Here is a 71,183-nt window from a genome sequence, read left to right as displayed (position 1 = left end):
GTCCTGTCTAGGTAAGAGATGGGCATCGGAGCTTCCAGAGTGGGACATTTCCACCTCCTGCAGATAGCCACCCTCTGATGAAACAATCTGTAATGCTGGAATCGGTCTTCCTTCAGTGCTTAGAGAGGGACCATCAATGATTATTTTAGTTTATTGGAGTGAACATTTCCCAGGAGGAGGGAACACAAGGGACAGAGAAATTCATGAGCTCACCTGGGCCTCTGCTCCTGAGTGGGGCCAAGCTCTGGGGATGGAGGGAGCTCATGGTAACTGGGCAGCACTGCCCAGAGACAGCTGTGTGCAGGAGCAGCTCCTCTGCAAAGAGCAGTAGGGCTCTGGGCACTGCCTGCTGCTGCTGCCATGAGAGGAGAGAAGGCAGAGAGAAGTGCAAGGCAGTGTGGAGTGGGAGGAGAGAGGAGAGCTCCTTGTGGGAGAAATCTTCACAGCCCCTGACATGGTAAGTCTCTGGCTGCAGGGCAATGCTACTGAAGGGGCTTCCTGGAGGGGTCTTCTGAACCCCTCCCATCCCATAACTGATAGGCTTTTTAAGGATCGCTCTGCTGGCACATCCAGTGCATAGGCAGAGTAGGAGATGCTTCAGAGCAGGGATTCCCTACCAAACTGTCAGAGGGACAGGGTGTGCAGCTCCATTCTGCCAGGGGTGGCTTTCAGGGTGTGAAGCCAGGGAGCACACCTAGGTCTGTGCAGGGCTGTGATTCAGAACAGTGTCCCTGCACCTCAGCTTGCTGTGAGCCCGGGGCAGTGACTGTGCTGTCTGTGAGGATGAGCCCTTAGCCTGCCCAGGGAGCTCCCCACAGCACTGTAGGGAGAAACTCTGGGTGAGAGGAGCGACCCTCGGCAGGGCAGGTTCATTCTCCTGTTGAGAGGGTGCTGCGTGGGTCAGGCCTGCTCACAGCTGTAGCTCATGCGCAAGATATGTTCAAGGGGTCTTTTCAAAAGGAGATCAAGAGAAAGGCCACTTGAAAGGGAAGGAGCTTTCCTTCAGGTATCTGCACTTTCAGTTTCCTAATTTTGGCAGGGAGAATGAAGGAACAAGTTTTCTGTTTTGTCAAGGAAGTGGGACTCCTAAACCTTCACTCTGAGAGATTAATAGGTCAGTGGGAAAGCTCAGGAAGCCATTTCATCCCCAATTTCACCAGCAGACAGCATCAACATCACCATTGTGGCCTCATAGGAGTTTACGTGACCTGTTCCATAGGATGTGTATGCACAGAGATGCCCCTGGACAGTGCCCTGATCCAGGAGGTTTCTGCAGGGCAGAGCTGAGCACCAAGCAGGTGGGATGGGGTCTGTGAGCACTGAGTGGGAGAAGATGTTGGAACAGAGAAAGAGCTGGCAGCAGGGACAGCTCCAGGCAGCAGGGATGGGCAGGGAATGAGAGGGAACCGCAGGGCATGAGCCGCCTCCTCTGCAGCCAGACCTCTGGCAGAGGAGAGGGGCATCTGCTCTGCTATGGGCCCATTTCATGCTGTCTGACAAAGGGACTGAGAGTGTCTGTCCTGCGATGTCACTGCCTGTGAGGTGGCATGCCTAGCTGGTAAGGTGAAGGCTTTCCTGAGTTCCCTTCTGTTTCTCTCTTCTTGCCTCCCTTGGCAGCAGGATCATGGTGCTGCTTCTTGTTTACCCTCCTGTCCATGCTGCTCCTGTTCTTGTTCTTGGGCTCTCCGGTGTGGGAAGTGTCAGCTTCAGTTCAGACATGGATGCTACAAGTTGTGCGGCAGAGGGATCTGCATGGGAATGACATTGCCCCAGCCCCCTTCTAACCTGTGGAGCTCCAGGAAATGCAGTCTGTGGGGCTGGGAAATGAGCGGATTCTCCTGAAAGGAGAGCCCATCTCCAGTCTTAAGAGTCCTTTGACCGTTTCCCTGTGGTGTCCTTCCAGGCTGCATGCTGCCCTCTAGAAAGGCACAGCTGTCTCATAGCATTACTGTGATATCTGAGAGCCCCATGAGGAAGGTGCAGAGATGCTGAGAGTATGGAGATGGTGGTGGGAGGATGTAAGTGGGCATCTGAAAAGAGCGCTGTGTGTCCTTGTCTAGAAGGGGAGTGTGGAGAGCTCCCTCAGGTGCCCAGAGAAAGGGTGAGAAGTTTGGAGATGTGCACTTTGAAACTGGACTCGTGTGCTCTCAGTGGGGGCTGTTTTTTTCTAGGGCAACATATATGAGTGTGATCATCCTCCAGCTGAAAGAGTTGCAAGCACCGGCCAGCTGGGAGTGAGACTAATAGAGCAGCTGGCCTCGCTCTGCAAGAATGACAGTGGATGCTTTTCTCTCATGACACAGTAGAAATGCCAAGGATTTCTACCTTGGAGGAACACTCCCCAGGGGTGACAACAACATCTGAAAGAAAATAAAAAAATCCCTGAAACTGTTCCTCAAACCTCATTCTTTAGAATTCACAGTGAAGATGCTGAAAAGCCATTTTATGATGAGTGGATTTCACCTGACAGAAATTGTGTGAATGTCAGAGCTGGTCACCCCCATTCCCCTTTGCAGAGTACTTTACAGCAGGACTGACTGCTCCGGAGCCCATGGGCAGAGGCCCCTGTTCCTCACAGCACACTCAGCCAGGGGAAAGTGGAGCTCAAGCAAGGGAACTTTCCTCCAAAAGGTCCTCTCAGTAAAGGGAGAGGCAATGTGAGGGCTTGTATGAGAACTACTAACTTCTCAATGTCTTTTCTTCTTTGCACAGTCCCCCATGCCCGGAGATAGCAAAATGTCCAACAGCAGCTCCCTCAATGAGTTCCTCCTCCTGGCATTTGCAGACACACGGGAGCTGCAGCTCTTGCACTTCTCGCTCTTCCTGGGCATCTACCTGGCTGCCCTCCTGGGCAACGGCCTCATCATCACAGCTGTAGCTTGTGACCACCACCTCCACACCCCCATGTACTTCTTCCTCCTCAACCTCTCCTTCCTCGACCTTGGCAACATCTCCACCACTGTCCCCAAATCCATGGCCAATTCCCTGAAGGACACCAGGGCCATTTCCTACTCAGGATGTGCTGCTCAAGTCTTTCTGTTTGTCTTCCTGATTTCAGCAGAGTTTTATCTCCTCACTGTCATGGCCTATGACCGCTTTGTTGCCATCTGCAAACCCCTGCACTATGGGACCCTCATGAGCAGCAGAGCTTGTGTCAGAATGGCAGCAGCTGCCTGGGCCAGCGGTTTTCTCCATTCTGTGCTGCATACTGCTAACACATTTTCCATTCCACTCTGCCAAGGCAACACAGTGGACCAGTTCTTCTGTGAAATCCCACAGATCCTCAAGCTCTCCTGCTCAGACTCCTACTTCAGCGAAGTTGGGCTCATTGTGGTTGGTGCCTGTGTAGCCTTTGGGTGCTTTGTTTTCATTGTGCTGTCCTATGTGCAGATCTTCACAGTTGTGCTGAGAATCCCTTCTGAGCAGGGTCGTCACAAAGCCTTTTCCATGTGCATTCCTCACCTGGCCGTGTTCTCCCTGTTTGTCAGCACTGACATGTTTGCCTACCTGAAGCCCCCCTCCCTCTCCTCCCCAACTCTGGATCTGGTGCTGGCTGTTATGTACGCGGTGGTGCCTCCAGCAATGAACCCCCTCATCTACAGCATGAGGAACAAGGAGCTGAAAGATGCCCTGAGGAAAGTGATTTCATGGACATTTTTCAGCAGAGGTAACATTGCCATTGTTCTCCACAAATGACTCCCCCTGTGTCCCATACAAGGACTGAGCTTTGTTTGGTCACATTATTTTTATTATTACTAGTATTACTGTTATTATTATTTGTCACCATGTTGCTACACAAATGCTTGGATTCATTCCATCTTCCCTGAGACTGCTCCGTCCCACCTGGTGTCCATATAAAGTTATGTCTAGCACTGGGTCAGAGCTGACTCCCTCACAGTATCTCTGTAATAAAGTAGGTTCTACCCAGTGAAGTGCTTGAAGGCTGGCTCTTCCTCCAAAGCTGCTGTCCCTCATGCCTTGACCCAAGCACATTTCCTTGAGACTATCCCATCCACCGTGCGTGGTGGTCCTTACCCCAAAAGTCACCCCCACACAAGGGTCCATGCTCAGCTGGAGGACTGGATGTCCAGCTGTGAGCCCTGGGAGGACGAGGCCTCTGCTGGGTCCTCTGCAGGGCTGTCAGGGAGCATGCAGAAGAGGTCCTGGGGCCCCCTACTGGGTCTGTAGACCTTCCTTCTCCCATTGGGGTCCCTGAAGCAGAGTGCCTCAGTGCAAAGATCTGGTCCAGCTTGTTGCGGCATAAATGGAGAAGAGAAACTGCCCCAGGAATCTCCTCACACACCCAGACCCTCATACCAGTCATTTCCAGCACTGGCCATTCCCTCTGGTCCTGGAGAGGGGTGATCTCTGAATGTGACCCGCTCCGTCTACCTGCTGGCCTCAGCATGTGTGTGGGGGCAATGGCCACCCTGCATGGCCTCTCTGTGGGCTCAGACCTCATCAAACCCCAGAGCATGGCCTTCTGCTGATCCCGGTAGAAAGGATTAGGACTGGGCAGGGTCTGGGGACTGGTGCGAGGCCGTCAGGCAGGAGAGCTGAGGGAGACAGGGCACCAAGGACTATCATAGGGACTATGTTAGGGGAATGTTTCCCCATCCCAGAACACACCCTGTCCTGTGTGATGCCTATACAGTGGGGCCGTGGGGCCACGTGCAGGGCAGCAGGGCTGGGCCGGTGGAGGGATGAGGCACGGATGGGAGCCATGACACTCCAGAAGCTCCTGGCAGTCATGGAGGGGACTCACTGCTGCTAGCAGGATCGGGGGGTTTCTCAAGGTCTACAGCCACCAGCACCACCTGTCAGGACTCCCAGACCCAGCACAGATGGTTGGTGCCCAGCACTGCAGCTCACAATGCCCCCCATCCTGTGTCACTGTCCTCTCTCTGGGGCACTGCTGGGTGCATCACTCCCTGCCCAGGTGTGGAGAGGAGCTGCTGGAGGTCTTCTCTTCTCATGCCAGCTTCCCTTGGCTCTGCCCTGGCATTGGCCCACAGGCTCTGCCCTCGGTCATGTTATGTTTCTATACATTCTCATCTGAGACTACATAGGGACCTGCAGTGCCTAGCTCTGCTTGCAGCTGGCCACCACAGACTGCCTGCGTGGTCCCAGGAGATCCCAGTAAGGCTGTGCTTGGAGGTGAGGCTGTGATTGTCCTCAGTCAAAGTAGATGGGATGGTCTGTCTGGGGACCAAGGGGAGGAAACGACAAGAGAAAGCAAGGAGAAGATGCAGTAAAGGAAATTCCACATGAGATTAAGGAAAAAAATAAAGAATACCCATGGTATTGAGTAGCACTGCGGCAGGGGATGGGAGATCTTAATAAACTCTCCTGGAGAAAGCACCTACCAACCTGATCTAACTGTCAAATTAGCCCAGCTCAGAGCAGATCATGGTCCTGGAGATCTCTGGTGGTCCCTCCCAAACCAAATCCTCTAGGAGGAAAGGGCTGGAAGGCAGAGTCCTGGGCAGGGGACACTGTTGTGGGGTTGAGGCCTTGCTGGCATTTGGACTGCCTGGTCAAGCCTGTCCTCAGAGTGAAACAGTGAGCGAGTTCATCCTCAAAAATGAACCAGTGCTGGGAGAGAGCAGAAGTGTTCTCAGGAACACACCAGGCATTCAAGAGCTTCGACTACTGGGGTGTCCTCAGACCAGTGCTTTACATCCAGGGTCTGAAGGGCTGAGAAATCTTCAGAGCCAGAGCAGACTGGAGTCCCGTCACCCAGACTCACAGCTTACAGGGCATCAGCAGAGCTGTACTGGCTGCAGGGAGGGAATCACTGCCCAGGGCATGAGCAGATTCCCCTCTGCCCTCCCCTCTCTCTTCACACCCCAGAACAGAGATTGTGTTTCCCATGTTGGCCCTCCCTGCCGGGCTGTATTCCCGGCTGGAGGGGACGCAGGCTTCACACTGGGGAAATGCAGGAGAGCCCGGTCTCATCTAGAGGAGCAGGATCCCACCACACCTGCTGGGTGGCCAGGAATGCAGGCTGCAGACACCACTCTGTTCCCCACACACCTCCTGCCTGGGGCTGCAGGGTGCCCAGCAACAAGGCAGGCATGCCTGGGGGTGTGGTGCCATTGGGGTGGTGGTCTTTGGAGCAGGCTCTGTCTGTAAGGGACTCAGGATCTTCTCCACCTCCATGTTAGTGGCAAAGTTTGTGTCCCAGCTTCTTCCCTCTGGAGAGCTGAGGATTTAATTCTTGGGAGAAGGGGAAAAAAGAAACCTTTTTGTCCATGGGATCACCCCCGTCAACCCTCTACTGCCTTCTTCTCTATCAGGGTGGGGTGGGGAATTTAGATTGTAAGGGTATAATTGCCCAGGGATTTCTTTGTTCGGGGTGCCTCTTCGGGGGCACCCAGCTCGAGCTGTAATTACCGCACGTGTATCATTAAATTTTATTTCTCTCCAATCTGACTTCGAAATTCTGCCTCAGTGGGAACCTAGGGTTGGACGCTGTTATGGTGGCCGGTGAACCTAATTTTCCATAACAACCCGATCCTCCTCTACAAAGGGAAAGTCTTCCTTTCTCTAGACTTTCTCTCTTGTCTCCAGGGCAAGTCTAGAAGAGTAGACAACCAGATGGGTAAAAAGCTTCTTGGATGACCAGAGGCTCAGAGGGCAGTGGTCAATGGGTAGTACTCTTCCTGGAGGCCAGGGAGAAGTGGAGCACCACAGGGTCTCTCCAGGAACTTGTCCTATTTATCATCTGTATCAGTAACACGGAGGAGGCAACACTCATCATGCCTGTAGATAAGGGCTGCCATTCAGAGGGACCTAGAGAGGCAGGAGGAATGGGCTGTCAGCAACCTCATGGAATTCAACAAGGACAAATGCCACGTCTTGCACCTGCCATAAACCAACACCCCACAGTGTTACAGGCTGGGGCCTTATTGCCTGGGGAGCAGCTCTGTGGAAAAGGACGTGAGGGTGCTGGGGGACAGGAGTCAGAACATGAACCAGCAGCATTCCTTGGCAGCAAAGAAGGCCAGAAGCATCGTGGGCTGTATGAGCAGGAGCACAGGCAGGAGGTTGAGGGAAATGGTGATTGCCTTCTAGTCAGTATACATTAGACACCATCTAGAACCCTGCATCCAGGTTTGGGTTCCCAGAACAAGACAGAGGTTGATAACTGGGAGTGAGTCTGGCCCAGGACCCTCACAACAGTCAGGGAGCTGGAGCACTTGCTTTGTGAGGAATCATTGGAACTTGTTGTCCAGACAGTGCTGTACAGTCTCCTCATTTGGAGGCTGCCAAGACCAGACTCGATGAAGCCCAGAGCAATCTGTTCTGACCCCAGAGCTGACACTGCTGTGAGCAAGGAGATTGGGCTAGAGACCTCCTGAGGTCCCTTCCTCCCTGAAGGAGTCCATCATTCTTCCCACTCACCATCTTCTCTTGTGGATGTCAGGGAAAGCATGCAGGTGCCCTGTGACAGTGGAAGCAGGCCAGCTTTCTTGTCCTCCTGCAGTCAGAATTCTTCAGATGCAGGGCTTCTTGGCAGGAATCCTCAAGGCAGCCCTTATCAGTCCTTGGCTTCCCTTTTAATTTCCTTGTTTTTTTTCTTCCACCCCTCCTAAGTCTGTCTCTTTTACCATTCTGATCCCGTCCCATACAGCTCACCCTTAATTCATTGGTGCTGGTTTGTCTGTTTTCTTTTGTTTTGTTTTACTTTGACACAGAGGAGCTTCAGTCCCGAAGGAACTTGAGAAATTCGGGTGAGTTGGACAACAAATATCTCTTGAAGATTTACAAGAGAAGTGTTAATTCCTGTGCCTCAGTGGGAATAACTCCATCCGTAAGGAGAGGTTGAGGGACCTGGGCTTCTTTAGCCTGCTGAAGTGGAGGCAGTAGGATAGGAGCCTGTAACTGCTCGAAGGGTGGTTGCAGAGATGATGGAGTTTTTCTTATATAGAGAAACAGCATGCAAAGGAGATGCACAAACTGCATCTTGAGAGGGTCAGAGTGGACTTCAGGTCAAAAGAATGTCACTCCTAGCGTAGTGCTGAGGTGCAACAGGTCACCCAGAGGGAGTCTGTGATCAGCCCCTGCCTTTGTGTTTCAAGGAAAAGCAAGGGAGGACAGGAAGACATCAGGAGAGGTGGGGAGATCCTGGGGTGAGAGCAAGGTGGGGAAGCAGCTTGGGTGTGTACAGTCTTCAGGGAAAGAGGCACAGGCATGGGAAAGCATAGGACAGCCTGTGGTGGAGATGGCCGAGGGCACTGCCAAGGCTGAAAGCTCCCAGCACAGCTAGGTCTTTGTCCTTTTGGCTATGGCTGGTGCCTCTGACACAGAGGCCCACAAGAAGATGTCATTCCTTAAAGCACTGTGGCCTTGCTTCCTCCTTGTCCCTTGGTTGCCCAGGAAGTGCCCTATCACGGTCCTGCACTCGGCATTGTGCACCCCACGCGTACACTGCCCACAGGAAGAGCCCTGAGCAATGCAGGATGGAAAGCATCACCCTACCCAGGGGCTGGCTGTCAGAGCCTGGTCACTCTGCTTGATAACACACATCGAGGTTGAATTGGCATCACAGCCACCCTCACATTGCCTTTGCCTACCTGCAATCAGCGCCTCCAACTTTCGGCTCTAATCAGCCCCGGGGGAGACTTTGTTGATATAGACCCTCAGTGAGACCCATTAATGCTCCAAGAAACTTAGGATTTGCTTCTTACTTTAACTCCCTCAGAAGTTGCTTCTGCCTCCTCTCAGCATCTGAAGTTGATGGGCTCAGCACCAAATACACTGGAGGGGTTATTAGAATGCAAATACCGCTAAGGAGCCATGCTTCTTTCCATAATTTTCTTCAGTTTGTCAGTTCTTGTGTGGTTAATTGGAAAGTTTGCAGCAGTGTATTGAAATTAGGCAGATTTCAATGAGCACCTGAAATGAAAGATGTCTGCTTCTTAAGCTTTCTTGATTCTTCTGTTTTCAGAATAAGTCATACCCACATTCCCCAATTCATACTGACCCACAGTGTCTCCTAATGAAGTCAGAGCATGTAGGCAAAGCAGTGTTTCTGATAGGAGACGTGTATGGAGAATCTTCCTGCCCAGCTCCCCAGCCCTGCCATTGCCCTCATCAGCCACTGGGGACTTCACATCACTCTTGTGAAAATCCAACCTTTTGCCACTCAAGGCTGTAGCTGAATGTTACAGCTCATGTGCACCAATTCCCACCTGCTTTCCTTCGAGAACTAGCTGCAGACAGACACAGAAGGTTTTGTCTTAAGAGCAAACAAAGAAGAATAAAATTTGGAACATTTTAATAAAAGATACAAGACACCCCTCGACTGTATGCCAAGTCCAAGCTGCCTGCAGTGAGGTCCACTGCCCACAAGACATAACCTTCCTTGAAATGTTTTCAAGAGATAGATTGGAAGGGATAGACCAAAACACAACAAAGGAGGTGGCTAAAGAGACGATGAGACTGCTGAAAGACGAGGCAAGCTTCAGACTCCCAGCAGCTCAGAGCAGCAACTGGAGAGTTGAGAGGTACCTGAATGCATAAAATGCAAGGGGAAAAGGAAACCTGAGAAACTATGGGGAGTGCCTAGGCCCAGAGAGTCTGATGCAAAGATGCCTTTGGAAATGACCAATTTAATTAGGACATGTGGAAATATGTGAGAGATCATTGAGACTACATCTACAGCCTAATAGAGCAGTGGAAACACAAGGTCAAGGGAAGATCGATATTTCTTCTCCTGCCATTAACACCCTTCCTGAAGATTTCCACTCTTTCACCATGTTCATTGAAGTAGACTAAAATAATCACCAATGCGCCATCTCTAAACACTGAAGGAAGACTGATTCCAGCATTACAAATTGTCTCATCAGAGGATGGCTATCTGCAAGAGGCGGAAATATCCCAGTCTGGAAGCCCCAATTCCCATCTCTTAACTAGGCAGGACACATAGAACAGGGCAAGAAGGGAGCTCATTGACAACAAGGAGGAGGCTGATCTCACTCCAGGCCTGACCCCATCAGTGCAGATGTCTCTGTCAAATCCAGGTCTCCCTTTCTCATCTGTGGAGGGAACTAAGTTGTCTCAGCTGAGTTGCTTTGAGATACCTTTCCTAATGACAAGCTAAGGGCCTGCAGGAGCCGCCTCCAAAATTTCCAGCACCATATGGCAACACAGCTACCCCAGGGCATCTCAGGCAGCAAAAGCCTCTCTCTGTGGTCAAATGAATCAAGCCCCAAAAGTAGAACCTAGTCATAAGTTGAGATCTTCTCAAAAGATAACTCACTGCAACAATTGACAAGAAATCCTCTTTTCCAAAACTTCACACAGTTTTTACCATTGCCATATATTTTTTCTTTCTTATGAATTGGCAGCACCATGTTCATGCACTACAGGAAGAAGCCTGTCTATGCGAGTGAATATATCGATATCAATATATATATATAAACACACACGCATTATTCATCAAAATACATTTGCTACCAACACTCGGAATGGAGAAACTTTGTTATCAGGAACTGGTGTATTTAAACTGTCATGTTTCAGCTCTCTTCTTCTGCCTCTCTGGCCTTTCTTCTTCCTCCGCCTCTTCTCTCTTTACAGAACTCTCCAGGGAAAGATACACTGAATCACAGCACTTAGGATGGACCAGACCTCTGGACGTCACCTAGTCCCAGCCGCCCTGGTCAATGCGGAGGGAACTAGATGAGGTTGCTCAGGGGCTCCCCCCACTTATGCATTGGCCACAAGGGTGCTGAGAGTGTGCTCCATCCACTGTGCAGGCCATTCATAAAGATGTTAAGCAGTCCTGCCCCACATGTTGATCACTGAGGGATGCCACTAGGAACTGGCTGCCACTTGGAACTTGTACCACTGATGACAGTGTTTCAGCTTGATGGCCCAGCCAATCTTCCACCTGCCTTCTGGTCCATTGATCCAGGGCAGAGCTCAACAATTTGCCTATAAGGAGATTCTGGGGGACTGTGCCAAAGGCTTTGCTAAAGTGAAGGTTCACAGAATCCCCTGCTTTCCCCTTGTGCATGCAGGTATTCCTCTGATAGTAGAAGGCAATCAGGTTGGTCAGGCATGGTTTCCATTTCCCCTTGGTCAACACATGCTGCCTCTTCCAGACCTTCTCCTTCATATGCTTGGAGATGGTTTCCAGGAGGATTTGCTGCATCACCTTCCCAGGAACTGAGATGAAGATGACCAGCCTGTCGTTCCCCAGATTCTCCCTCTTGCCCTTCTGGAAAACGGCTGCAATGTCTGCCTTTTCCCAGTCATCAGGATCCTCCCTGATTACCCTGACATTTCACAGACAATTGGGAGCAGCGTTGCAGTGACTGCAGCCACCTCTCCCTGCACCCTGGGGTGCTTCCCGTCTGGTCCCATGGACTTGTGTTTGCCCAGTGGGAAAGCGTTCTCCCCAGCTGCATCATCCTCTGCCATGGGTGAGGCTTTGCTAACACAGGTGCTGCCAAAGGACTTGGGAGACAGGGAGGCCTGGCAGTAGACAAGACCAGGAAAAGACAAGGTAGAAGAGGCAATGAGCTCCTCAGCCTTTCCTCTCTCTTTGTCACTACGTCCCCTGCCCCACTGAGCAGGGAGAACACATTTTCCTTGGCTGCCTGCCTTGTGCTGCCAACATCCTTGTAGAAGTCCTTCAGATTTTCCTCCCCATCCATTCCTAGCTCCAGCTCCATCTGAGCTTTGCCTTGCCTAGCTCCATCTCAAACAAGATGAAATCCTCTCTCCTGCAGTCCAGGGCAGTGACTGTGTTATTCCTTTTACTACTTCACCATCTCACGGTCACTGCAGTGACAGACAACCTCCAGATTCACATCCCCATCCAGCCTGAGCTTCAGGCAAGAAACCAAGGGGAGGATGGCACCATCTACTTGGAGGCACAAACTACAGAGGTAGAGAAATCACATTGCAGAAAAGCCTGCATTTCTCCCCTCACCACTGAGGGGATCCAGGCAGTGGCCTTTCAGGTGGTTAAAGGTGGATGCAAGGAATTTCCGTTGTAATGTAGATGTGCCTGAGGCAGTGCCTCCCAGGCTGCCCTTACATTCAACGGGGAGGAGGAAGTGTTCACCTGCCTTCTTTTAGATGGTCACAGAAAGCACAAAGGACTCCTGTCCCAGAGACATTTGCTCTGTGCTTGAAATGGGGCCTGAGGTCATAGGCTTTTTAGAGTAATTCAGGTTGAAGGGACCACAGAAGGCCTGTAGTGCAACCTGCTGCTCAAAGCAGGGTCAGATAGAGGGTCAGAAAGCAAAAAATGCCCCTGCCAAAGGACTTCTGGGGGTGATAGAGAAGGAGAAGACAGTAGAGGGTTGACAGGGTGATCCCATGGACAAAAGGCTTTCCTTTTTCCCCTTCTCTCGAGAATGAAATGCTCAGCTCTCCACAAAGAAGAAGCTGGGACATGAACTTTGCTACTAACATGGAGGTGGAGAAGCTCCTGAGTCCCTTACAGACAGAGGCTGGTGCAAAGGCCACCACCTCAATGGCACCAGACCCCCAGGCATGCCTGCCTTGTTGCTGGGCACCCTGCAGCCCCAGGCAGGAGGTGTGCGGGAACAGAGTGGTGTCTGCCCCCTGCAGCCCTGGCCACCCAGCAGGTGTGGTGGGACCCTGCTCCTCTAGATGAGACTGGGCTCTGCTGCATTTCCCCAGTGTGGAGCCTGCGTCACCTCCAGCTGGGAATACAGCCCAGCAGAGAGGGCCAACATGGGAAACACGATCTCTGTTCCAGGGTGTGATGAGAGAGGGGAGGGCAGAGGGGGATCTGCTCATGCCCTGGGCAGTGATTCTCTCCCTGAAGCCGCTACAGCCCTGCTGATGCCCTGTAGCCTGTGAGTCCACGAGATGCGACTGCAATCTGCTCTGGCTCTAAAGATTTCTCAGCCCTTCAGACCCAGGATGCAAAGCACCGGTCTGGGGACACCTCAGCAGTCAAAGGGCCTGAATGCCTGGCATGTTCCTGAGAACGTTTCTGTAGCATGCCGGCACTGGTTTGATTCCTGTTGTCCATGGAGCAGAGACTCCTTTTGAGGATGAACTTGCTCACTGTGTGACTCTGAGGACAGGCTTGACCAGGCAGTACAAATGTCAGCAAGGCCTCAACCCCACAACAGTGTCCCCTGCCCAGAACTCTGCCTTCCAGCCCTTTCCTCCTAGAGGATTTGGTTTGGGAGGGACCACCAGAGATCTCCAGGACCATGATCTGCTCTGAGCTGGGCTAATTTGACAGTTAGATCAGGTTGGTAGGTGCTTTCTCCAGGAGAGTTTTTATAGATCTCCCATCCCCTGCTCCAGTGCTGCTCAGCTACCATGGTTATTTCTTTATTTTTTCCTTCAACTCATTTGAAATTTGCTTTATTGCCTCTTCTCCTTGTTGTCTCTTGTCCTTTCCTCCCCTTGGTCCCCAGACAGACCATCCCATCTACTTTGACTGAGGACAGTCACAGCCTCATCTCCAAGCACAGCCTTACTGGGATCTCCTGGGACCACGCAGGCAGTCTGTGGTGGCCAGCTGCAAGCAGAGCTATGCACTGCAGATCCCTACATGGTCTCAGAGTAGAGTGTATGGAGATATAACATGACCCAGGGCAGAGCCTGTGAGCCAATGCCAGGGTAGCACTGGGGGAGCAGGCGTGAGAAGAGAAGCCCTCCAGCAGCTACTCTCCGCACCTGAGCAGGGAGTGATGCACCCGGTGGTGCTCTTGAGAGAGGATGGTGAAACAGGACGGGGGGGCTCTGTGAACTGCAGTGTTGGGCACTGACCATCTGTGATGGGTCTGGGAGTCCTGGCAGGCGGTGCCAGTGCCTGCAGACCCTGAGAAACCCCCGACCCTGCTAGCAGCAGTGAGTCCCCTCCATGATTGTTGGGAGCTTCTGGGGTGTCATGGCTCCCATCTCCCTCCTGTCCCTGTGCTGACTCAGCCCTGCTGCCCTCCATGTGGCCCCATGGCCCCACTGCACTGACACTGCACAGGACAAGGTACATTCAGGGGTGGGGAAATGTCCTCCAGGCATGGTCTCCATGACAGTCCTCAGTGCTCTGTTCCCCAAAGCCCTCCTGAAGCCTCCCACCAGTCCACAGGTCCTGCACAGTCCTGATTCTGGCTCCTGGGGTTAGCAGAAGGCCATGCTCCACGGTCTGCTGGGATCTGAGCCCAAAGGGAGAGGCCAGGCAGGACTGGCCATTACCCCCATACAGGTGCTGCGGCCAGCAGGCAGACAGAGCAGGTCACATTCAAAGATCACATCTCACCAGGACTGTGGGGAATGGCCAGTGCTGGAAATGGCTGGTATGAGGGTCTGGGTCTGGGTCTGGGAGGAGTTTCCTGGGGCAGTTTCTCCCCTCTGTTCATGCAGCAACAAGCTGGGCTGCATCTTTGCACTGAGGCACCCTGCTTGAGGGCCCCCATGGGAGGAGGATGGTCTACAGGCCCAGGAGATCGCCCCAGGACCTCCTCTGCATGCTCCATGACAGCCCTGCAGAGGACCCAGCAGAGGGCTCATCCTCCCAGGGCTCACAGCTGGACATCCGGTCCTCCAGCTGGACATGGAGTCTTGTCTGGGGGTGACTTTTGGGGTAAGGACCAGCACACAGGGTGGGGGAGATAGATTGTGTGAAGGAGATGTGCTGGGGACAGGGCGTGAGGGACAGCAGCAAACTGATATGGCTCCCAGGTCCTGCTTCCTTCAACGCAAGCTCCCACAAGGGGTCCCAGCCTTCTTTTTGGTGCATCCCTTCAGGAGGGATGATGGCACTAGGAGCTGGGAGGGTGGGGAGCATTCATCCTTCTTCAGCCGCTTCTGAGGCCATGTGGAGAGCTAGGACAACAAGGACTTCTGGCTCTGCACCATGAGCTTGCTTTAATGTACCCACATTCTGAACATTGTCTTGGATTAAAAGTTGGCATTTCTCTCTCCAAGACAATTTCAAGGCCAGTTCCACTTCCTTCTCATCTCTCCCAGTCCCTCCTCTGATCTCGCTGGCCATTTCTGCACGTCCTTCCCTGCTCTCCCCACTGGGCACCAAGCTGACAGTGCTGTTCTGCAGAGTGAGCAGGCTGGGGGGCCACAGGACCACAGGGTGACTCTGCACTGGCTGTGCTGGTCAGGGTGGGAGGCAGATCCAACCAAATGTGCATCACGGCCTCTAATCCCTCCAGGGGTCTGCAGATGTGGTAAGTGCTTGGAGGGGCTGTGGAGTATTTCCAAAGCTATTAGTTGTGTCCAGGTGCACCTCTAGATCTTGCCCCTGGTATTTCACAGAGGGTGACATGTCACTCTCCAGTCTCCCTTCCCCATACCAGCTAGGTCCCAACTGCCTCTCCTGGGATTGCAGAGTTCCCTTTTGCCTTTAGATCGCTGCGTTTAGTGCTTTACCTTTAAGTGACTCCACCTTGGAGGATCTCTCCCTTTGTAAGGTTCCACTCACCGCCCATGCCAGGCACATGCTGTCCCAGGAGATGCCCTGTGCTCTCCTGGCACTTCCAGATTGCCCTCCAGAAGGATGGACATCTGACACTGGGCCTTAATATGTGGGACAGCTGTGGGTATGTAAATCAGTGACCATTCATCCCCTCCACTGTCGCAGGACACCGACTGGTGAGTCCTAAAGCCAGTCCTTGGTCTCTAAAAGATCATTACATGATTATGAGCTTTTTGTTCCTGAACCCATGGACAGTCCTGTGCAGTAGGCCCTTCTGGAGTACAATTCCTTGGGGCTATTCTTGCCACCAGCTTTGAAGGAAGCGCAGCCTTCAGGCACTGCACCAGGAAGAACATATTTTAATACAGATATACTGTGGGGGAGTCAGCTCTGACCTAGGTTTGGACACAACTTTATGTGGGCACCACGTGAGACAGAGCAGTCTCAGTAAGGTAGAATGAACCCAAGCATTTGTGCAGCAACATTGATAACAAGTACTACTAGTAATAGTAATAATACTCATGACAAAAATAAAGTGAACAAAGCTCAGTCCTGGTACGGGACGCAGGGGGAGTCATTTGTGGAGAGCAATGGCAATTTTACCACTGCCGAAAAATGTCCATAAAATCACTTTCCTCAGGGCATCTTTCAGCTCCTTGTTCCTCATGCTGTAGATGAGCGGGTTCAGAGTTGGAGGCAACACTGAGTAAAGGACAGCCACCAGCAGATCCAGAGCTGGGGAGGAGATGGAGGGGGGCTTCAGGTAGGCAAACAGGTCAGTGTTGATGAAGAGGGAGAGCACAGCCAGGTGAGGGAGGCATGTGGAAAAGGCTTTGTGTCGACCCTGCTCAGAGGGGATCCTCAGCACAGCAGTGAAGATCTGCACGTAGGACAGCACAATGAAAATGAAACACCCAAAGGCTACACAGGCACTAAACATAAGAACCCCAGCTTCCCTGAGGTAGGAGTCTGAGCAGGAGAGCTTGAGGATCTGGGGGATTTCACAGAAGAACTGGTCCACTGTGTTGCCTTGGCAGAGTGGTATGGAAAATGTGTTCCCAGCGTGCAGCACAGAATGGAGAAAACCACTGGCCCAGGCAGCTGCTGCCATTTTGACACAAGCTCTGCTGCCCATGAGGGTCCCATAGTGCAGGGGTCTGCAGATGGCAACAAAGCGGTCATAGGCCATGACAGTGAGGAGATAAAACTCTGCTGAAATCAGGAAGACAAACAGAAAGACTTGAGCAGCACATCCTGAGTAGGAAATGGCCCTGGTGTCCCACAGGGAATTGGCCATGGATTTGGGGACAGTGGTGCAGATCAAGCCAAGGTCAACGAGGGAGAGGTTGAGAAGAAAGAAGTACATGGGGGTGCGGACGCGGTGGTCACAGGCTATTGCTGTGATGATGAGGCCGTTGCCCAGGAGGGCAGCCAGGTAGATGCCCAGGAAGAGCGAGAAGTGCAAGAGCTGCAGCTCCCGCTTGTCCGCAAATGCCAGGAGGAGGAACTCGTTGAAGGAGCTGCTGTTGGACATTTTGCTGTCTCTGGGCGTGGGGGACTGTGCAAAGAAGAAAAGACATTGAGAAGTTAGGAGAGACTTTTCAAACAAAGAAACTCCCAAATGTTGCAGTTCTCTCTTTAAGCTGGAGGATGATTACACTCATATATGTTGCCCTAAAAAGAAATCAGCCCCTGCTGAGAGCACACGAGTCCAGTTTCAAAGTGCACAGCTCCAAACTTCTCACCCTTTCTCTGGGCACCTGAGGGAGCTCTCCACACTCCCCTTCTAGCCAAGGACACACAGGGCTCTTTGCAGATGCCCACATACAGCCTCCCACCACCATCTCCATACTCTCAGCATCTCTGCACCTTCCTCATGGGTCTCTCAGATATCACAGAGGTGCTATGAGACAGCACTGCCTTTCTAGAGAACAGCGCGCAGCCTGGCAGGACACCACAGGGAAACGGTCAAAGGACTCTTAAGACTGGAGATGGGCTCTCCTTAAGGGAGAGTCAGCTCATTTCCCAGCCCCACATTCTGCATTTCCTGGAGCTCCACAAGTCAGAAGGGGGCTGGGGCAACTTCATTCCCATGAAGATCCCTCTGCTGCACAACTTGTAGCATCCATGTCTGAAATGCAGCTGAAACTTCCCACCCCAGAGAGCCCAAGAGCAAGAACAGGAGCTTCATGGACAGGAGGGGAAACAAGGAGCAGCACCATGATCCCGCTGTCAGGAGAGGCAAAAAGAGAGAGACAGATGGGAAATCAGGAAGGCCTTCACCTTACCACCTAGGCATGCTGCCTCACAGGCAGTGACATCGCAGGGCAGTCACTCTCAGTCCCTTTGTCGGGCACCTCTCCTCTGCCGGAGGGCTAGCTGCAGAGAAGGCAGCTCATGCCCTGGACCCCATGGCTCTCAGGGCAGAGGCTCTGCTGCGTGGGAGAGGAGACACAGGGAGCTTGCTCAGAGGAAGGTGTCTGCATGAGAGGGACTGACCACTGACCATGACTTGCCAAATCCATCCTCCCATGATGATTCTGTTGGCACTTCCCTCTCACTCCCTGCCCATCCCTGATGCCTGGGGCTGCTCCTGCTGCCTGCAGCTTTCTCTGTCCCAACATCTCTTCCCTGTCCGTACTCACAGACCCTGTCCCACCCTCTCTGTGCACAGTTCTGCCCTACAGAAACCTCTCGGATCAGGGCACTTTCCAGGGGCATCTCTGTGCTCACAGGTCCTAAGCAGCAGGTCACATAAACCCTGATAAATCCATAATGGTGCTGCTGGTGCTGCTGTAGGTGGAGGTGGGGTTGGAAGGGTTTGCTGAGCTTTCTCACAGACCTACTGATCTCTGAGAGGGAAGGTGAGTGAGTCCCAGTTCCTTGCCAAACCAGAAAACACTTTCCTTTTTCCTCCCTGCCAACATCAGGAAACTGAAAGCCCTGGAGGGAAAGCTCCTTGCCTTTCAAGTAGCCTTTTTTGCACCTTTCTCTGCGGTACAGGGACACTGCTCTAATCAAAGCCCTGGGCAGACCTGGGTGCATATCCCAGCTTCACAGCCCTGCAGCCGTCCTTGGGAGAAAGTAGCAGCATGCCCTGTCCCTGTGACGGTGTGGCAGGGAATCCCTGCTCTGAAGCATCTCCCCCTCCTCTGCAAAGGAGAGCGATCCTTAAAAAACCTATCAGTCATGGGATGAAATAGGTTTAGAAGACCCTTCCAGGAACCTCAGTGGCATTGCCCTGCAGCCAGAGACTTACCGTGTTCAGGGATGTGAAGACTTCTCTCACAATAAGCTGTCTGTCCTACCACTCCACACTGCCTTGCACTTCTTTCTGCCTTGTCTCCTCTCATGTCAGCAGCAGCAGGCAGTGCCCGGAGCCCTGCTGCTCTTTGCAGAGGAGCTGCTCCTGCACACAGCTGTCTCTGGGCAGTGCTGCCCACTTGCCATGACCTCCCTCCTTCCGTGGAGCCTGGCCCCACTCAGGAGCAGAGGCCCAGCTGAGCTCATGAATTTCTCTGTCCCTTGTGCTCCCTCCTCCTGGGAAATGTTCCCTGCAACAAACTAAAATAATCACTATAGAGGACCCTCTCTAAACAACACAGAGAGACCAGTTACAACATTGTCCCTTGTTTCATCAGAGGATGGTTATCTACAAGAGGTGGAAACATCACACCCAGGAAATCCATATTCCCATGTCTTAACTTGGCAGGACACCTAGAAGCTGACAAGAAGGGAGGTCATTCACACATGGTTCGGGTTTTCATTCAGATGAGTCAGTCTGGGCATCGCATGCCCAGTTAGAAGCCCCTGGGACTCAGTGGGATGCAGATCCCTCCTGTGAACTTCACAGACACGCAGGAGGTGGGATTCCCCTTGCAAAATAATGAAGTGTGCACAACAGAGGTGTCTGCATGGGAGCTCCTTGTCTAAGCTCCCATTATAATCACTGGAGATGGAGGGTGGGAGTCAGTTGCTCAACACACAAACACCTGGTGACACTGGAAGAGACAGAGGTGGACCAAGGCATGTGCCAGAGTCTTCTTGCTCTGATGGAGCAACTACGACACCCCCATCCTTCTAGAGCCTGAGGTGGGGGCCAGGTGGGGAATCCCCTTGGCCATCTGAAATGACACTAGATGCCTCCTAGGGCTCCACTCACTATAAAGCTGAGACATAGGAAGATCCCAGTGTTACACACCGCTAAAGCAATTCAGTGCAGACACTTGATTTAATGACAGAGAAATAGGCTGGCAGGGCCATGTTGGATGCCTGTTGTGTCCAGCACATCCACATGTCTCTAGTAGTCATAGCATGGGACCTACAGGAAGCCATGCCTTTTTGGAGTGCTTGCTGGGCAAGTGCCCCAGGGCACCTTGGGTTTCCTACCTGTGCTCAAACCAATGAATCCCACCACTGCCTTTAGGCACAGTCTGCACTGTCTACATCCAAGCATGCTGCACAAATGGGAGACACATCACACCAAGGGCTCCACTCCAGTATCTGCACTCTCAGACTCTTGCTTTCTGCCCTCTGAACCTTTTCTCACTCCCCGGTATGATATGAGCAGGGACTGGGCTAATGATGACCTCAGGGTGGCTGGATCACAGGCTACCCAGGTCCAGGGACTTCTTCAGTGGCACCTTGTCCTTCCTGGAGATCAGCTCACTTCTGTCACAGGCCCCAAGGTGCTGCAGAGTCAGCTCAGGCAGCAAACCCCTCTCCTGCCATTCCTGTGTGGCCCAGCTCTGTTTCTCGCTGGCCAGCGTGTCACCACTTGCAATCAAAGCCTTTGCATACATGAGGTCCCTGCTAAAATGTTTCCCTGTGACAAATCTTCAGTCGGCACCACAGTTGAGATGCTGAAACCAAAATATATGCAAACATATGGAGCCTGTCACGGGACTGCCCCATGGTTGGAATAACTGAGATGTGGTGGGATCACACACATGACTGCAGTCCTTCAGTGGCAGGGTACAAGTTCTCGGGATAGAGCATCAGGGAAGATGAGGAGGGGGATGCCCTATGTGAGAAGGGGTGGCTTGGATGTATGGAGCTCTTCCATGGGATGGATAAAGGGAGGCAGTTCTAAAAGGCAGAGGAGCTCAGGAAAGCTGGCAGGTCATTAAGCACCCTTTAAGCACAAGAATGCTCCCTATGAACAGTTTGTAGAACTAGTAGCCATCTCTGGACCGCAGCTTGGCTAAACAGGGAGCTCACGTGTGAGCTCCAGGGCAATCAGGCAGCATACAGAAAGGGGAAGTAGGGAGAGGCTGCAAAGGAGGAATTTAGAAATATTGTCCAGCAAAGTCGGGATGGTGTTAAGGAAGCCAAAGCTCCCCTGGGACAGAGACACTTGCAGGGGATGTGAAGGACAGGAAGAAGAGCTGCTGCTGCTTCAGTAACAGTAAAAGAATAAACAAGGAAATGTGGGGTCACTGCTGACTGGGGCAGGAATACTAGGAAAAGCAGATGTAGATGTGTCTGAGGAAGTCAAGTCCTTCCTGGCTTCAGTCTTCACCAACAAGGTCTCCTGAGCTGCTGTGCCTAGAGTCAGGACTGCTGAGGAGAAAAGCAACCTGCAGTGCCCAAGCCTCTAGAACTCAACCCCTACAAGTCTATGGGATTGGATGGCTGACATCAGAGCTGGCTGCTGTGACATCAAGGCTGCTCGCTGTCATCTTTGAAAGGTTGTGTGGATCAGGGGAGGTCCCAATGACCAAAAGTAGGAATATGTTGTGCCCATCTTCAAAAACAGCCGCAAGGACAGCCTGGGGAGCTGTAGGCCATTCAGCCTCACGTTGGTGAGAAGTGTGTCATGGAGCCAGTCCTCTCAGATCACATTTCTGAGCACATGAAGAATGTGCCTGGGAACAGTCAGCATGGATTTACTGAAGGTAAACCATTCCTCAGCAACCTGATTGTCTTCTGTGAAAAAAGACAAGTACTTGTGGAGGAGAGGAGAGTAGTGGATGTCCAGTAGACATCCAGATGGGCAAAAAGGTGTTTTGATGATCGAGATCAGAGGGCTTTCATGAATGGGTCATGCTTTACCAGGAAGCCAGGTAAAGGTGGGTTATGCAGGGGTCTACATTCCACATCCTGTCCTGTTTGAAAGACTCATCAGCAGGGCAGAACTACCTGTGCATCAGGACAGGCAGAGACCTGACCGACAGAGGATTGACCCTGAGGAGAAGGCCCTGGACATTATGGGGGATGCTATATGAGTGTGTGGTGCATGCTCACCACAAATGAGGCCAGCTGCATGCAGGGCTGTGTTAGGAAGAGCATGGCCACCCAGGCAAGGGCAGTCCTTATCCCCCTCCTCTCAGCACTGGTGTGGCCACGTCTGGAACGTGTCCCAGTGTGGGGTACCCAGTGCTGGAGGAATGAGGAGCAACTGGAGAGGGTCCAGGGGAGGTCTGCCCAGATGGGGTTGGGGGTCTGAAGCACATAACTTGTATGGGGAGGTTGAGGGACCCGGACTTCCTTAGCCTGCTGAAGTGGAGGCTAAGGCCAATACGGTAGTCACCTGTGACTGCTTGAAGGGTGGTTTCAGAGATGATGGAGCTTTTCTTGGCAGTGGGAAACAGCATGAGAAGGGGAAAGAGCCACAAAGTGCATCTGGAGAGGTTCAGACTGCACTTCAGGTAAAAGGAACGTCACTTGTAGGTAGTGCTGTGGTGCAACTGGACACCCAGAGGAGCTCCGTGATCAGTCCCGGGCTTTGTGTTTCAAGGAGCCACCAACAAGGACGGAGGGATTTCAATAAAGGTGGGGAGATCGTGCAGTGAGAGCAAGGTGCGGAAGCAGGTTGGGTGTCTGCAGGCTGCAGGGAAAGAGGTGCAGGTTTGGGACAGCTTAGGACAGCCTGTGTTGTAGACGACTGAGGGTACTGCCCAGGCTGAAAGCCTCTAAAAGAACGGAGGTCTTTTTCCCTTTCCCTATGGCTGGTGCATCTGCCACCAAGGCCTCTACTTTTCGATGGCCAAATTTGCACAAATCTCAACATAGTTGTGTTACCATGGTCTTTTAAAGGAGTCCCTAAAATATCTCACTATGCATCCTTTTCATTCCCTCCACGGTCAACGAAGTGACTTCATTTTGGGGGACAACAAGGAGGAGTCTGATCTCACCCCAGGCCACTCCCCGTCAGTTCAGACATCTTTGGCTAATCCAGTTCTCCAGACTTCCCTTTCCAGTCTACCAAGGGAAAAAGGTTGTCCAGCCCTTTTCTCCTAGAGGATTTGGGTTGGGAGGGACCACCAGAGATCTCCAGGACCAAGATCTGCTCTGAGCTGGCCTAACTTGAAAGTTAGATCAGGTTGGTAGGTGCTTTCTCCAGGAGAGTTTTCAAAGATTTCCTGTCCCCTGCCCCAGTGCTACTCAACTACCATGGTTGTTTCTTTATTTATCCTTCAACTCCTTTGAAATTTCCCTTCCTGCATCTTCTCCTTGTTGTCTCTTGTCCTTTCCTCCCCTTGCCCCAGTCAGACCACCCCACCAGCTTTGACTGAGGACAATCACATCCTCGTCTCCAAGCACAGCCTTGCTGGGATCTCCTGGGACTATGCAGGTCGGCCATGGTGGCCAGCTCCAAGCAGAGCTATGTGCTGCAGATCTCTACATGGTCTCAGACGAGAACGTGTGGAGACATAACATGACCCAGGGCAGAGGCTGTGGGCCAGTGCCAGGGCAGAGCTGGGATCAGCAGGCATGAGAAGAGAAGACCTCCAGCAGCTCTTCTCAAACCTGGGCAGGGAATGATGCACCTGGCAGTGCTCCTGAGAGAGGACAGTGACACAGAATGGGGGATACTGCGAGCTGCAGTGCTGGGCACTGACCATCTGTGCTGGGTCTGGGAGTCCTTGCAGGTGGTGCTGGTGGCTGTAGCCCTTGAGAAACCCCCCGATCCTGCTAGCAGCAGCGAGTCCCTTCCATAACCGTCGAGAGCTTCTGGAGTGTCATGGCACCCATCTGCACCTCATCCCTCCACTGGCCCAGCCCTGATGCCCTGCACGTGGCCCCACGGTCCCACTGTGAAGGCACGGCACAGGACAGTGTGCGTTCTGGGGTGGGGAAATATCCCCCCAGCACGGTCCCCAGGACAGCCCTTGATGCCCTGTCCCCCTCAGCCCTCCTGCCTGGCAGCCTCCCAGCAGTCCCCAACCCCTGCCCAGCCCTGTACCTGTTCGCCTCAGCGTTAGCAGAATGCCGTGCTCTATGGTCTGCTGAGGTCTGAGCCCACAGAGAGGCCAGGCAGGGCTGGACATTGTCTCCACACACATACTGAGGCTGGACAGGCAGACAGAGCTGGTCACATTCAAAGATCACACCTCACCAGGACCACAGGGAATGGTTGGTGCTGGAAAGAGCTGGTACGAGAGGCTGGGTGTGTGAGGAATTTCCTGGGGCAGTTTCTCCTCCCTGTTCATGCAGCAACAAGCTGGGCTGCATCTGTGTTCTGACAGACCCTGTCTGAGTCCCGCCATGGGAGGAGGATGGTCTACAGGCCCAGGAGATGGCCCCAGGACTTCTGCATGCTCCCTGCCAGCCCTGCAGAGGACCCAGCAGAGGGCTCATCCTCCAAGGGCTCACAGCTGGACATCCAACCCTCCAGCTGGGCATGGAGCCTTGTCTGGCAGGATGACTTTTGGGGTAAGGATCAGCATGCAGGTTGGGCAAGATTGTCTCAAGGAAATGTGCTGAGGACATGGCAAAAGGGAGAGCAGCTTTGGAGAAAGAGGACAGCCTTCAGGCACTGCACCTGGAAGAACCTACTTCACTACAAAGATACTGTGAAGGAGTCAGCTCTGACCCAGTGTTAGACACAATTTATACGGGCACCAGGTGAGACAGAGCAGTCTCAGTGAAGGTGGAATGAATCCAACCATTTGTGTAGCAACATGGTGACAAATAATAATAACAACAGTAATAGTAGTAATGTTACAAACAAAGTGAACAAACACAGCTCAGTCCTGGTACGGGACACAAGGGGAGTCATTTGTGGAGAGCAATGGCAATGTTACCACTGCTGGAAAATGTCCATGAAATCACTTTCCTCAGGGCATCCTTGAGCTCCTTGTTCCTCATACTGTAGATGAGCGGGTTCATTGTTGGAGGCACCACTGAGTACAGAACAGCCACCACCAGATCCAGAGCTGGGGAGGAGAGTGAGGGGGGCTTCAGGTAGGCAAACATATCAGTGCTGACACACAGGGAGAACACAGCCAGGTGTGAGATGCATGTGGAAAAGGCTTTGCACTGGCCCTGCTCTGAGGGGATCCTCAGCACAGCAGCGAAGATCTGCACATAGGACAGCACAATGAAAACAAGGCACAAAAAAACTAAACAAAGACTAAACACAATGAGCCCAGCTTCCCTGAGGTAGGAGTCTGAGCAGGAGAGCTTGAGGATCTGGGGGATTTCACAGAAGAACTGGTCCACTGTGTTGCCTTGGCAGAGTGGTATGGAAAATGTGTTAGCAGTGTGCAGGAGAGCATTGATAAAACCACTGGCCCAGGCAGCTGCTGCCATTTTGACACAAGCTCTGCTGCCCATGAGGGTCCCATAGTGCAGGGGTCTGCAGATGGCAATGTAGCGATCATAGGCCATGACTGTGAGAACAGAATATTCTCCTCCTAACAAGAAGACAAATAGAAAGACTTGTGCAGCACATCCTGAGAAGGAAATTGTTGGGGCCCTTGCGGTGCTTCAGAACAATAATCTATATGAGTTATAGAGTATGGAACTAACACTGTTTAGGATTAATTGCTTAGCACAACTTGCTTAGCATTAGTAGCTAAATTTGCTGAAGCCTTAGGCCTCAGGCTATAGCCGCTGCTACATGCTTTGAAGTAGTCCACCAAGGACACTGGTGCAGCTGGAAATGATACATCCTGAGAAAGTACAGATAAACTAGCAGAAGCCAGTGGGAACCAAGGTTAAGGGTAAGATAGCTTTGCTAAATAAGAAGCAAGGTACAAGGCATGACCGCTGCGTGCGTGATCGGTGCCATGATTGGCTACCTGTGACATAATCTGCATGGTGATTGGCCTAGCAAAGTGTACGACTGCACAAACATATATAAGATGGGCAAATTGCCGAATAAAGTTGGAATTGAACCTGCATTCTGTGAATGCGTATGATTCTTTCCCGTCACTCCCGCGGACCGCGACATCTGGCGACCCCGACGTGATACTGCGGAGGAGAAGCTGGCTTTGCTAAGAGTTCGAGTAACGGGAGTGGATACCGCCCGGGAGGCTCGTGCCCGGGGAAAACGAGCCTGGCCATCTGAAAAAAGACGGGAAAAGAAAAGTCGTAGCTATGCAACTCTTCTGACCGGTGAGTCAGGCGCCCTTGTGAGGCGGCGGGCGGTATGGGAAACGCTGTATCAGTGGTAGAAAAGGCCACGTTGGAAAAATTGTTACAAGTGGCAGCACAAACAGAGCGCCAGGTGGAGCGCCAGGTGCTGGTGGACTTGCTGTGGTGGAGGAGGCGGCGCGGTTTGTTACGGGAGTCCAGCCAGGTCTTCAGCGAGGAAGCCTGGAAGGAGGTTGGGAAGGAACTGTGGGAATCCATCCAGAACAGAGAAAAAGAGGCCAGGCGTCTGGCCAAAACATATCGAGACGTGCGGCTCATGATCGAACAGCTGCACGGGGAGGCACAGGCGACCGCCGCCATACGGAGGGCACTGCAGGCGGAGCCCTCTGCGGCGGCACTTTTGTCAGGGAATGAGGACGAGGGAGCGGAGTATGTGGTGCCCATCTTTGATACACCATCCTCGGGGGGGCCCTCGGTGATAGATGAGCCCTCCCCGCCATGTGCGGCACCTCTCTCTAAGCTAGAGCGGGAGGCTTGGGGGACTGGCACAGGATATGAGGACTTGCCACCGTTCAAGAAAGGGGACGTTGCTGACGCCTTTGCCGCCCCCCCCGAACCGTCCGCTCCCCCCATGGAAGTGGATCCGGCCGCTGTGCCATTACCTGAGGAGGAAAGCGTTGATCTGACTGAATATTCAAAGAAAATGGAGGAACTGTTGGAGGAAATGAGGAGGTTGGATAGGGGGTCGAAAAAGGCGCATGTGAGGGAGGCGTATAAGAAGGCGCATCAGGCCATTGTGGACGGCCTGAAAGTGGTTGAGGAACGGTTCTCCGGGGATCCTGCCGGCAGATCCCAGGAGAACCAAGAGATCGCCCCCAGAGACTGGGGGATTACCAACGTACTCAAAGGGACGTGGTCCCTTGAGCAGGCGGAGCAGCATCTGCAAGCCTGGAAAAAAAAACCTTTAACACAAAAGGAGTATCGAACGATTTTGGACCATTTACCGAGAGCACCAGAGAAAGCCCCGCCACCTAGGGACCCTGACTTTGACATGGCAAAAAGGTGGCACAGGATCATTCAGAATGCTGAACTGGTTGGGGACATGCAGTTTTTCCCTGTAGTAGCCCCGGTCGTGACCACGGGTCAGGGACAGACGAGGTGGGAGCCTCTGGATTGGCAAGTGGTAACAAAGCTGCAACAGCTGGTAATGCAGTACGGGATAAACAACCACCAAGTGCAAGCGCAGCTGAGAGCCCTGGTGAAATATCAAAACCTGGTGCCGAGCGACATCCGCGCCCTTGCTGAACTGATTCTGGGGCCCACCTCTTTGCTGGTGTTTTTGAATAAGTGGCAGGAACTGCAGAAATTGGTAAAAGAAAGCAGAGTTCAATCTACTCATACTATCACATTCCTAGAAGCGCTTTCTACTACGTATATGATGACTCCCTGTGACTGGAAAGCGTTAATGAAAATGGATTTGACTAACACTCAGTATGCTGGGTGGCTTTTGGACTTTCGAGACAAATGTCCCGTACAGACGGTTGATAACTTGAATAACAGACAAGGAGTAGGCTATAACCAATTGGCTGGAGAGGGGCTGCATGCGGATCCAGCAACCCAGACGGAATATAATAGAGAAACATATGAGAGGATTGCAAAGTTCGTTTTACAAGCCTTGCGTGGACTGACAGGTACAAACGCCGATTCAAGTTTGTCATTTGCGAAAGTATTACAGGGACCTACAGAACCGTACCCTGCATTTGTTGATTGGTTATATGCAGCAACTGAGCGACAGATTGAGAATGAGGAGGCTCGGGCACTGTTGCTGAGGCAGCTCGCTTTTGAGAATGCGAATGCTGACTGTGCGAGAGCCTTGCAGGCGATTAAGAACCGAGCAACTTGCACTATTGCAGAGATGGTGCGGGCTTGTCAAAATGCAGGCTCTAAACACCACAGCACCGAATCCCTTGCCACTGCACTGGCGGCTCAGAGGTACGAGCAAGGGGGAACACAAAAAAAAAAAAAAAAAAAGGATGTTCCCGTTGTGGGGCAGCACCGCGCTGGCGGGGGGGGGGGGGCGCGACGCGGCGGCCGCCCCTCAGCACCAGCACCAGCACCGAGCTGCTGCCCGGCCTCCCCGCCTCCCCCTCCCGCTCCTCCCCCCCCACGGTAGCGAGCGAGCGAGATGCCGGCCGCCAGGGCTCTGGCTAAGCACGAGCAGATCCTGGTGCTCGATCCACCCACCGACCTCAAATTCAAAGTAATGCTACAACCTTTTGACTATGACCCTCAGAGATAATGGCTCTAATTCTCTTCCTTCACTTCTTGTTGTAATTGCAGCCAGTCCAACTGCAATTAAACGATATTGTCATGCTTAATGACCTACTAAAAATATTAGGAGCCATTAATTGGCTCCGACCAGTGCTAGGACTTTCCATGGAACTGCTACACCCCCTTTTTGAAAAGCTCAAAGGGGACACCTCCCTAACCTCCACTCGAACTTTGACACCTGAAGCGAGAGAGGCACTCCAGTTATGTGCCCGTGCTCTGGAGGAATGCCAGAGTTGGCGACATGACTTCTCGTTGCCTTTTTATTTAGCTCTGATTGCCAACAGCTTCCAGCCTTTTGCAGTATTATTTCGATGGAATACAACAAGCACAGATCCCTTGCACATTTTGGAATGGATTTTTCTGTCACATACTCCACCGAAAACCTTATGGACTCTTACAGAAATGTATTCTAAGCTTATCATTAAGGGACAGGAGAGACTGCAAACCATGAATGGCTGTGACCCTGAAGTTATTTAAATCCCAGCCACTATAGACAACCTGAACTGGTTAATTTCAGAAGACTGGGGTTTTCAAATCGCCCTTGCTGATTTCACTGGGCAGCTTTCCATTCATTATCCTCGGCACAGGCTATGGGCAGAGGCTGGCAGCCTACCCCTAGTCGCTGTCGCCCTGTCCCGGTTCCTGGTTTAACTGTCTTCACCGATGCTTCGGGCAGATCTAAAAGGGCTGCTATCATGTGGCAGGACCCTGTCACGCAACAATGGAGAACAACCATACGTACACAGGAACGAGGGTCGGTACAGGTACTGGAGATGGTGGCCGTCCGTATGGCTTTTGAACTTTGTGCCAAGGAACCTGTAAATGTTGTTACTGATTCCTGTTGTGCCGCAGGCCCTGTGCAAAGGTTGGAGGCTTCCTTTCTCCGTGAGGTCTCCAATCCATTGCTCTTTGCAGAACTTTATGCTCTTTGGACTCTTATTAATCACAGAAAGCATGACTTTTATGTTTTGCATGTACGCTCACACACGGACCTGGCCGGACCCATCGCTGAGGGAAATCGACGCGCTGATGCTGCAGCCATGCCAGCGGTGGTACCCAACCTTCTAGAACAAGCCAGACTGTCTCACTCCTTCTTTCATCAAAACGCCTGCTCGCTGAAGAGGCAGTTTCAGCTACCCATCCAGCAGGCCAGGGACATTATTTTGTCTTGTTCAGACTGTCAGTAGTTCGCCCCAATGCCTTCAAAGGAAGGGGCGAACCCTAGAGTTTTGAGAGCTAATGAATTATGGCAAACAGACGTTACGATATTTTAGGATTTGGTCATCTTAAATATGTACATGTCACAGTCGACACCCATTCTCGATTTCTGTGGGCCACTGCCCACACTGGTGAAAAGGCTAGGGATGTGACTCGCCATTGGCTTGCCCGCTTTGCGGTCTTGGGGGTGCCAACAACCATCAAAACGGACAACAGCCCAGCCTATTGCTCAGGCCGTGTACGTCAATTCCTCAATACATGGGGCATCTCTCATGTAACAGGCATACCCCACTCCCCAACCGGCCAAGCCATTGTTGAGCAGTCACACCGCAGCCTGAAACACATGCTACAAAAACAAAAAAAAAAAAAAAAAAAAAAGGGGGAGACACTGCTCACCCCACAAGAATGACTACACAAAGCGTTATATGTCCTTAATTTTTTGAATTGTGATGAAACAGGTCATAATAATTTCGAACATCAGCAAGCCACAGACATGAGATCAATACAAAAGCCCCCAGTTTTGGTCAAAGACTTGGTTTCCGGCCAATGGGTGGGACCAATGGAACTGATAACTTGGGGGAGGGGAAATGCTTGTGTTTCTACAGGAACTCGGTTACGACGGGTGCCGTCGCGACGTATATGACCTTATGTTGCCTCATCCTCGGAGCAACAAGCACGCCCGTCGGACCAGGCACCTGGAAACGTGGCAACATCTGGGTGACTCTTGCGAATGTAACCAATACGGACACCTTGTTTATCAATGACGATGCCATCAGACCCTTTCCACACTTGCCTGGTCGGACTTCCTCTTGATATACAGCGCATGGGCTCTCTTTACAATGATACTGTGTTAACAAATTGTAGTGCGCCAGGTACACTTCAGCCCAAATGGTGGTGCGATGCAGAATGGAGACACAGGAGTGGAATATTTCCATGTGGTGTAACAATATGCACAATGTACACAATTTTCCTGCCTTGCCACTGCAGCCACAAGAACTTGACTTATTGGGAATTACACAGGCTGCAGTCTGCTTTTATCTAAATTATACTGCAAGGGCACCTACCAAAGAGAGTGACGTTGATGTATCTCCCTCAGGCATTTATGCCAATACATCTGTATGGTGTAATCACAGCACCTCAGGTCAAATAACACCTGGACCACAACCCATAGGGTTGGCTGCTAAGATATTCTTAATTTGTGGTCAGAGAGCCTGGAAGGGCATACCAGGTAAAGCTGTGGGGGGACCATGTATCTTTGGACTTTTGACGATGTTTCATCCCAAAAAATTCTTAGTTAATGGAACTGTCCACACTCGAACAAAGTGGTCCACCCACGGCTTTACGTCAGGTTGCGATAGTAACGTAGAATTTTGGAATCCAGCAGAACGTATCTTGAGTAGTATTTTTGCAGGAATAGGGACTGCTCATGCTTTATCACAACTTAACAGATTAGGATGCTGGCTTGCAAAAGAAGCAAATGCTACTAGTACTGCTTTAAGCGCCTTATTAACAGACGTAGATTCAATTAGATACGCCACCTCACAAAATTGGGCTGCAATTGTCTTTTTGCTATTGGCCCAAGGCCATGGCTGTCAGGACTTTGAGGGAATGTGTTGTATGAACCTGAGTGATCATTCTGAGTCAATACATACAAGCATTACAAAATTGAAGGAGTTAACAAAACAACTGCAAGAAGACGATGGTGAAAACTTGTGGGGACTGTTTGATTGGTTGAATATGCTTGCTATAGGGCCTTGGTTAAAACGCATACTGATTCTAGGACTTATTGTAATTTTTATGTTTGTTGCAATACTAATCTGTGTATCACGCTTGTTGAGGTGTGTGCGAAGAATGATTGACCGGAGTATGAAGCAAGTCATGACCCTGCAGATCCATACAGCCTTAGCCCTTCAATTAGTAAAAGAAGGGGGAGATGTGGAGGGTCATGATAGGGTTAAACTGGTCAAAAGGTGCAAGTAGCAAGCAACAGGAGCCTCAGACAAACGTACCCAAGGACACTGGTGCAGCTGGAAATGATACATCCTGAGAAAGTACAGATAAACTAGCAGAAGCCAGTGGGAACCAAGGTTAAGGGCTAGACAGTTTTGCTAAATAAGTAGCAAGGTACAAGGCATGACTGCTGCGTGCGTGATCGGTGCTATGATTGGCTACCTGTGACATAATCTGTATGAACCACCAATCAAGGGTCAAAGCGCCGCATGCCTCCACCTATAAGATGGTCAAATTGCTGAATAAAGTTGGAATTGAATCTGCATTCTGTGACTGCATATGATTCTTTCCCGTCATTCCCGCGGACCGCGACAGAAGTGCCAACAGAATCATCATGGGAGGATGGATTTGGGCAAGTCATGGTCAGTGGTCAGTGCCTCTGATGCAGACACCTTCCTCTGAGCAAGCTCCCTGTGTCTCCTCTGCCACCCAGCAGAGCCTCTGCCCTGAGAGCCATGGGGTCCAGGGCATGAGCTGCCTTCTCTGCAGCCAGTCCTCCGGCAGAGGAGAGGTGCCCAACAAAGGGACTGAGTGAGATGGGGGACTGCCCAAAGGGACTGCCCTGAGATGTCACCCTCTGTGAGGTAGCATGCCTAACTGGTAAGATGAAGGCTTTCCTGAGTTCCCATCTGTCTCTCTTCTTGCCTCCCTTGGCAGCAGGATCATGGTGTTGCTCCTTGTTTCCCCTCCTGGCCATGATGCTCCTGGTCTTGCTCTTCGGCTCTCTGGGGTGGGAAGTTTCAGCTGCAGTTCAGACATGGATGCTACAAGTTGTGCAGCATAGGGGTTTGCATGGGAATGAGGTTGCCCCAGCCCCCTTCTGACTTGTGGAGCTCCAGGAAATGCAGTCCGTGGGGCTGGGAAATGAACTGACTCTCCTTTAAGGAGAGCCCATTTTCATTCCTAAAGGTCCTTTGACCGTTTCCCTGTGGTGTCTTGCCAGGCTTTGAGCTGCCCTCTAGAAAGGCACTGCTGTCTCATAGCACCTCTGTGATATCTGAGAGCCCCATAAGGAAGGTGCAGAGATGCTGCGAGTATGGAGATGGTGGTGGGAGGCTGTATGTGGGCATCTGAAAAGAACCCTGTGTGTGCTTGGCTAGAAGGGGAGTGTGGAGAGCTCCCTCAGGTGCCTGGAGAAAGGGTGAGAAGTTTGGAGCTGTGCACTTTGAAACTGGAATCGTGTGCTCTCAGCAGGGGCTGCTTTCTTTCTAGGGCAACATACATGAGTGTGATCATCCTCCAGCACCAAGAGATGGAAGCAGAGGACAGCTGGGAACAAGACTGATACACAGACTAGTTTTCCTCACTCTGCAACAAGTGACAGTGAATCCGTTTTTCTCAGGACTCAGAGTGGAAATTCCAAGATTTCTATCTTGGAGGAACACCCCCCCAGGGGTGCCAAGGACATCTCAAAGAAAATAAAAAATACCTGAAACTCTGTTCCTCAGACCTCATTCGTTAGAATTCAGAGTGAGGATGCTGAAAAGCCCTTCTACGCCATGAGTGGATTTCACCTGACAGAATTTGTGACTGTCAGAGCTGGTCACCCCCATTCCCCTGTGCCCATTGCTTTACAGCAGGACTGACTGCTCTGGAGCCCATGGGCAGAGATCCCTGCTCCTCATAGAATGCTCAGCCACTGCAAAGCGGAGCTCCAGCAAGGGAGCTGCACAAAGATCCTCTCAGGAAAGAGAGAGGCAATGTGGGGGGGGGGTTGTATGAGAACTGCAACATTTGGGAGTTTCTTTGCTTGAAAAGTCTCTCCTAACTTCTCAATGTCTCTTCTCCTTTGGACAGTCCCCCATGCCCGGAGATAGTAAAATGTCCAACAGTAGCTCCCTCAATGAGTTCCTCCTCCTGGCATTCGCAGACACACGGGAGCTGCAGCTCTTGCGCTTCTCGCTCTTCCTGGGCATCTACCTGGCTGCCCTCCTGGGCAACGGCCTCATCATCACAGCGGTAGCCTGTGACCACCGCCTCCACACCCCCATGTACTTCTTCCTCCTCAACCTCTCTGTTCTGGACCTTGGCACTGTCTCCACGACAGTCTCCAAATCCATGGCCAATTCCCTGTGGGACACCAGGGCCATTTCCTACTCAGGATGTGCTACACAAGTCTTCCTGGTTCTCTTGTTGTTAGGAGGAGAATATTTTCTCCTCACTGTCATGGCCTATGACCGCTTTGTTGCCATCTGCAAACCTCTGCACTACGGGACCATCATGGGCAGCAGGGCTTGTGTCAAAATTGCAGCAGCTGCATGGGCCAGTGGTTTTATCAATGCTCTCCTGCACACTGGGAACACATTTTTCCATACCACTCTGCCAAGGCAACAGAGTGGACCAGTTCTTCTGTGAGATTCCCCAGATCCTCAAGCTCTCCTGCTCAGACTCCTACCTCAGGGAAGTTGGGCTTATTGCAGTTAGTGGCTGTTTAATCTTTGGGTGTTTCATTTTCATTGTGCTGTCCTACGTGCAGATCTTCACTGCTGTGCTGAGAATGCCCTCTGAGCAGGGTTGTCACAAAGCCTTTTCCATGTGCCTCCCACGCCTGGCTGTGGTCTCCCTGTTTGTCAGCATTGGCATGTTTGCCTACCTGAAGCCCCCCTCCCTCTCCTCCCCAGCTCTGGATATGGTGGTGACTATTCTGTACTCGGTGGTGCCTCCAACTCTGAACCCTCTCATTTACAGCATGAGGAACAAGGAACTCAAAGATGCCCTGAGGAAAGTGATTTCATGGACCTTTTTCAGCAGTGGTAACATTGCCATTGCTCTCCACAAATGACTCCCCCTGTCTCCCGTACAAGGACTGAGCTTTCTTTGTTCACTGTGTTTGCGTTATTACTACTATTACTGTTGTTATTGTTATTTGTCACCATGTTGCTGCACCAAAGGTTGGATTCATTCCACCTTCACTGAGACTGCTCTGTCTCACCTGGTGCCCATATAAAGTTGTGTCCAACACTGAGTCAGAGCTGACTCCCTCACAGTATCTCTGTAAAAAAGTAGGTTCTTCCAGGTGCAGTGCTTAAAGGCTGGGCTCTTCCTCCAAAGCTGCTGTCCCTTATGCCGTGTCCCCAGCACATTTCCTTCAGACAATCTCCCCCACCCTGCATGCTGGTTCTCACCCCCAAAGTAACCCCCCCCCTGCCCCCCATACAGGGCTCCATGTCCAGCTGGAGGACTGAGCATCCAGCTGTGATCCCTGGGAAGATGAGCCCTCTGCTGGGTCCTAGGCAGGGCTGGCAGGGAGAACGTAGAGGAGGTCCTGGGAGCATCTACTGGGCCTGTATACCATCCTCCTCCCATGGGGACCTCAAGCAGCCTGCCCTACTGTAAAGATCCAGCCCAGCTTATTGCTGCCTGAACAGAGAGGAGAAACTGCCCCAGGAAACTCCTCCCAGACCCAGCCCCTCATGGCAGCTATTTCCTGGCCTCTCTGTGTGCTCCAGACCTCAGCAGACACCAGACAATGGCCTTCTGCTAACCCCAAGGGTACAGGATCAGGGCTGGGCAGGGCCTGGGGGCTGGTGGGAGGTTGCCAGGCAGGAGGGCCGTGGTGGCCAGGGCACCAAGGGCTGTCATGGGGACCATGCCTGGGGGAGTTTTCTCCACCCCAGAATGCACCCTGTCCTGTGAGGTGCCTGCACAGTGTGGCTGTGGGGCTGCATGGAAGGCAGCAGGGCTGGGCCAGTGGAGGGCTGAGGTGTAGATGGGAGCCATGACACTCCAGAAGATCTCGACTGTTATGGAAGGGACTCACTGCTGCTAGCAGGATCGGGGGGTTCTCAAGGGCTACAGCCACCAGCACCACCTGCCAGGACTCCCAGACCCAGCACAGATGGTTGGTGCCCAGCACTGCAGCTCACAGTGCCCCCCCTCCCTGTGTCACCGTCCTCTCGCAGGAGCACCGCTGAGTGTGTCACTCCCTGCCCAGGCATGGAGAGGAGATGCTGAAGGTCTGCTCTTCTTATGCCTGCTGATTGCATCTCTGCCCTGGTGACGACCCACAGACTCTGCCGTGGGTCATGTTATGTCTCCATATGCTCACTTCTGAGACCACGTAGGGACCCACAGCATGTAGCTCTCCTAAGAGCTGGCCACGACAGACTGCCTGTGTGGTTCCAGGAGATTCCAGCAAGGCTGTGCTTGGAGGTGAGGCTGTGATTCTCCTCAGTCAAAGTTGGTGGGATGGTCTGTCTGGGGGCCAAGGGAAGGAAAGGACAAGAGATAACAAAGAGAAGATGCAGTAAGGGAAATTCCAAACGAGCTGAAGGAAAAAAAAATAAAGAAATAACCATGGTAGTTGAGCAGCAATGGAGCAGGGGACAGGAGATTTTTAAAAACTCTCCTGGAGAAAGCACCTACCAACCTGATGTAACTGTCAAGTTAGCCCAGCTCAGAGCAGATCATGGTCCTGGAGATCTCTGGCGGTCCCTCCCAACCCAAATCCTCTAGGAGAAAGGGGCTGGAAGGCAGAGTGAGGCGCAGGGGATGCTGTTGTGGGGTTGAGGCCTTGCTGGCATTTGGACTGCCTTGTCAAGCTTGTCCTCAGAGTCACACAGTGAGTGAGTTTGACGGGCGAGTGAAGAGTTAACAGGACTGAAGTTTGTCAATTGATATGCAGAAGAACTGATAGCACAAGAGCTGACGTGCACAAAGCTGCTGAACAGAGGACTTAACAGGACTAAAGAAGTCTACCAACCGATATGCGCAAGGACTGATATGCGCAAGGCTGCGGAATGATTAACAAGACTGGAGAAGTGAAGTCTGCCACCTGGAATCTGCACGGACCCCCGGGGAGGGAAGAAACAATACGGAGGTGTTGTGGTCTTGCTTCGCTAGCAGGGTCCCCCCCCCAAGCAGACAAACAGACAGTCCTGTGATTGTGAAACTCGCAAAAGTCAGCAAAAGCAGTGTTTGCCCAGAGCCCCAGCCGTATAAAGAGAGACTTGGGAGCTAGGAGAGTTTGAGCAGGGACGGGAACGTGACCTGATCATCCTCTCCGGCTGGACCGTGAGTATTCCCCCCCTCCCCTTTTCCTGGGACGCTGGGTTAAGGTAACTCCTCGAGGTTGAGAGCCCTCTCACTAGGAGAGTGAAGAAGAAAGCTTTCAAGTAGGGATAAGCAGTCCTTCCAATTAATAACGCAGTAATCGACGGTTTCAGGTTATCCTTTCTAAATTAGTAACTGATGGTTTTGTGTTATCCTTCCTAAATTAGTAATCGCATTATTTTAATGGATGTTACTAATCCAAGAACTTGTGTGAGGAAATAAACATCTTTTTTATTATTATTATATTACTGTCTCAGTCGTTGCTATCGAACCTTCATAGCATGACAGCATGACAGTTTTTGGCGTAGTCGGCAGGATAGGATAAGGATAGGATAGGATACAGACTTAGTGGATACATAAGCTGGGGTAACCGGATAGAAATATTTTTGAACTATGTCACTGCGTGAGTTATTGAGAAGGCACGGAAGCGGACCCTCAAGCCCTGGGATTGACTGGGCAAATGATAATTGGGAAAATGAAGCCTCTGTTGTGTGTAGGATAGAGGAAGTCAGAGGTAACCAAAGAGATGGGAAAGGAAAAGGTGGTATACGTGCCATCTTAGGGGCCTGTTTACTGGCAGCCCAACAAGCCAATCGGACCCATCAAAAAACTAAGGAACAGTTACAAGAAAAGGTGCAGGAGTGTGTAGATCTTGAAAGAAAATTGAAATTAGAGAAAGAGCAAAATCAGAAATTACAAAACAAGTTAGAACTCATCCTTTCAACAGCAAGGAAGCCCCCCACAGCAGCTCAGATTAGAAAAATGTTGGTGGAGGACCCGGACGAATGGGACGGAGATATATGGGGAAACAGCAGTAGTTCAGAGGACGATGGTGATTTGTACCCTCCAGAACCCTCACCTCTGGATGTGCGGCCAGTTGTAAAAACCGAAACCGCAACAGGACCCCATGGGGGTAATGCTAGAACCACAGTTAGAACTACCCCTTACTCAGGAGACGAGATGGGAAAACTGCAAGAGAAATACTGCAGGCAACCTACAGAAACAGAAACTGAGTATTTGTGGCGGGTATCCTTAACAGGAGGTGATCGCATAATACTAAGTGAAGAGGAGGCATCAGGATATTGGGGACCAGGAGTTTTCCTGACGGGTAGAGTTGGGAATCGCTCCCTCACCTCCCGAGTAGCCTACTGGGCAGGGGGACAGGACCCGAGGAACAGAGGAGAACCTTTGAGAATAGGTATAAATACCCACAGTGAGCTTACAGAAGCCATACAAAAGGCAGCTTGCGTACAGCAGATATATGAAAGGGGAGCCTACGATGTCCCCATGCAAGCCCCAGTAAGCCCAAACAGCCTAACGCCTTTAATACGGGGATTGCCTACAGTGTTAAAGCTGAAGCTACAAGCAATACGAGATCGCATTGTAGCTGCAGAGGCACACAATCATAATAACCTCAATGCCCCCCCCATGCCAATACCGACATGGGCGGATACCTTGTTAGAAGTGCATCGAACTGCGCAAGAGATGGGGATGGATACCAAACCACGGGAAAAGCGCATTAGACAGGCTACTGCCTCATATGCCCCGAGGAGAGGACATTCCCCCCCCAGGCGGCACAACAAGGAAATGGGAACTAAACAAGAAGACAGGGAGAAACGAAATAGATTGTGGCGACATGCCCTGGCATTAGGTGTTCCACGATCCATGCTACATAACCAGAAAACAGAGGACATAGAACAGATAGTGAGCAAGCTGGAACAAGCGAAAGGGGTGACTCTGCCATCCGCCCCACCTGGCTCACAAGATAGTAAACAAGAATCTAAACCTAGTAACCCTTTCTCAGAGTTACGAGAAGAGTTGCATGATCTAAAAAACTAGGTAGCGCTGGTCGAAAATCAGGCCAACCGACCCGAGTACTATCAATAGCGCAGCGGCCTGAAAGTTTAGAACCCCGGATTGTGATTCCGGTAGGACCTAGAAAACACAAAGTTTCTTTTTTAATTGATACTGGTGCACAGATAAGTGTTTTGGACAAGCAGACAGCCAATAGGTTAAATATCAAACCATCTAGACGATCAATTTTTATAAAGGGAGTTACAGGAATTGCTGAATCTTGTCCTTTGGCAAAACTTTGTGCCTGGCTCCCGGGAGACAAACGTCTTACCAAATTTGAGGTAGTAATAAACCCAAAGGGAAATGACAACATTTTACGGTTTGATGTTTTATGAGGAAGAAACTGGATACTCCCAAACGGTACCCGGTGGAGCTTTGGAACAGCTAACATCAAGCTTTTGCAAACCTCCCCCGCGCTGCCGCCTAGTAAGATAACTAATGTTAAACAATACCCTTTAGCATCTGCTGCACGATCCGGGATAAGCAAAGTCATTAGAGACCTAGAAGAGCAAGGGATTATAGAACGCACCCACTCCCCCTATAACTCTCCGGTGTGGCCTGTCAAAAAACCAAATGGAGAATGGCGATTAACAGTAGATTATCGCCGACTGAATGCTAATACTGCTCCCCTCACGGCTGCGGTCCCCAATATAGCAGAACTGGTGAGTCAGCTTAGGACTGCAGCCCACCCCTGAATGGCCACACTAGACGTAAAAGATATGTTCTTCATGGTCCCGCTAATAAAAGAAGATAAAGACAAATTTGCTTTCACCTGGGAAGGCATTCAATATACCTTCACTCGGCTGCCCCAGGGATACAAACACTCCCCCACCATCGCTCATAATGCATTAGCAAAAGTCTTAGATTCGCTTGGTACAACCCCTGGAGTAAAAGTCTATCAATATATAGATGATATACTAATAGGGGGACCTGAAAAGGAGGCAGTGCGACAAGAAGCCCACTTAATTTGGGAAAAACTGACTGAGATAGGGCTAAAGATACCACAAGAGAAATGTCAAGGACCTGCCCAAACAGTGACCTTCCTAGGCGCCAAATGGATAGCAGGAGCAGAAGCAATCCCTGAAAGGGTGCTCGAGACTTTAGAAAAATCCAAAAACCCAACTTGTAAAAAGGAGTTGCAACAAATTATGGGTACGTTGGGATATTGGAGAAAGCATGTCCCAGGATTCTCGATAATCGCCAGACCTCTTTATAACCTTATGCGAAAGAATAGCAAATGGGAATGGGACAACACCCATGAACAAGCATTAATGCAAATAATGCAAGCAATGAATCAGTATCAAAGACTAGGTCCCATGCATCCCAGGAACCCTCTTGATGTAGAGTGGGGGTTTAGCACACATGCAACTTATTGTGCCATCTTCCAATCACCAACAAGTGAACCTAAACGGCCAATTTTATTTGAATCCACTGCTTTCAAGGAGGCAGAACAAAGATATAGTGAATGGGAAAAAGGAATCTTAGCCATGGTAAGGGCTGTGAAGGCCACCGAAAAAATAGCGACCCAACAGAAAGTAATCTTAAGAGGGCCCTTCCACATTTTAGATGCTGTGAAACGAGGAACACCACCCCCTGAAGGTATAGCCCAGAGACAAACAGTTCGTAAATGGTATGCATATCTATCAGGAATCCAAGATAGCCTGGAAATAGAAGAGGGACCAGTAAAGATAACCAAATACCAATTACCCCTAACTAGCCTTGTACCAGAAACAGTACCAAGCTACCCAAGATCTCCCATTGCAGTAGCTGAACCACTCACTGAAAAGTCTGACCTAAATGGGGTATGGTTCACCGATGCCTCTTCACATAGGATAGCCACGGGGTGGCAATACAAAGCAGTTGCCTTAGAAATAAGCACAGGCCATACGATAATAGAAGAAGGCGATGGCAGCGCCCAAGTAGGAGAACTCAAGGCTGTCCGACTTGCCATAAGAAATGGAGCAACAACAGTGTATACCGATTCATATGCAGTATTCAAGGGGGCCACAGACTGGATAGGATTCTGGGAATGTAATAAATGGCAAATAAATAGGTGCCCAGTATGGCAGCAAGCAGACTGGGAAGAGTTGTTGGAAGAAGGAAGGAAACGGTCTATTGCAATAGGGTGGGTGAAAGCCCACAGCTCAGACGGAAGTCTGGCAGCTAAATGGAACGGGATAGTTGACAAGTTGTCGAGGGTAAGAGGAGTAACAGTAAGCGAAGTAGAGTGGGACAGAATAGGAGAATGGCTACATATACAGCGAGGACATTCAGGGGAAAAGGATTTAGTAAAAGAAAGTATAGCTCGAGGATGGCCCATAGATATAACAACTGCACGACGAATCATAACAGCCTGTCCTCAGTGCCAACTAAGATTAAAAAGGGATCATCCAGAACAGCAAGCTCCACTACATATCAGTAATAAAAAAACAATTATGGCAAACCTGGCAGATTGATTATATAGGGCCTCTTAAACCATCAAGTAGGAGAAAATATATATTAGTGGGAGTCGAGGTGGTCTCCCGTCTCCTCCGAGCGACAGCTGTCAGAACTGCGAATGGAGAAACTACCATTAAGGTATTACAAGAATGGTTCAGTGTATTACCGGTACCAAAGGAAATACAAAGCGATAATGGGACTCACTTTACAGCCCGCGTAGTACAGGACTGGGCGACACAAGAAGGGATTAGTTGGACATTCCACACCCCCTACTATCCCCAAGCAAACGGGATGGTGGAAAGGGCCAATGGCTTACTTAAAAGATATGCTCAAGTAGAAAAAGCGAGTTGGGACCTACGCATTAACCATGCTGTGCATCTACTTAATAATCGATGGGGAACATTCGGTAGTCCCAGAACCCAGGCCTTTTGCCCTATCGATACAGGCATCGTTAAGGATAATCCTGACATTGATCCTGCACGTGGTAAACCAGGACAGCCTGTGATGGTAAAACTACCACAAATTGGAGTAGTCCCGTTAACATTGTCTAAACCCCGAGGACCCCTTGCATGGGAAGCACTTGATGCCACAGAAAAAAACCATCGAATCAGTTCTCGGTGGATAATTCCTGATTATTAACCACTTATTCCGAGGCACCCTGCCTCGAGGAAAACCTAAATGTGTTCTCTTACAGGATACCATGTGGAGACTTGTGTTCCTACTCCAGACGGCCCTGGTGACAACATTGATCTCAAACCCATGGGGCAGCAATGTCAATATTTGGGAAAAGTTAGCTAGAGAAATACTAAATACCACTCACTTTTGTCTAGAAGGAGGAACTTCGGCGGCCCAAATTTACACCACATGCAATATTGGGTTCCCTATACCCCTAGAGACAGTGCAAAACAAGGCAATACTAGCAAATTTCAAAGTAACTAATACGTTTAATCAGATGTCTCGATGGGGTTCCGCCACAACACAGTATAACAAAGCAATGATAGAAATTAAGGTGAAAGGAATGTTTCCTGCGGTTGAGTGTGCTATGATGGTAAATTGTACCAGCAAAACCCGACCGTGCCACAATTTTACGGAAGATGGGCCTCCTCTTAAATGTCATCAAACAACCAATGTAACCTTTAACTATGCACATATTGTGCTCCCTACAGGAATGTTTTGGCTATGCGGGGTAAAAGCTTACTCCTACATTCCAGCCAATGCTACTGGTGGCCCCTGTACCATAGGTCGCTTGAGCATCTATATGCCAAGCAAACAAGAGATTGAGGAAATAGCTGGGAATCAAACACGAAAGAGGAGGGAGGCCTCATCCCTCAACCCTGAATGTAATTCAGAAGTAATCTTATTCTCAGCATCACAAATCTCAGCTGCAGCATTCCTTACACCTGGGGTGGGAGTTGCTATGAACTATCAAGCTATAAAAAAAGATTGCATGTTCTTTAGCTAAAACTATCAACACCACTTCTGCTGCCTTATCAGCAATGCTTAGAGATGTGCAAGCCTTGCGTGCCGGTGTATTAGAAAACAGAGCGGCAGTTGACTATCTTCTTTTACGACACAAACATGGATGTGAAGAATTCAAAGGCATGTGCTGCTTCAATCTGAGTGACCATTCGACCCTGATTGAAGGGGAGATCACAAACCTTAAACACCTAGCTTTGGACATTAAACAGCATAATGATAACGGGTTTAATTGGCTGCAAAAATTGTTCCAAAATTTCGGACTGTCTGTATCAGCTTGGCTCGCGTCGGGCTTACAAACTGTCATAATAATTGTACTCATGATAATCATTATATGTATTGCTTTTGTCTGCTTGAAAGCTTTAATATTACGCACAATCTTTGCTAAGGTAAATGCTTTAAACACAGGCTACTTGCCTTTGCAACAACAAGATCAAACCCATGATTGTCCTTGAGGGGCAAAAAAGGGGGGGGTGTACGGCTGTGACTCTGGTCACGGGGTGGACTGACGGGCGAGTGAAGAGTTAACAGGACTGAAGTTTGTCAATTGATATGCAGAAGAACTGATAGCACAAGAGCTGACGTGCACAAAGCTGCTGAACAGAGGACTTAACAGGACTAAAGAAGTCTACCAACCGATATGCGCAAGGACTGATATGCGCAAGGCTGCGGAATGATTAACAAGACTGGAGAAGTGAAGTCTGCCACCTGGAATCTGCACGGACCCCCGGGGAGGGAAGAAACAATACGGAGGTGTTGTGGTCTTGCTTCGCTAGCAGGGTCCCCCCCCCAAGCAGACAAACAGACAGTCCTGTGATTGTGAAACTCGCAAAAGTCAGCAAAAGCAGTGTTTGCCCAGAGCCCCAGCCGTATAAAGAGAGACTTGGGAGCTAGGAGAGTTTGAGCAGGGACGGGAACGTGACCTGATCATCCTCTCCGGCTGGACCGTGAGTATTCCCCCCCTCCCCTTTTCCTGGGACACTGGGTTAAGGTAACTCCTCGAGGTTGAGAGCCCTCTCACTAGGAGAGTGAAGAAGAAAGCTTTCAAGTAGGGATAAGCAGTCCTTCCAATTAATAACGCAGTAATCGACGGTTTCAGGTTATCCTTTCTAAATTAGTAACTGATGGTTTTGTGTTATCCTTCCTAAATTAGTAATCGCATTATTTTAATGGATGTTACTAATCCAAGAACTTGTGTGAGGAAATAAACATCTTTTTTATTATTATTATATTACTGTCTCAGTCGTTGCTATCGAACCTTCATAGCATGACAGCATGACAGAGTTCATCCTTAAAAGGAGTCTCTGCTCCATGGACAACAGGAGTTAAAGCAGTGCTGGGATACTACATAGAAGTTCTCAGGAACACGCCAGGCATTCAGGTCCTTCGACTGCTGAGGTGTCCCCAGACAGGTGCTTTGCATCCTGGGTCTGAAAGGCTGAAAAAATCTTCAGAGACAGAGCAGATCGGAGTCCCATCTCCTGTACTCACAGGTTACAGGGCATCAGCAGGGCTGTACTGGCTGCACGGAGGGAATCACTGCCCAGGGCATGAGCAGATCCCCTTCTGCCCACGCTTCTCCCTCTTCACACCCCAAAACAGAGATCGTGTTTCCCATGTTGGCCCTCTCTGCCAGGCTGTATTCCCAGCTGGAGAGGACGCAGGCTTCACACTGGGGAAATGCAGGAGAGCCCAGTCTCACCTAGAGGAGCAGGGTCCCACCACACCTGCAGGGTGGCCAGGCTTGCAGGCTGCACACCCCACTCTGTTCCCCACACACCTCCTGCCTGGGGCTGCAGGGTGCCCAGCAACAAGGCAGGCATGCCTGGGGGTTTGGTGCCACTGCGGTGGTGGCCTTTGCACCAGCCTCTGTCTGAAAGGCACTCAGGAGATTCTCCACCTCCATGTTAGTGGCAAAGTTTGTGTCCCAGCTTCTTCCCTCTGGAGAGCTGAGAATTTCATTCTCAGGAGAAGGAGAAAAACCCTTTCGTCTATGGGATCACCCCGTTAACCCTCTACTGCCTTTTCCTTCTCTATTACCCCCAGAAGTCCTTGGCAGGGGCCTTTTTTTGGTTTCTGACCCTCTATCTTACTCTGCTTTGAGCAGCACGTTGCACTACAGGCCTCCTGTGGTCCCTTCAACCTGAATTATCCTGAACGCCTATGATCTCAGGCCCCATTTCAAGCACAGAGTAAATGTCTCTGGAACAGGAGTCCTTTGTGCTTTATGTGACCATCTAAAAGAAGGCAGGTGAACACCTCCTCCTCCCTGTTGACTGTAAGGGCAGCCTGGGAGGCACTGCCTCAGGCATACCTACATTACAATGGAAATTCTTGGCATCCACCTTCAACCACCTGAAAAGCCATTGCCTGGAACCCTTCAGTGGTGAGGGGAGAAAAACAGGCTTTTCTGCAGTGTGATTTCTGTACCTCTGTAGTTTGCGCCTCTAAATAGATGGTGCCATCCTCCCCTTGGTTTCTTGCCTGAAGCTCAGGCTGGATGGGGATGTGAATGTGGAGGTTGGCTGTCACTGCAGTGACCGTGAGATGGTGGAGAGGTAAGAGGAATAACTGCATCACCACCCTGGACTGCAGCAGAGAGGATTTCATCTTGTTTGGGATGGAGTTAGGCAAGCCAAAGCTCAGCTGGAGCTCGAGCTGGAGCCAGATCTGGATCTAGGAAGGGATGGGGAGTGTAACCTGAAGGGCTTCTGCAAGGATGTTGGCAGCACAAGGCATCCATCCAAGGAAAATGTGTTCTCCCTGCTCAGTGGGGCAGGGGACATAGTGACAAAGAGAGGGGAAAGGCTGAGGAGCTCATTGCCTCTTTCACCTTGTCTTTTCCTGGTCTTGTCTGCTGCCAGGCCTCCCTGGCCCCCGAGTCCTTTGGCAGCATCTGTGTTAGCAAAGCCTCACCAAAGGGTGATGAAGATGCAGCTGGGGAGGACTCACAAGTCCCTGGGACCAGACGGGAAGCACCCCAGGGTGCAGGGGGAGGTGGCGGGAGTCACTGCAATGCTGCTCCCAATTGTCTATGAAATGTCAGTGCAATCAGGGAGGTTCCTGATGACTGGGAAAAGGCAGACATCACACCCATTTTGCAGAAGGGCAAGAGGGAGGGTCTGGGCAACGACAGGCTGCTCATCTTCATCTCAGTCCCTGGGAAGGTGATGCAGCAAATCCTCCTGGAAACCATCTCCAAGCATATGAAGGAGAAGGTCTGGAAGAGGCATCATGGGTTGACCAAGGGGAAATGGAAACCATGCCTGACCAACCTGATTGCCTTCTGCCATAAGATGAATGCCTGTGTGAACAAGGGGGATTTTGCAGGGATTTTGTGTACCTTCACTTTAGGAAAGCCTTGGACACAGTCGCCCAGAGTCTCCTTATAGGCAAATTGTTGAGCTCAGCCCTTGATCATTGGATCATAAGGCAGGTGGAAGATTGGATGGGCCATCAGGCTGAAACGCTGTGATCAGTGGTGCAAGTTCCAAGTGGCAGCCAGTTCCTGGTGGCATCCCTCAGTGATCAACATGTGGGGCAGGACTGTTTAACACCTTTATGAATGGCCTGCACAGTGGATGGAGCGCACTCTCAGCACCCTTGTGGCCAATGCATAAGTGGGGGGAGGCCCTGGGCAACCTCATCTAGTTCCCTCTGCATTGACCAGGGGGACTGGACAAGGTGACTTCCGGAGGTCTCCCCCACCCTAAGTGCTGTGGTTCAGTGAACTGTTTCTTGGAGCACTCTGTAAAGAGAGAAGAGGCGGAGGAAGAAGAAAGGTCAGAGAGGCAGAAGAAGAGAGCTGAAACATGACAGTTTAAATAAAACAGTTCCTAAAACAAACTTTCTCCATTATGAGTGTTGATAGCAAATGTATTTTGGTGAATAATGTGTGTGTGTATGTGTACGTGTACATATATATATATACACACACACTCGCATAGACAGGCTAATTCCTGTAGTGCATGAACATGGTGCTGCCAATTCATAAGAAAGAAAAAAATATACGGCTATGGTAAAAACTGTGTGAAGTTTTGGAAACGAGCATTTCTTCTCAATTGTTGCAGTGAGTTATTTTCTGAGAAGATCTCAACTTATGACTAGGATCTGCTTTTGGGGCTTGATTCATTTTACCACAGAGAGAGGCTGTGGCTGCCTGAGATGCCCTGGGGTAGCTGTGTTGCCATGTGGAAATTTTGGAGGCAGCTCCTGCAGGACCTTAGCTTGTCATTAGGAAACGTATCTCAAAACAACTCCGTTGAGACAACTTAGTTCCCTCTTTGGACGAGAAAGGGAAGTGCAGAGAACTGTATTTGTCAGAGACATCTGCACTGAGGGGGTCTGTCCTGGGGTGAGATCAGCCTCCTCCTTGCTGTCAATGAGCTCCCTTCTTACCCTGTTCTCTGTGTCCTGACTAGTTAAGAGATGAGAATTGGGGCTGCCAGAGCCAGACATTTCCACCTCTTGCACATAACCATCCTCTGATGAGACAATTTGTAATGCTGGAATCAGTCTCCCTTCAGTGCTTAGAGAGGGCCCATTGGTGATTATTTTAGTCTACTTCAATGAACATGCTGAAAGAGTGGAAATCTTCAGGAAGGGTGTTAATGGCGGGAGAAGAAATATCAATCTGCCCTTGACCTTGTGTTTCCAATACTCTGTCTATTGGGCTGTGGATGAAATCTCAGTGCTCTCTCACATATTTCCACATGTCCTGATTAAACTGGTCATTACTAAAGGCATCTTTGCATCTCTGGGCATGTGCACTTACCATAGTTTCCCAGTTTTCCTCCTCCCTTTATTCCTTGTCATTCAGGTACCTCTCAGCTCTCCAGTTGCTGCTCTGAGCTTCTGGGAGTCTGAAGCTTGCCTTGTCTTTCAGAAGTCTCGTTGTCCCTTTAGGCAGCTCCTTTGTTGTGTTTCTGTCTACCCTTTCCCATCTATGTGTGGAAAACATTTCAAGGCAGGTTATGCCTTGTGGGCAGTGGACCTCACTGGAGGCAGCTTGGACTTGACATACAGTTGAGGAGTGTCTTGTATCTTTTATTAAACTGTTCCAAATTTTATTTTTGTTTGTTTGCTCTTAAGACAAAACCTTCTCTGTCTGTTTGCAGCTAGTTCTCAAAGGAAAGCAGGTGGGAATTGGTGCACATGAGCTGTAACATTCAGCTACATTCAGGCTGCACCCATGGACACTGAGAGGGCTGGCCAACATCATAACAAGGCCAGTCTCTATCACCTTTTGAAAGGTTGTGGAGATCAAGGGATGTCCCAATGACCAGAAAAAGGAATAGGTTCTGACCATCTTCAAAAAAGGCCACAGGGACAACCTGGGGAGCTGCAGGCCCTTCAGCCTCACTTTGGTGAAGAGTGTTTCATGCAGCAAATGCTCTCAGATCATATCTCTGGGCACATGAAGAATGTGCCTGGGAACAATCAGCATGGATTTACCCAAGGTAAAACATTCCTGCACAACCTGATTGCCTTCTGTGATAAAAGACCTGTGATTGTGGAGGACCCAAAAGTACTAGATGTCATTTACCATGATTTTAGCACGGTGTTGGACACTGTCTCCATGAATATTCTTGAATACAATAAGGCATCATGATAAGTTGTGTTGACAACCAGGTGGGTAAAAAGCTGTTTGGATGATGGAGCTCAGAGGGTTTTTTGAATGGGTCATGCTTTACCAGGAAGCCAGGTAAAGGTGGAGTATGCAGGGGTCTATACTCGGACCTGTCCTGTCTAACAGATTCACCAGTGACCTGGAGGATGCAACTCTCATCATGTTTGTAGATGACACCTCATCAGGAGGAAGAGTCACATGTTTGAGGGCTGCCATTCAGAGGGACCTCAGCAGAAGGGAGAAACGATCTGTCAGGAACTTTGTGAAATTCAACAAGGACAAATGCAGGTCCTGCACCTGGGGTAGACTAACACTCTGCAATAATATTGCCTGGGGAGTCTTTTTGGGCAGGGAGCTGAACATCAGCCAGCAGCTTGCCCTGGCAACAAAGGAGGCCACAGTGTCCTGGGTGGCATGAACAGGAGCACAGCCAGGAGATGGAGGGAAGTGATTATCTCCCTCTGCTCACCGCTCTTTAGAGCCCATCCAGAAACTGTGTCCAGTTGGGGCTGCCTGTAGAACACTGTTGATCACATGGAGTGAGGCCAGTGGCAGGCCCCCAAGGTGGCTGGGGGCTGAAGCACTTGCTCTGTGAGGAGAGGCTGAGGGAATGGGTTTATTCAGCACAGAAAAGGGAAAGTTTCTGGGGGAACTCATAGCAGCTTCCCAGATCAAGGTTCTCACTGATAATGAACCAGGTTTTTACAGGCATTCATGGTGGGAGAATGAGAGGAAAGAGTTCAAAGCTGACACAAGTGCTGTTAAAATTGTATATAAAATTGTATATAAATTGTATATAAGGGAGAAAAATCGATGAGGATCCTGAAGTATTTGAAGTGGCGTCCAGAGGGACTGTGTACTCTTCTTGGAGGCTTTCAGGTTTCAGCTGGACAAAGGCCTGAGGAACTTGGTGTGAATTCAGTGTGGATCCCTAAGTGAGCAGGAGGTTGGGCTAGAGTCCTCCCAACGTCCCTTCCAGCCTGAATGACTCTGTAATTCTGTCATCTCTGGTGATAGGCACTGCAATTCTTGCAGGCAGCAAGTCCTTTTCTGCATGTGGGTTAGCACCTAACATGGCCTCTCCAGAGCCAGCCCCCTCCTAGTGGTGTGAGGTTGCCTCTTGGGCCTGAAAGGTTTTCAGTTCAAGGGTTCATTATGAGTGACTGCTTGTCCAGAATGGGCCCTGCTCACAGCCTACAACTCCTGTACATTACAACATGATACCAAATGAGTATGGCACAAACAAAAAGTCATGGCATGAGGGTGATGGCACTCTAATGTGCCTAAGGTCTTTAGCAAATGTAAAAATATCCTTACCCAGCCGGGGCTGTGCTCCACGTGGTGGTCAGCAAACAGCCGTGCTCCTGGATCTGCCAGAGTCTGGTGCAGAAGAGAGGTCATGCAAGGCTGACCTTTTCCGCTCCATTGGGACAGAGAGACCTGCAGGAGGATGGAGGTGGCCATGGACAACTCCACAGCTGGGGTCAGTAGCCAGCATGGGAAAGGGGTGATGTGAGGGGCTGCTCTGAGACAATGGCCCTGGGCAGCTTCCCCAGCGTGTCCATGCAACACAGGGAACAACCTGAGCTCATCTCTCCTGCGCCCGCCCCGTCCTGGTGCCTTTCCCAGGAGACCTGCATTTGCCCTCCAAGCACATGGCCATGTGCTCCCACACTGTCATTCACACACAGTAGCTGCCTGATGGCATTTTTCCTCTCCCGGGCCCTTTCCAGTCCAGCCCAGACCCTCCCCAGCTCTCCCCACCTCCCCTGCCCTCTCCCAGACCACCCACCAGAGAAGCCCAAACTGGCTGTGGCCCCCAGCAGTGCCTGCTGCAGGGGGCTACAGAGCTCTGGGCACTCACTCCACAGCCCCAGCCCCTCTGAAGGGCACAGCAGGTCCTGGGGGGCAGAGAGAGGTGTGAGCCCATCAGCCCCAGGGCTGGAGGCCAGCAATGGCACAAGGAAATGGAGGCCACTCACTCCATGTCTCCACTGCTCTCATCACCAGGAGATCCTTAACCCTGGCTGCCTGCAGCCCCTCTGGGCAGCCCCTCTCCCCACGACAGCACACGAGTCCTGGCCCCGGGGCTCCTCAGGCAGCTCCAGTGACAGGGCAGCCTGCCCTGAGCTGACACACTCAGAAACAGGTTATCATTTATTCTTCCCCACAAGCACACAATTGCTCCTTTGCTCTTCTCTGGAGACATCCCTGCTCCCCAGAGAGCCTTTCCCCAGGTCAGTGTGTCCTTGCTGGCCTGCCTGGCCATTCCTGCAGCCCTCTCCTGTGCTCCTCGCAGGGATCCGGGCTGGCGGTGCTGCTCTGCAGGGTGAGTGTACTGTGGGGCCATGGGGTGACTCCACACTGGCCATGCTGGTCAGGGCAGAGCCAGCTGGCCCAGCATCATTGCACCTGACACCCCCCTCCCCAGCATCTGTGCCTGTGGAGGATGCATGGAGCAATCACAGGGCAGTTCACATTGCTCAAGATGGGGTCAGAGGTGTCTTTAGACCCAGCCCACTGCCTCTCCTGAGATTGAAAAGCCCTGATTTGGTGCATTCCTCAGTTTGGCCCTTTACATTTGGGTGACTCCACTTGGTTTTGGGAGTCTCCACTCACTGCCTGTCCCACGCTGCCCCTGGAGATCCCCTGTGCTCTTCTGGTGGCTCCATGCTCCCTTCCAGAAGGATAGGAGTCCGTCACCAGCCCTCTAATATGTGGAACAGTCCCTGCAAGATACCGCTCACCCCCTCCAGGGCCACTGGGCACCCACCAGTGACAGCTGAATCCAGCCCTCATTCCCTCACACATCACCCTATGAGCACATCCTGCTTAGCCCATGGAAAACCCAGGCACGGCAACAGGGCCTTTTCAGGTGCAATTCCCTGAGCGCATTCTTGGCTCCCGTTTTGGAAGAGGAGCCCAACCTTCAGGCACTGTGCTGAGGAGATCCCCTTTTATTACTGTGATGCTATTTGGGAGGCCAGCACTGACACAGTGATAGACACATTCACAGAAGGCCTCTGAATCAAATAGACTGGATTCATGTTGCTTGAGAAGTGGGATGAGTTCAAACACTTCTACACAAACATGATTATCACAGAGAGAATGCCCAAAGCGTAAGAGTTGTCTAAGATGAATTGGAAACCACTAATGAAGAGTGATGGGGAGCTTATTGCTGCTGAACTAGTACCAGCCGAACCAGTTTCTTCAGTGCCACCTTGAGTTCCTTGTTCCTCAAGCTGTAGATGAGGGGGTTTACTGCTGGAGGCACCACTGAGTACAGGACAGCCACCACCAAATCCAGAGCTGGTGAGGAGAGGGAGGGTGGCTTCAGGGAGGCAAACATGACAGTGCTGAGAAAAAGGGAGACCACGGCCAGGTGAGGGATGCACGTGGAAAAGGCTTTGTGTCGTCCCTGCTCAGAGGGGATCCTCAGCACAGCAGTGAAGATCTGCACATAGGACAGCACAATGAAAACAAAACACCCAAAGCCTAAACAGACACCAACCACAATAAGCCCAACTTCCCTGAGGTAGGAGTCTGAGCAGGAGAGCTTGAGGATCTGGGGAACTTCACAGAAGAACTGGTCCACTGTGTTGCCTTGGCAGAGTGGTATTGAAAATGTGTTCCCAGTGTGAAGGAGAGCACAGAGAAAACCACTGGCCCAAGCAGCTGCTGCCCTTTTGATGCAAGCTCTCTTGTCCATGAGGTTCCCGTAGTGCAGGAGCCTGCAGATGGCAACGTAGCGGTCATAGGCCATGACTGTGAGAACAGAAAACTCTCCTCCTAACAAGAAGACAAATAGAAAGACTTGCACAGAACATCCTGAATAGGAAATGGTCATGGTGTTCCAGAGGGAATTAGTCATGGATTTGGGGAGAGTGGTGGAGATGGAGCCAAGGTCAAGGAAGGAGAGGTTGAGGAGGAAGAAGTACATGGGGGTGTGGAGGTGGTGGTCGCAGGCTACCACTGTGATGATGAGGCTGTTGCCCAGGAGGGCAACCAGTCCCAGAGTGACTCCTCCGGGAGCTCCCCAGGGAAACGCTGTGCCCAGCCCCAGCCTCAGCCCCAGCCCCAGCATGGCAGAGGGGAGCCTTCGCCCCATCCACCCTGGTAGTGTCAGTCCCACCTCAGCCTGCTACTGAAAGGCTCCAGCACAGCCCTGGAGGGCGCTGGAACTGCCTCGGGCCCCGGGGCAGTCTGGCAGCAGGAGGATTTGACACTGGCACAGCAGCAGCAGTGCTGGTAGCAGGGGAGAAGCAGGGAAGTTGAGGCAAAGACCTCTGCCCTCACCTGCACAGTCATGACACTGGCCAGGCTTCAGGTTCGGGATGGATACCAGCTCGAGGGTAGGAATACCAGGACGTTCATGGGCTTCGAGGGAAGAGTGAGCTTCCAGGTGTTCTGGAGCAGAGGCTGAGAAACAAGAATTCATGGAGTCACAGAGGAGTTTTGGTGGAAAGGGACCTCTGGAAGTCTCCCATCCAAACTCCCATGCAAAACAGGTCTGGTTGGAGCCCTCCAGTCTTGTCTGGCCATTGCTGGACTGTGCCTGAACCTTGTTACCATTCCCAGACCTCTGCTCTTCTCGTCCAGGCACTGCGGGACGGCACCTCTCTTCGGTGGGTCCCTGCCCTGCCTGCCTTGCCAGCACCCTCAGCTCCCACCTCCTCTTTCACACAGAGCAGCCCTGCTGTGGAGCTACAGACCATGCTGGTCGGGGCAGGAAGCAGACCCAGCTGGACAGGGATCACCACTGCTGATACTGCTGGCACCTGTCTGTGCTCATGGATGGTTCTCAGAGAGACCCCAGGGCATTTGCAATGGCAGGAGATGTGTTTGGGCGTGCACTAGCTCCAGGTTGTGGTGTTTCACTGAGGGTGCAGGAATCACTCTCCCGTGCCCCTTCCCTGGGCCTCCTGCATCGCCAGTGCCTCTCCAGGGATTGCAGAGCCCTCATTTCCCCATGCATACCTGGATTTAGTGCTTTACCTTCCGGTCACTCCACCATGGACCGTTCCTCATTTAGTGAGGCTCCACTCACTGTCCACCCCAGGCGCACGCTGTCCCTGGAGATCCCCTGAGCTCTCCTGGGGGCTCAGATTCCCCTCCAGAAGAATGGGCATCTCTCATCAGCACTGTCACCTGTGGGACTGCCCAGGGCAGGCAATTCAGAGACCATTCACCATCTTCACTGCTCACCAACAGATGATCCCAGAATCCAGGTTGCAGTCCCTAACAGACGCAGGGACTCTGAACTCATCCCCTGGATCCCAAGGAGTTCACAAGCAGAAGAGCAGGCCCTTTTCTGGTGCAATCCCTTGGGTGTATTTTTGACTCCATCTTCTGAAGAAAGGTCAGACTTCAGGCACGTCACAAGGGAGATCCCCCTTTATTATGGAAACATTACTCTGGAGGCCAGGTCTGACATAAGGGTGCCCAATGCCTGGTCCTGCCTGTGCTCACAGGACACATGCACATGGAAACACAACCCTACCACCACCAGGTTATGAGAACTCTGGGGCCATATCCACAGAATGGAGCCCAGAATGCCAGCATGGAAATGAACAGGAGGAACAACTCTGAAAAGAGAAAGTCCTACTGCTGTGTGGGGACATGTCTCCAGGAAAGCTGCAAAGGCTGCAGTGAGGAAATGCCTGCTGTGGCAGTAGGGGGATGATGCTGTCAAGCACAGGGTCTGTCCCCAGAAGCTGCTCCTCCCCTCCACTTCCCCTCCACTTGTAGTGTTGGAGTGCTGGAGAGGGAAGGGACCAGCCCATGGTGACATTTGGTTGCCACCCTCAAAGGAGAGGGGTTTGAGATCACACAATGACTGTGGCCAGGAGAGCTGAGCTCTCCTAATGGACACGGGACACATGGTCTCACCCTACCTGTACTCGTCTGAGCCTGACTCTGTGCCCCTGAGCTCCCTTGATGTCAAAAGAGACAATGCCGAAAGAGACCCTGCAAAGGGAAACTCTGCTCATTGCACTGGGGACATCTGTGGGAGCTCAGACTAGTGGGCTCTGAGGTTCCCCCATCTCTGCTGACGAAGGGGGAAGCCTGGCTTCCTGCTTCAACATGGCCTCTGGGTCAGATTCAAATGAGAGATTCCTTAGGAAAAGTGGCCCAAAGCAAAGTAGCTTTTCTTTTACAAGAATATAACAGAGAAAAATAAGAAATAAAGACTTGACCAACACACAGCTATGATGCCAAATACCCTGGAAATACAGAGGAAATGCACATGGGACAGTTATTGATGCTGACATTGCACCCATTGAAAAAGTCTCCTGACAGCATCCTTGAGCTCCTTGTTCCTCATGCTGTAGATGAGGGGGTTCAGTGTTGGAGGCACCACTGAGTACAGAACGGCCACCACCAGATCCAGAGCTGGGGAGGAGAGGGAGGGGGGCTTCAGGGAGGCATATATTATAGTGCTGGCAAACAGGGAGACCACAGCCAGGTGGGGAATGCATGTGGAAAAGGCTTTGTGCCTGCCTTGCTCAGAGGGGATCCTTAGCACAGCAGTGAAGATCTGAACGTAGGACAGCACAATGAAAATGAAACACCCAAAGCCTAAACAGACACTAAGCACAATAAGCCCAACTTCCCTGAGGTAGGAGTCTGAGCAGGAGAGCTTGAGGAGCGGGGGAATCTCACAGAAGAACTGGTCCACTGTGTTGCCTTGGCACAGTGGTATGGAAAATGTGTTCCCAGTGTGCAGGAGAGCATTGAGAAAACCACTGACCCAGGCAACTGCTGCCATTCTCACACAAGCTCTCTTGTCCATGATGGTCCCGTAGTGCAGGGGTTTGCAGATGGCGACATAGCGGTCATAGGACATGACTGTGAGAAGACAATACTCAGCCAACATGAAAAAGACAATGAAAAAGAGCTGGGCAGCACATCCTAAATAGGTAATGGCCCTGGTGTTCCAGAGGGAATTGGCCATGGATTTGGGGACAGTGACAGAGATGGTGCCAAGGTCAAGGAGGGAGAGGTTGAGAAGGAAGAAGTACATGGGGGTGTGGAGGTGGTGGTCGCATGCTACAGCTGTGATGATGAGGCCGTTGCCCAGGAGGGCAGCCAGGTAGATGCCCAGGAAGAGCGAGAAGTGCAAGAGCTGCAGCTCCCGTGTGTCCGCAAATGCCAGGAGGAGGAACTCATTGAGGGAGCTGCTGTTGGACATTTCGCTCCTTTAGGGCACGGGGGACTGTGTGATGAAGAAGACAAATTGACAAGTTAGGGCAGACTTCTCTGAGCAAACTTTCTCATAACCTCCCACAAACACACATTACCTCTCCCGACTTCAGCAGCACCATCATTGAGCTCCGTGGCATGAGCTCTGCTTTGTGCTGGCTGAGTTTGCTGTGAGGAGCAGAGGCCTCTGCCCGTGGGCTCCAGAGTAGCCAGCCCTGACCGACAGCACTGTGTACATGGAAGCAGGTGACTAAAATTTATATTCCCAGTTCCAGTCATATTTCATCCACACATAACATTGAAGGCATTTTCAGCATCTTCATTCCCACTTCTAAATAATGTGCATTAATAGTTTTAAGGCTTCTTTGTTTTTTTTTTAGCTGACCCTGTCACACCTGAGGAGGATTCCTGGAGGTAGAAATCCTCAGCATTGCTGCTGCACTCAGGGTGAGCAGCTGTGATTCCCAAGAGGCAAAAGGATTCACTCTGGCTTGAGTGAAGAGGAAGCAGAGCTGGTCTGTCCATCTGCCTTCTTCCCAGCTGCCCTGTGCTCGCACCTCGGAGGTGGAGGACAGTTGCACTCGTGTTACCCAAAAAAGAAACGACACCATGGAGAGCAGAGGAATGCACTTGCAAAGTGCCCATCAGCACTCTTTCTGAGGGGACGTGAGGCAGGTCTCAGCCCTCCCCTTCTAGCCAGCAACACATCGGCCTCCTTCCAGCTGCCCACATCCACCCTCCCAGCAGCATGTCGGTGGCCTCAGGATCTAGGTGGCTTCTGCCTGGGGCACCTAGATAACACGCAGCTGCAATGGGAGAGCTGTGTCCTTGTGGAGGGCAGCTTGCAGCCCAGCCAGACACCCCAGGGAAATGGCGGAATGTCCTAAGGATGGGGTGTCCTGACAAGAGAGTTGGCTCATTCCCAGACTCCCACACTGCATTGCCCAAAGTCCCACAGGTTAGGGGAGGACTTGGGCACCTCACTGTCAAGGACACATTTGCATAGCAGCACCCGCAGGGTCTCAGTGTCTGAACTGCATCAGAAACCCCCCTGCCCAGAGAGTCCAAAGGGGAAGGACGAGGGCAGCATGTGCAGGTGGGAAACATGGAGCAATACCATGATATATGTGGTGAGGGAGGCAGGGCCAGGGAGGGGCAGAGGGGCACTCAGGAGTGTCTCCTCTCCTGCATGTCCGGCTGCTGAGGAAACGACTCCTGCCCTGGACCCCACAGCCTTGAGAGCAGAGGGCTGTGCTGGCTGGGAGAGGAGAGGAGGCCTTGGAGTTGATGGTTCCTCTCACACTTTGAGCATGACTCTGCTGCCTGGAGCCGTCCCTGTGGGGACCTGTTTTTCTGTCCCCACGTTTCTCCCCTCTCAGTGCTCACACACCCCATCCCACCTGCTGAGTGCTCAGCTCTGCCCTGCAGTAACCTCCCGGGGGCAGGACACTGCCCAGGGCACCTCTGTGTTTGCCGGTGCTATGGAGCAGGGGAGAGAAACCTTGCTGAGGCTGGAAAGGTGATGCTGGTTCTGTCCTTAGGCAGAGGAGTGGATGAAGGCATTTGCTGAGTCCCTCCCAGAACTGCTCCTCTCTCAGTGTCACTGTTTTGGAGCCTCAGTTCCCTGTCTAAAGCTGACAGATCCAATCCCATTTCACCCCACCCAAAGAGAATCAAACTGAAAGCACAGACTCATGACAGCTCCTTCCCTTTCATGTATCCCCTGCCCTGACTTTCCTTTTGGAAAATCTCCTCCAGAAATGTCCTGGGAGTGAGCTGGAGCTGTGGGCAGCCCTGACCCATGCAGCATCCTCTTGACAGGAGGCTCAAGCTGCCCTGCCGGGGGCCTCTCCTCCCACCCAGAGCTGCTCCCCGTGGTGAGCTCCCCGTGCAGGCTGAATGGTGACCCTCGCAGGCAGCAGAGTCACTGCTCTGGGCACATAGCACCCTGGGGCACAGGGCACTGCTCTGAATTACAGTCCTGGACAGATCTGCGAGCACACCCAAGTTTCACTCCCCTGCAGCGTCCCTGGGAGAAGGTAGCAGCATGCCCTGTCCCTGTGGTGCTGTGACTAGGAATCCCTGCTCTGAAGCATCTCCTCCTCCTCTGTAAAGGTGAAACCGATAGAGCAATCCTTAAAAATCCAGTCGTGTGACTGGATGGGTTTCAAGAACTTGCCAGGAACTGCAGTAGCATTGTCCTGCAGCCAGAGACTTACTGTGTCAGGGGCTGTGAAGATTTCTCCCACAAGGAGCTCTCTTCTGTCCTTCTGCTGCACCCTGCCTTTCGCTTCTCCCTATCTTGTCTCATCTTCTGGCAGAAATTGCAGGCAGTGCCTGGAGCCCTGCTGCTCTTTGCAGAGGAGCTGCTCCTGACAGCGCTGTGTCTCAGCAGTGCTGCCTGGTTGCCATGAGCTCCCTCCATCCCTGGAGCCTGGCCCCACTCAGGACCAAAGGCCCAGCTGAAGGCATGATTTCTTCTGTCCCTTCTGCTCCCTCCTCCTGGGAAATGTTCACTGAGGTAGACTAAAATAATCACTGATGGTCCCTCTCTAAGCACTGAAAGAAGACTGATTCCAGCATTGCAGTTGGTCTCATCAGAGGATGGTTGTCTATGAAAAGTGGAAATGTCCCACTCAGGAAGCCCCTATTCCTATCTCTTAGCTAGGCAGCACACCTAGATGGGGACAAGAATAGAGCTCCTTTTCCCATTGTTCAGGTGTTGATTCAGATGAGTCAGTTTGGGCTTCTCAGGCTGCTTTAGAAGGCCCTGGGCTGACATAGCATTCAGATCCTTCCCATGAGCTCCACAAAAAACACAGAGAAGGTGGGATTCCCCTGTCCCAGGCAGAAGTGCTAACAGCATGGTTGTCTGCATGCGAGATCTTGGTCTGTGCATGACCATGCAGGTCTTCTGCTCCATCTTCCTGGGAAATGTTCACTGAGGTAGACTAAAAGAATCAGCTATTGTCCTTTGCTAAAGAGTGGAGAGAGACTGATTCCAGCCCTGCAATTTATTTCATCAGAGGATGGCTATCTATGATAGCTGGAACTGTCCCACTCTGAAAGTTCCTATTCCCACCGCTTAACTAGGCAGGACACCTAGGTGGGGACAAGAAGGGAGCTCATTGACACATGGTTCAGGTGTTGATTCAGAGGAGTCAGTTTGGGCTTCTCAGGGTGCTTTAGAAGGCCCTGGGCTGGTATGGGATTTAGATCCTTCTCGTGAGCTCCATAAAAAACACAAAGGGGGTGGGATTCCCCTGTCCCAGGCAGAAGTGAGCACAGCATGGATGTCTGCATGCGAGATCTTAGTCCATGCTCCTGTTATAATCAATGGAGATGAGGGTGAGAGTCAGTTGCTCACACACCTGGTGACGTTGGGAGACACAGAGGTGCTGGAGAACATGTGCCAAGGTCTGCTTGCTCTGATGGAGAATCTGAGAGACACACATCCTTCTAGAGCATGAGTTGGGGGCCAGGCGGGGAATTGCCTTGGCCACCTGCAATGATACTAGATGCCCACTGCTACCAGAGCTCCACTCACTAGGAAGCTGAGACACATGCAGACCCCAAAATTGCAAACAGTTGATGTCATCCAGTGCAGGCACTTGATTCAGTGACACAGAAACAGGCCTGCAGGGCCATGTCCAATGCCTGGGGGTATCCAGCCCATCCACATGTCTCTAGCAGATACACCACAGGACCTCTAGGAAAACCATGGCCCTTTGTAGTGGTTGCTGAACAAGTGCCCCAAGGCATCTCAGGTTTCCTACCAGCACCCAAACAACTGGATCCCGCCATTGCCTTTAGCAAAGTCCCTCTGATCTACAGCCAAGACTGTTTCATAAATGGGAGAGGCACATCCCACCAAGGTCTCTGCTCTAGTCTCTGCACCCTAAAAACCTTCTAGCTTTCCTCCTCCTGAACCTCTTCTAAACCCAAGATGATATAAACAGGGACTGGGCTAATGATGACCTCAGGGTGCCTGGATCACAGGTTGCCTAGGGCCAGGGACTTCTTCAGTGGCACCTTGTCCTGCCTGGAGATCGCTTCACCTCTGTCACAGGCCCCAAGGTGCCACAGAGTCAGCTCAGGCAGCCAACCCCTCTCCTGGCATCCCTGCACAGCCCAGCTCTGTTTCTCGCTGGCCTTGGGCACTGCAGGCTTTGCTCTCTCAGTGGGAACCTCGTTCCACCATTACATTGCCACCTGCTATCTAGGCCAGCATGGCTCTGCTCTGAAGTGGGGCCATTGAACACACGATGTCCTTGGCTCGTGGTAACAGGTTTCACCATGCACTGTGCCACAGCTGAGGCTCTGCAACCCAAATATACACAAATGCATGCGGTCTGAGAGGCACAGAGAGGAGCAGATGGAGACGCACAAGCTCTCACAGGACTGAACCATGTTGGCAATAACTGAGATGCAGTGGGACCACTAGCATGACTGGAGGGCTGTGATGGCAGAGTACAAGCTCTGCAGGCAAGACCGTTAGGGAAGATGAGCAGGGGGGATGCCCTTGGTGTGAAGGGACAGCTCAGATGGATGGAGCTCTTGCATGGGATGGACAAGGGTTTGGGTGAGAGCTTGTGGGTGAGCATCAGAGCAAAGGCATTGTTGTGATGGGTGTTACAGACCCCCCGATGAAGGTGAGGAGGTGGATGCAGTCTCCTTTAAGCAACCTGAGGAAGTCAGTGGGTCACAGGGCCTGGTTCTTATGGGGTGACTTTAATCTCGCTGACATTCATTGGAAGGGCAAACAGCAGGGTACAAGGAGTCCAGGAGATTTCTGGAGGGTGTCAGGGACAGCTTCCAAGCACAGCTCCCTGATGGGCCAGTAAGGGTGACGCTCACCTGGATCTGGTACTCACACAAGGAAGCACTGATGGGGGCTGTGATAATCTGTGGCAACCTTGTCTGCAGTGACTGTGAAATAGGGGAGTCCCAGATCGTGAGGGAAGTGAGGAAGGACAATAGTAGTTTACAGACTCCAGCCATTACAGGAGGAAACTTTGTCCTCTCCAGGGGACTGGTGGGGGATCCCAATGGAGGCAGCTCTGAGGGGAAATGGAGCTTGGGAAAGCCAGCAGGTCTTTAAGGACAGCAGCCACGAAGCACAAGGATGGTCCATAGTGATGCTCATTAAAACTAGTAGACATTTTGGGAGAGCAGCTTGGCTAAACAGGATACTGTTGTCCACCAAAGTAGGGATGGTGAAACGAAAGCTCCCTGAGGGTTGACACTTGCAGGGGATGTCAAGGGTGTGAAGAAGAGCTGCTACTATTCCACTAACAGTGAAAGAATAAGCAAGGAACACCTGGGCTCACTGCTGAATGGGGCAGGGGCTCTAGTAATAGCAGATGCAGATGGGTCTGAGGAACTCAGTGCCTTCTTGGCTTCAGTCTTCACCAGCAAGTTCTCCTGAGCTGTTGTGCCTCGAGTCAGGGCTCCAGAGGAGAAAAACAGCCAGCAGGGGATGAGGGTTGACTGAGGGATTGCTTGTAAGAACTCAGCCCATGCAAGTCTCTGGGATGGGATGGCCTGCACATGAGGACACTGAGAGGGCTGGCCAATGTCATATCAACACCAGTCTCTATCACCTTTTGAAAGGTTGTGGAGATCAGGGGAGGTCCCAATGACCAGAAAAAGGAATGTGTTGTGCCCATCTTCAGGAAAGGCCACAGGGACAACCCGGGGAGCTGCAAGCCCTTCAGCCTCACTTTGGTGAAGAGTGTGTCACGCAGCAAATGTTCTCACATCACATTTCTGGGCACATGAAGAATGTGCCTGGGAACAATCAGCATGGATTTACCCAAGGTAAAACATTCCTGCACAACCTGATTGCCTTCTGTGATAAAAGACCTGTGATTGTAGAGGAGCAGAAAGTACTGGGTGTCATTTACCATGATTTTAGCACGGTGTTGGACACTGTCTCCATGAATATTCTTGAATACAATAAGGCATCATGATAAGTTGTGTTGACAACCAGGTGGGTAAAAAGCTGTTTGGATGATGGAGCTCAGAGAGTTTTTTGAATGGGTCATGCTTTACCAGGAAGCCAGGTAAAGGTGGAGCATGCAGGGGTCTCTACTCGGACCTGTCTTGTCTGACAGGTTCACCAGTGACCTGGAGGATGCAACTCTCATCACGTTTGTAGATGACACCTCATCAGGAGGAAGAGTCACATGTTTGAGGGCTGCCATTCAGAGGGACCTCAGCAGACGGGAGGAACAATCTATCACCAACTTCGTGAAATTCAACAAGGACAAATGCAGGTCCTACACCTGGGAGAGACCAACACCCTGCAATAATATGGGCTGGGGAGTCTTTGTGGGCAGGGAGCTGAACATCAGCCAGCAGCGTGCCCTGGCAACAAAGGAGGCCACAGTGTCCTGGGTGGCATGAACAGGAGCACAGCCAGGAGATGGAGGGAAGTGATTATGCCCCTCTACTCAACACTTGTTAGAGCCCATCCAGAGACTGTGTCCAGTTGGGGCTGCCTGTAGAAGAAAACTGTTGATCACATGGAGTGAGCTCAGTGGCAGGCCCCCAAGGTGGTTGGGGGCTGGAGCACTTGCCTTGAGAGGACAGGGTGAGGGAATGGGTTTATTCAGCGCAGAGAAGGGAAGGTTTCTGGGGGAACTCATAGCAGCTTCCCAAGTGAAAGTTGCCACTGATAATGAGCAAGGTTTTTAAAGGAATTCGTGGTGGGAGAAGGAGAGGAAAGAGTTAAAAGCTGACACAAGTGCTGCTAAAATTGTATATAAGGGAGAAAAATCGATGAGGATCCTGAAGCATTTGAAGTGGGCTCCAGAGGGATTGTGGACTCTTCTTGGAGGCTTTCAGGATGCAGCTGGACAAAGGCCTGAGGAACTTGGTGTGAATTCAGTGTGGATCCCTAAGTGAGCAGGCAGTTGAGCTAGAGTTGTCCCAAGGTCCCTTCCAGCCTGAATGATTCTGTGATTCTGTCATCTCTGGTGATTGGCACTGCAATTCTTGCAGGCAGAAAATCCTTTGCTGCATGTGGGTTAGCACCTGACATGGCCTCCTGAGAACCAGCCCCTCCTAGTGGTGTGAGGTTGCCTCTTGGGCCTGAAAGGTTTCCAGTTCAAGGTTTCTTTATGAGTGACTGCTTGTCCAGAATGGGCCCTGCTCACACCCTACAACTCCTGTACATTACAACATGATGCCAAATGAGTATGTCACAAACAAAAAGTCATGGCATGAGGGTGATGACGCTCTAATGTGCCTAAGGTCTTTAACAAATGCAAAAATATCCTTACCCAGCCAGGGCTGTGCCCTACATGGGGGTCAGCAAACAGCCATGCTCCAGGATCTGCCGGGCTCTGGTGCAGAAAAGAGGCCATGCAAGGCTGGTCTTTTCCCCTCTGTCAGGATAGAGAGACCTGCAGGAGGATGGAGGTGGCCATGGACAACCCCACAGCTGGGGTGAGCAGCCAGCATGGGAAAGGGGTGATGTGAGGGGCTGCTCTGGAATGATGGCCCTGGGGCGGCTTCCCCAGTGTGTCCGTTCAACACAGGGAACCACCTGGGCTCTTCTCTCCTGCACCCTCCATGTCCTGGTGCCTTTCCCAGGAGATCTGCAATTGCCCTGCAAGCACACGGCCGTGTGCTCCCACACTGCCGTTCACACAGAGTAGCTGCCTGATGGCATTTTCACCTCCTGGGCCCTTCCCAGACCAGACCAGACCCTCCTCAGCTCTCCCCACCTCCCCTGTCATCTCCACCCAGCAGAGCAGCCCAAGCTGGTGGTGGCCCCCAGCAGTGCCTGCTGCAGGGGGCTACAGAGCTCTGGGCACTCACTCCACAGCCCCAGCCCCTCTGAAGGGCACAGCAGGTCCTGGGGGGCAGAGAGAGGTGTGAGCCCATCAGCCCCAGGGCTGGAGGCCAGCAATGGCACAAGGAAATGGAGGCCACTCACTCCATGTCTCCACTGCTCTCATCACCAGGAGATCCTTAACCCTGGCTGCCTGCAGCCCCTCTGGGCAGCCCCTCTCCCCACGACAGCACACGAGTTCTGGCCCCGGGGCTCCTCAGGCAGCTCCAGTGACAGGGCAGCCTGCCCTGAGCTGACACACTCAGAAACAGGTTATCATTTATTCTTCCCCACAAGCACACAATTGCTCCTTTGCTCTTCTCTGGAGACATCCCTGCTCCCCAGAGAGCCTTTCCCCAGGTCAGTGTGTCCTTGCTGGCCTGCCTGGCCATTCCTGCAGCCCTCTCCTGTGCTCCTCGCAGGGATCCGGGCTGGCGGTGCTGCTCTGCAGGGTGAGTGTACTGTGGGGCCATGGGGTGACTCCACACTGGCCATGCTGGTCAGGGCAGAGCCAGCTGGCCCAGCATCATTGCACCTGACACCCCCCCTCCCCAGGATCTGTGTATGTGGAAGATGCTTGGAACAATCACAGGGCATTTCACATAGCTCAGGATGTGTTCAGAGGTGTCATTAGACCCAGCCCACTGCCTCTCCTGAGATTTGGTACGTTCCTCAGTTTGGCCCTTTACTTTGGGTGACTCCACTTGGTTTTCAGTCTGCGCTCACTGCCCATCCCAGGCACACACTGCCCTGGAGATCCCCTCTGCTCTCCAAGTGGCTCCATACTCCCTTCCAGAAGGATAGGCATCTGTGAGCAACCTAGTGATATGTGGGACAGTGCCCGGCAGATACCACTTGACCACTTACCCTCCCCAGGGGCACTGGACACATACTGGGCACCCTAACACATCACCCTATGAGCGCATCCCCCTTAGCCCATGGAAAACCCAGGCATGGCCACAGGGCCTTTTCGAGTGCAATTCCCTGAGCACATTCTTGGCTCCAGCTTGGGAAGAAGAGCCCAAACTTCAGGCACTGTGCTGAGGAGATCTCCTTTTATTACAGAGATGCTGCAAGGGAGGCCAGCTCTGACAGTGTTCAGCAAATTTACACAAAGCCTCTGAGTCAGACAGAAGGGGGTTGTGCCTCTGGAGATGAATTCAGACGTTTGTGTACAAACATGCTTATCCCAGATAGAATGTCCGAACCACAAACGTTGCCTGAGATCACTTGGAAATCACTTGTGAGGAGAGATGGGCAGCTCATTGCTGCTGAAATAGTAAGAGCTGGAACAGTTTCTTCAATGAGTCCTTGACCTCCTTGTTCCTCATGCTGTAGATGAGAGGGTTCACTGTTGGAGGCACCACCACGTACAGAACAGCCACCACCAGATCCAGAGCTGGGGAGGAGATGGAGGGGGGCTTCGGGTAGGCAAAGATGATAGTGCTGATAAACAGGGAGACCACGGCCAGGTGCGGGAGGCACATGGAAAAGGCTTTGTGTCGTCCCTGCTCACAGGGGATCCTCAGCACAACTGTGAAGATCTGCATGTAGGACAGCACAATGAAAATGAAACACCCCAAAGATAGACAGACGGTAAGCACAATAAGCCCAACTACCCTGAGGTAGGAGTCTGAGCAGGAGAGCTTGAGGATCTGGGGAATCTCACAGAAGAACTGGTCCACAACATTGCCTTGGCAGAGTGACAATGAAAGTGTGTTTCCAGTGTGCAGGAGAGCATTGAGAAAAGCACTGGCCCAGGCAGCTGCTGCCATTTTGACACAAGCTTTGTTGCCCATGAGGGTCCCATAGTGCAGGGGTCTGCAGATGGCAACATAGCGGTCATAGGCCATGACAGTGAGGAGATAATACTCTGCTGCAAATAAAAAAAAGGAGAAAAAGACCTGGGCAGCACATCCCGAGTAGGAAATGGCCCTGGTGTCCCACAGGGAATTGGCCATGGATTTGGGGACAGTGACGGAGATGTTGCCAAGGTCAAGGAGGGAGAGGCTGAAGAGGAAGAAGTGCATGGGGGTGTGGAGGCGGTGGTCACAGGCTACAGCTGTGATGATGAGGCTGTTGCCCAGGAGGACAGCCAGGTAGATGCCCAGGAAGAGCGAGAAGTGCAAGAGCTGCAGCTCCCGTGTGTCTGCAAATGCCAGGAGGAGGAACTCATTGAGGGAGCTGCTGTTGGACATTTGCTTCCTCAGGACTTTGTGGACTGTCCAAGGAGGAAAAGACAGTGGCAAGTTAGAGCAGGCTTCTCTGAGCCAAACCCACTCTTTTTCTCATAGAAACCCCCACCTTTTCTCTGTCCTTTAACTTCACTCAGCTCCCTTTCTGCAGCTCTGTTTACAGTGGCTGAGGGTGCCATGCGGAGCAGGGGCCTCTGCCCATGGGCTCCAGAGGAGTCAGTCCTGTTCTGCTGGGGGGGGTGTAAATGGAGGTGTCAAACTGAGCCTGCTATGTGGTGGGATACCTGGGGATGGGAGGTGGGAGCAGGGGACTTGGCCCAGGTACTAGTGGGAAGTTTCTCTATTTACCATGATGAGAGCTGAATACGGCTATGTCTGAAAGAGAAGACCCTTGTGAAGGATTCATCTCCCCCAGCCTTGCCCTCTTGAACAGAGGTGTCTGTATCTGAATCAGCCACACCAGCTGCCACTCCAGCAAGGCAGAGAAAGAGTCAAGTGAAGGCAGGGGGTGACCTGACCCTTTCTAGATGTCTCTGTCCCAATGGGATAGACCCTGCCGTCATGCCAGTTTACCATCTGTGCCCTTCCTGCAGGCACTGCAGAGAGAATGGGAAGTGACTAGCTCTGATGCACACATGCTGCAGCAGATTATGTCCACCGTGTATGTGGAAGGGCTGTTCAACATTTGGAAACCCATTTTTCTCTGCAGAATGATCAGTGGAGGAGTCTGATGATACACACACGCGCACACACACACACACACACCCCTATCTGTATTTTCGATGCCTCCTTCTCATCGTGGAACCATTCTTGGATGGAGTAGAAATCTTTGGCATTTCAATTGCTCTCAGCATGAGCCCTTGTGCATCCCAAGAGCGAAAAAGGACTCACTGTGCCTTTGAATAGGGTCACACCTTGAATAGGGTGAATGCAGCCTTGGGCACAGGCATGAGCAGATGGAGATGCACAAGGCAGATAAGGCTGATGTTTTCCTGCATCTGGAAATTGCAAATACAGAGGAAGTGATCAGGGATAGGCTAGTGTCAGCCTTGCCTACAGTGACCATGAGAAAGTGGAGTCCCAGATCCTGAAGGGAGTAGGGAAGGACAGGAGCGGAACACAGACCCTGGACTTCAGAGGAGCAGACTTTGACCTGTTCAAGGGACTGCTGGGGTACCCCATGGGAGACAACTCTGAAGGGCCCAGGAGCTCAGGAAAGCCAGCACGTCTTTAAGGACAGCACCTGCCAAGCACAAGGATACTCCATCCAGATACTCAATAAAACTAGCAGATATCTCAGGGGACCAAATTAGCTAAAGAGGGACCTCGCACCTTAGCTCCAGGGTGATAGGGCAGCATACAGAGGGGCAAAAAGGGAGAGGCAAAGGAGGCATTTAGAAATAGTGTCCAGGGTCATAGGCTTGGTGTTAGGGAAGAAAAAGCACCCCGAGGATTGACACTTGCAGGGGATGTCAAGGGCATGAAGATGAGCTGCTATTGCTTCAAGTAAGAATCAAAGAATAGAAAGGAAAATGTGGCCTCACTGCTAAATGGGACAGGGAATCTTGTAGAAGCAGATGCAGATAGGTCTGAGCAACTCAACCCCTTGTTAGCTTCCGTTTCCACAAGCAAGGTCTCCTGGAGTGTTGTGCCTTGAGTCAGGACTCCAGAGGAGAAAAAGAGCCAACAGTGGACGAGATTTGTGGGGGATTACTTGTGAGAACTCAGACAATACAAGTCAATGAGGTTGGATGGGCTGCAGCCGAGGATGCTGTGAGAGTTGACTGCTGTCCCTGCAAGGCCACTCTCTATCATCTTGAAAGGTTGTGGAGATGGGGTGAAGTCCCAATAACCTCAGAAAGGCAATTGTTACATCCATCTTCCAAGAAGGCCACAAGGGCAACCTGGGGAGCTGCAGGCAGTTCAGCCACACTTTGGTGAGGAGTGAGTCATGCAGCAAACCCTCTCAGATCACAGTTCTGAAGGAGAAGAAGGAGAAGGAGAAGCAGGTGCCTGGGAACAGTTAGCATGCATTTATCCAGGGTAAACTGTGCCTTGCCAACCTGATTGCCTGCTATGAATAACTGTGTTTGTGGATGGAGAAGAGTAAATGTCCTTTACCTAGACTTTAGCAAGGTGTTTGACACTGTCTCCCACAATATTCTTGCATGCATGTTAGAACATTTCAGTCTAGAAGAGTAGACAACCGGACGGGTAAAAAGCTGCTTGGAGGACCAGAGGCTGAGAGGGCAGTGGTGAATGGGTAGTACTCTTCCTGGAGGCCAGGGAGAAGTGGACCACCACAGGGTCTCTCCAGGAACTTGTCCTGTTTATCATCTGTATTAGTTACACTGAGGAAGCAACACTCATCAAGCCTGTAGATGACCCCTAACTGGAGGTGGGGGTGTGGGGGGGCAGTCCTATATTTGAGGACTGCCATTCAGAGGGACCTAGGCAGGCAGGAGGAATGGGCTGTCAGTAACCTCATGGAATTCAACAAGGACAAATGACAGGGCTTGCACCTGCGATAAACCAATACCCCACAGTGTTACAGGCTGGGGCCTGAGTGCCTGGGGAACAGCTCTGTGGAAAAGGACCTGAGGGTGTTTTGGGGACAGGAGGCAAAACATGAGCCACCAGTGTTCCCTGGCAGCAAAGTAGGCCAGAAGCATCGTGGGCTGTATGAGCAAGAGCACAGCCAGGAGGCGGAGGGAAATGGTGATGGCCTTCTAGTCAGTATTCATTAGAGCACATCTAGAACCCTGCATCCAGGTTTGGGTTCCCAGAACAAGACAGAGGTTGATAACTGGGAGCAAGTTTGGCCGAGGGCCCTCACAACAGTCAGGGAGCTGGAGCACTTGCTATGTAAGGAAGCATTGGAACTTGTGGCCCAGTCAGTGCTGTGCGGTCTCCTCCTTTGGAGGTTGCCAAGACCACACTGGATGAAGCCCAGAGCAACCTGCTCTGACCCCAGAGATGACCCCACTGGGAGCAAGGACGTTGGGCCGTAGACCCCCTGAGTTCCCTTCCACCATGAAGGTGTCCATGAGTCTTCCGACTCTCGATCTTCTCTTGTTGAGGCCTGGGAAAGCACGCAGGTGCCCTGTGACAGTGGAAGCAGGCCAGCTTTCTTGTCCTCCTCCAGTCAGAATTAATCAGATGCAGGGCTTCTTGGCAGGAATCCTCCAGACAGCCCTGATCAATCCTTGGCTTCACTTTGAATTTCCTTGTTTTTTTCTTCCACCCCTCTTAAGTCTGTCTCTTTTACCATTCTGATCCCATCCCCTACAGCCCACACCACCCCTGCTCACCCTTAGCTCATTGGCACTGGTTTGGTTTGTTTGTTTATTTGTTTGTTTTCTTTTGTTTTGTTTTATTTTGACACAGAGGAGCTTCAGTCCCAAAGGAACTTGAGAAATTCGGGTGATTCAGAAAACAGATACCTCATGAAGATTGAGAAATGGAGAGTCGAGTCCTGTGACTATGCGGGAATAATCACGACCGTGAGGAGAGGTTGATGGACCTGGGCTTCTTTAGCCTGATGAAGTGGAGAAAAGTACAGTAGTATAGGAGCCTGTGACTGCTCAAAGGGTGCTTTCAGAGATGATGGAGCTTTTCTTAGTGTAGGGAAACAGCATGAGAAGGGGAAAGAGCCACAAACTGCATCTTGAGAGGTTCAGACTGGACTTCAGGTCAAAAGAATGTCACTCGTAGGGCAGTGCTCAGGTGCAGCAGGTCACCCAGAGGGAGTCTGTGATGAGCCCCTGCCTTTGTTTTTCAAGGAAGAGCAAGGGAGGACAGGAAGACATCAGGAGAGGTGGGGAGATCCTGGGGTGAGAGCAAGGTGGGGAAGGAGCTTGGGTGTGTACAGTCTTCAGGGAAAGAGGCACAGGCATGGGAAAGCATAGGACAGCCTGTGGTGGAGATGGCCGAGGGCACTGCCAAGGCTGAAAGCTCCCAACACAGCTAGGTTTTGTCCTTTTAGCTATGGCTGGTGTCTCTGACACCAAGGCCCACAAGAAGATACCATTTCTTAAAGCACTGTGGCCTTGCTGCCTGCTTCTCCCTTGGGATCCCAGGAGGTGCCGTATCATGGTCCTGAACTCGGCATTGCGCACCCCCACCCTCATACTGGCCCCAGGAAGAGCCCTGAGCAATGCAGGATGGAAAGCATCACCCTACCCAGGGACTGGCTGTCAGGGCCTGGTCTCTCTGCTTGGTAACACACATCAAGGTTGACTTGGCATCAGAGCCACCCTCACATTGCCTTTGCCTACCTGCAATCAGGGCCTCCAACTTTCGGCTCTAATCAGCCCCGGGGGAGACTTTGTTGGTAATGGCCCTCTGTGGGACCTGTTAACATTCCAAGAAACTTGGGATTTTCTTCTGAATTAAATTCTTGAAAAGTTGCTTCAGCCTACTCTGAGTATCTGAAGTTCATGGGCTCAGCACCAAATACACCGAGGGGTCATTAGACTGCAAAAATCCCTAAGGAGCCATGCCTCTTTCCACAACTTTGTTCAGTTTGTCAGTTCTTGTGTGGTTAATTGGAAAGTTTGCAGCAGTGTATTGAGATTAGGCAGATTTCAATGAGCACGTAGAAATGAAAGAAGTCTGCTTCTTAAGCTTTCTCAATTCCTTAGCTTTCAGAATAAGTCATACCCTCATTCTCCAATTCATACTGACCCACAGTGTCTCCTCACAAAGTCAGGGCATGTAGGCAAAGCAGTATTTTTGATAGGAGACCTGTATGGAGAACCTTCCTCCCCAGCTCCCCAGCCCTGCCATTTCCCTCATCAGCCACTGGGGACTTCACATCACTCTTGTGGAAATCAAATCTTTTTCCTCTCAAGGCTGTAGCTGAATGTTACAGCTCATGTGCACCAATTCCCACCTGCCTTCCTTCGAGAACTAGCTGCAAGCAGACACAGAAGGGTTTTTCTTAAAAGCAAATAAACAAATTATAAATTGGGAACAATTTAATAAAAGATACAAGATGCTTGTCAACTGTATGTCAAGTCCAAGCTGCCTCCAGTGAGGTCCACTGCCCACAAGACATAACCTGCCTTGAAATATTTTCCACAGATAGATAGGAAAGGATAGACAAGAAACACAAGAAAGGAGCTGCCTAAAGAGACAAGGAGACTGCTGAAAGACGAGGCAAGCTTCAGACTCCCAGCAGCTCAGAGCAGCAACTGGAGAGTTGAGAGGTACCTGAATGGATAAAGAGCAAGGGGAAGAGGAAAACTGGGAAACTATGGGAAGTGCATATGTCTAGAGAGTCTGATGCAAAGATGCCTTTAGAAATGACCAGTTTAATCAGGACATGTGGAAATATGTGAGAGAGCACTGAGATTACATCCACAGCCTAATAGACAGAGCAGTGGAAACACAAGGTCAAGGGCAGATCGATGTTTCTTCTCCCCAGATTAATACCCTTCCTGAAGATTTCCACTCTTTCATCATGTTCATTGAAGTAGACTAAAATAATCACCAATGGGCCCTCTCTAAGCACTGAAGGAAGACTGATTGCAGCATTACAAATTGTCTTATGAGAGGATGGTTATGTGCAAGAGGTGGAAATGTCCCAGTCTGGAAGCCCCGATTCCCATCTCTTAACTAGGCAGGACACACAGAACGGGGCAAGAAGGGAGCTCATTGACAACAAGGAGGAGGCTGATCTCACCCCAGGCCAGACCCCGTCAGTGCAGATGTCTCTGTCAAATACAGGTCCCTGCACTTCCCTTTCTTGTCCAAAGAGGGAACTAAGTTGTCTCAACTGAGTGGTTTTGAGATACCTTTCCTAATGACAAGCTCAGGTCCCACAGGAGCCGCCTCCAAAATTTCCAGCACCACATGGCAACACAGCTACCCCAGGGCATCTCAGGCAGCAATAGCCTCTCTATGTGGTCAAATGAATCAAGACCCAAAAGGAGATTCTACTCATAAGTTGAGATCTTCTCAAAAGATAAATCACTGCAACAATTGACAAGAAATCCTCTTTTCCAAAACTTCACACAGTTTTTACCATTGCCATATATTTTTTCTTTCTTATGAATTGGCAGCACCATGTTCATGCACTACAGGAATAACCCTGTCTATGCGTGTGAATATATCTATCAATATCGATATCGAGATATATATATATTTACACATGTTATTCATCAAAATGCATTTGCT

The 71,183-nt window shown here is 51.3% G+C and overlaps 1 protein-coding gene across 1 annotated transcript; it reads right to left on the bottom strand.

Annotated features, from left to right (window-relative positions):
• Nucleotides 1-16,007: 16,007 nt before the first annotated feature.
• LOC136992973 (olfactory receptor 14A16-like) lies at nucleotides 16,008-54,720 on the bottom strand. The gene is made up of 4 exons (XM_067302992.1): nucleotides 54,036-54,720; nucleotides 52,062-52,184; nucleotides 51,433-51,554; nucleotides 16,008-16,313 (listed from the first exon to the last, which is right to left on the bottom strand). The coding sequence occupies exons 1-4, from the start codon at nucleotides 54,718-54,720 to the stop codon at nucleotides 16,008-16,010; spliced, it is 1,236 nt and encodes a 411-aa protein (XP_067159093.1).
• Between the last annotated feature and the right edge of the window lie 16,463 nt (nucleotides 54,721-71,183).

The sequence above is a fragment of the Apteryx mantelli genome, chromosome 11 (genome assembly GCF_036417845.1).
Source record: "Apteryx mantelli isolate bAptMan1 chromosome 11, bAptMan1.hap1, whole genome shotgun sequence".
Classification (NCBI taxonomy): domain Eukaryota; kingdom Metazoa; phylum Chordata; class Aves; order Apterygiformes; family Apterygidae; genus Apteryx; species Apteryx mantelli.
The sequence above is the reverse complement of the archived record's forward strand: the minus strand, read 5'-3'. Positions and strand labels throughout refer to the sequence as shown.

Coding starts and splice junctions, on each gene's coding strand:
- LOC136992973 (XM_067302992.1), bottom strand. CDS start 54,720: ATGGCCAATTCCCTCTGGAACACCAGGGCCATTACCTATTTAGGATGT. Junction 52,185..54,035: donor ACTTTTTCAATGGGTGCAAT/GTCAGCATCAAT, acceptor CTTGTTTCTCAG/CCTCTGCTCCAGAACACCTG. Junction 16,314..51,432: donor AAAGGGCAGCAGCTGCTTGG/GCCAGTGGTTTT, acceptor TCCTACGTGCAG/ATCTTCACTGCTGTGCTGAG.